Source organism: Protopterus annectens, chromosome 1.part1, assembly GCF_019279795.1.
Source record: "Protopterus annectens isolate FY-2018-M chromosome 1.part1, PAN1.0, whole genome shotgun sequence".
NCBI lineage: Eukaryota > Metazoa > Chordata > Ceratodontiformes > Protopteridae > Protopterus > Protopterus annectens.
The window spans coordinates 220,505,593-220,577,681 of record NC_056726.1 but is presented as its reverse complement, the minus strand read 5'-3'; positions in this window follow the sequence as shown (position 1 = coordinate 220,577,681).

The following is a 72,089-nucleotide window of genomic DNA, read 5'->3' as shown; positions in this document are numbered from 1 at the left end:
TGATAGTAAACCATTATACCTTCATATTGAAATATAATCAGGTGAATCTGATGCTTAAATTGTTGCTGCAGCCGTTCTGTCTTTCAAAATTCTCAAAGCTAAAAAGAGGATGTCATGCCAGCCAGCTGGTAACCATTTAAAATGTCTGAATTTGCAATGCCAAGTCCTGAAATTTGAAGTATGGGTGACATGAAATCCAGACTTACATATACCAGATCTGTGAGTGTTTATTGGAATACTATCTTTTTTCACAGGAATGGTGAGATTGGACTTAGATAGATAGATAGATAGATTAGATAGATAGATAGATAGATAGATAGATAGATAGATAGATAGACAGACAGACAGACAGATAGATAGATAGATAGATAGATAGATAGATAGATAGATAGATAGATAGATAGATAAACTTTGAAGGATGTGAGGATCTCCCCCCATGGTGGGATGCAGGATGGCTTGTTCCTGCAAAAAACAAGTTTTAAGGAATGATGTTTAATAATTGCTCTTTTCCTTATGTTCAGTATTTTTTCATCGTTTCTAAGTCCTGACATCTCAGTAGGGGAGCCAGACAGCTCGATGTCCAGGGCATTGACCCAGTTGCTCTCTTGGTCTGCTTTAAACTAACATATCATGTTTGCTAGTGTGCTAGTCTGCTTTACTAGACAGTGAAATGAATAACATAACTTGAACTCCACTACTTGATTTGCACAGTGGTGTGTGTTGTTGCCTCACAGCAAAAGGTGCTTGGGTTTGATTCTTGGCTGGGGTGCCTTCTGTGCACAGTCTACATGTCCACCCCTGCATTTGTGTGGGTTCCCTCTGGGTACTGCAGTTTCCTCCTACATTCCAAAGACATCTGTCCAGAGTGTTTTTCTCTGGGCCTCTGCTGAAAATAGGCTCTGACCTTGTTGGACTTTCCTGGTCAATAAATGTTAAATAAATTTGAGTGGAAAAACAATCCTACAACATTAAGGGATTGTTAAACTTAGTGTAGCAGGTATCTGGAATATACAGCATAACGCTGGAATGTATACAACAATAAAAAGTACTCATCTTGGCAACTATCATATTCCTCCCAACTAATATTATTGAACCAGTGCACCTTACAGCAAGAGGTTCTCTGGCTCGATTCTCGGTTGGAGTGCCTTCTGTGCAGAGTCTGCATGTGCTCCCCATGGTCGAGTGAATTTAAAGACATTCAGGTAGGTGCATGCATGTGTGGGTGTGCCTTCTTTGAAGGCTGGGCACCGGGCTGTCAATTCGACACCGTAAAAATTCACTGCCAGTCGCTATGGTGACCCCTAACCGGGATAAGCCAAAAGACAGTTTGCACCTTAGTGATCAGCATCCATGGAACCAGATGACATCCCAGGCTGTGTACTACACGAACTACAAAATGAACTAGCACCTCACCTAAGTGTCAGGTTTAATCATAGCCTCACCTCAGGCTTTGTGCCCACTGAGTGGCACGCAGCTACAGTTATCCCACTCCACAAGGGGGATCCATCTTGGATCCCGGGAACTACTGTCCCATCAGTCTGATGAGCCTGATCTGCAAGGGCATGGAAGGCATTATCATGGAACTTATAAACAAAGACATTAGCAACCTTCAAACATTGGACCCACACCCAATTTGGGTTTGTGAAGGCTGATCTTGTCTCCTGAACCAGACTGACTTCTTTGAATCAGTCTCCAGAGCTGTGGACGAGGGTAAGGTGGTCCACACAGCCTATTTAGACCTCACCAAGGCCTTTGACACCATCCCTCACTCTGGAATCATAGACAAACTTACTAAGTTGGGCATAAATCCCTACATCACTCAATGGGTTGTCAACTGGCTTATTGACAGAACCCAGACTGTAAAAGTAGCCAACTCCAAATCCAGCTCCAGACAAGTGACAAGTAGAGTACCTCAGGGTTCAGTCCTGGGACCGCTCTTGTTTGGCATCTACTTCTCTGAAGTACAGGCCAACACTAAGGGACTCTGGCTATCAAAGTTTGCAGATGACTGCAAACTGAGAGTCATTATTGAATCCCCAAATTATGTGGATATTCTACAAAAGGGCCTTGCAGAAACAGATGCTTGGTGCCAGAGCCATGGGCTCAAGCTTAATGCCAAGAAATGTATAGTTATCCCCTATGGGAAAAACCATGTACCCATGAATTACCACATAGGTGGCAGTACACTAAACACCGAAAGTATGATGAGAGACTTAGGGACACAGGTGGACAGTAGTCTCACCTTCGATAACCACATCGCCACAACAGTCAGGAAATCCTACTATGTGGCACACCTCATCACTAAGGACTTTTCATCCAGAAAAAAGAGGTCATTGTCCCACTGTACTCATCCATTATTAGACCCATTATAGAGTACAACTCCCCATTTGGTATATACCTCACAAGACATCTGCAACAGCTGGAAAGGCCGCAGAAATACCTCACTAAAAGAATCACAGGCCTAAAGCAGATGCCCTATGCTGACTGTCTAAAAAACTCCAGCTATACTCTGTGGCATATCATCTACTCAGAGGCGATCTCTGCTTAACATACAAGGCCATGTCAAGCCCTTAGCTGTTGGACATGCTCCACTTAAAGAAATACCAATCCCTCAGAGCCACACGCTCCAGGGATCTAAACCTTGTCATCACAATGAACAAAACATGCTGGAGGGATAGGTTCCTGACCCAGGGACTCCCCATACTCTGGAATAGACTGCCCATACATGTCAAGCAGAGCACCTCCTTGGCCCTCTTCAAAAGGAACCTTGACGATTGGATGAGAGATAGGAAATTCACCTTGGGGATCATGTCAGTCTCCATGCTAGACAGGGGTCCAGGGAAGTAAATATTCTGGGAAAAAATATCCAGGGAATTGTTATGGCTAGGCTTGTATAGGCCCTAGGGCCGATAGCCTAGTACCAACCTATGAACCTATGAATCTATGAACCTGCCCTAGCTACACCTGGGTGCATGTAATGACATTTTCCAGCACTTTCCTAGTAACCATCCTACTTATCTATTCCGCTATTTTCTGGAGTAGTACACCTTAATGAGAATCAGCACCTGTCTGCATTTTGGACCTGAGTGTGTGACGACAATTTGCAGCACCTTCTGCCAGTAACTGATGTTGAATTAAACTATGCTAATTGCTGCTCTCTGTTGTGCATTTCTAAATTATAGCTGGTTGAGTATTGTCCTACTGCACTGTAAATGTGATTTGGCTGATTGTTTTCTGCAGTGCTACAGTAAAGTCTTATCATTATAGAATTGCCCCATTCTGCTAATTGTATACTTGCTGTAGTTGATTTTTTACTTCCCTGATATACTGCAGGCTTGCTGTAATAGGATTCCTCACTTTCTTGCGTCACTTCTACTGTTTTGCACTGTATTTATTACTGTGGCACCCCAGTCCTGCTGTGCATTCCTGAATTACTGTGTTTTTGGCACACATCCCCATAATACCCAATTTCTTGGGCAACATTTTACATACTGTAGATTAATTTCATAGAATTTTGGGGACATTTTTCCTGCTATATTATGCACCACATGAAGGCAGACAAATGTATCTATAGTGTTTAGATTACTAACCCATGATGTTTGCGTTTGTTGCTTGGTCATGCTCTTATAATTGATACTGCATTTGTCACCATATTGTAATATTCCTGCCTTCAGCACTGTTGGTTTACTGTGGCATCTAGTAGCCTACTCTTCATTTGAGCCATATAATACTGTACTGTATTGCTATACTGATTAATTGTTTAATTGATTAACTGAATATTAATACTTGTTTCTTTCAGAGTGAATTTCAGTATTTCATGCACTGAGTTGCACTTTGCACCTTGTATGTATATGTATATGTACATGTTTATGTATATTTACATTTTTTGTCTTGTTCTTAATAGTTGCATGTATGTCATTTGTCTTGTTCTTAATAGTTGTATGTATGTCGTTTATGTAATTCATACTTGAAGAGTCATTAAAACCAGAGTCAAATTCCTTGTATGTGTGCATACTTGACCAATAAATGTGATTCTGATTCTGATAGTGAACTATACTATGATATGTGTCAAACTGCAGGGAGAAGGAAAGCAGTCCTTCTAGTTTCTCTAGGGATGGCCTGCACTTGTCACACCAGGACTGTCACATTTGTACCATTCTAACTACTTCTTCAGTGCCTGTTTTAGGCAATTTAAGCCTACTGAGGCTAACAACCTACTAAATACAAATTCCAAGCTGCTTTAATCAGAGTAGTGCCATTCAGCACTATGAGTTTAAATAAGAAAATGCTCTCCTGAAGGGACTGTCCTAACACTGGAAGATGTAGATATTTACTTCATCACTCTTAGGTGATTCCAGAACAGGGACAACACTTCCTTCTTTCCTAACTTCTTGTCTTGGATTAGCAGTCCTTTAGGTCAGCAAGTGTAGATATGACTAACGTTGGTGGTGACATGTCTGTCTTTATCTGAAACACAATCACATCTAGACTAATCAAACAGGACAATGAGCTTGAACTCCTTCACATCCAAATGTCAGTAAACACGTCCTGTACCATATCCTAGCCAAATACAGAACCCCTATCCATAAAAACCATAAACCATGAAACATATCTTAATAAATAAGAATCCTTTTCCATTAACCTAAATATAATTTTTCTAGGGTTTTTAACTTCGTCTTTCAGCTTTTCCAAGATAGGGGTCACCACAGCGGATCGCCTGTCCACTCATGATTGGCAGTGGAGTTTTACAGTGTCGAGTTGCCAGCCTGGCGCCCAACCTTCCACAGAAGGCACACACACACACACACACACACACACACACACACACATACACACACACACACACACACACACACACACACACACACACACACATATGCACTCAGTGTCCAATCCACCTACAGCATGTCTTTGGGATGTGGGAGGAAACCGGAGCACCTGGAGGAAACCCACGCGACCACAGGGAGGACATGCAGACTCTGCACAGAAGGCACCCCAGGCGAGAATCGAACCGGAGAACCTCTTGCTGTGAGGTGGCAATGCTAACTGCTGCAGCACCGTGGCCATCCATTTTCTAGGGGTTTTAACTGCCCCTTAATAAATTGGCACATCTTTCCTGCTACAGAAAAATGCATGCACCATTGCCTTGACTTTATCATTGTAAACTCTCTTTCAAACAGTACCCAGCTCCACTAGGGACATCAACACACTCAATCTTGTCCTCACAAATACAACCCATTTCTTCTCCTTAACCATTATCATTGCCTATCTGGTCAGATCACATTAATGAGTGGTGTTATTCACCATGATATTTACAGACCAACAACCTACCCTAGCATCTGTAGGGACTTCTCCAAGGCCAATCGTCTTATACTCAGAGTGGTTTGGAGACAATTAAAAAGTCCCATTTCTTGATGACCTATAGCAAGAAATAACACAAATACCCAAGTCAATGCTCCTGTCTCAACTCTTGATGAGTGTCTGATGGCCGTCTTTATCTCAGAGACAATGTCACATTTAGATGCAAATCCCTCTGATGGAACTTAGGTATAATTAAACTTGTCGATAAAAGGAAAAAGTTTATATTCCTAAAGAATAAAAAAAAATCAGTGCATTAATCTCAAGTAAAAATGGTTAACAAAAAAACTCATCTGTAAGATCAAATCCTCCAGAGCTAATTGTAAAACAAACATTGGTATTTCAGCAAAGGATAAAGAACTTTAGAAATAATATCTGAATTGCACCAACCATATCTGTAATGGCATCATCCATTCAGATCCAGAGGGTAAAGCTAACATCCTTGCAAATAAATTCAGTGTCACCATCTTTCCTCTGTCTCCTCCAAACTTCCTAATACAATGCATTCAGGCCATAACCCCTAGTACATACTTCTGAAGAGATATTAAGAATGCTCTCCAAGATAAAAAATACCAGCTGTGTGAGTACAGATAACATATCAGGCTGTTTTCTGATAAGTATGAAATAACATGTATTAGTCATCCTCCTTAAACATTTCTACTGTATGTATACCAGAAGTCTGAAGAACAGCTGCCATGATTTCCCTGTATAAGGAAGGTCTCATCACAGAACCTAAAAGCAATACACCTATCAGCCTCACCAACATAATTTGTAAAGCTTTATAGCATTTCATTATGATGAGCTCCTTAAATAAGGAGACAGGTATCCCACAATCCCTAGAGCCAAGCCAATTTAGATTTTTAAAAGAATGATTATTCTTATTTAATCTAGTAGATTTTTTGAAAGAGGCACTGAAGCACTATATGAGGGTAACTCTCACACAGCTTACCTTGATTTAACAATGGCTTTTGACACTGTCCCCTCCACTGGTATCACTGACCAACTGGTCAAAATCTTAAATTTCCAGGTGACTCACTGGACTAACAACTGTATCAATGATATATATCACTGCAATTAACATTGATGACACATTATTCTTTAACAGACTTGCAGCCAGTGATGTACCCAAGGGTTCTGTTTTGGGGCCACTTCTATTTGGTATATTATTCTCTGCTATGAAATCTGATATTAAAGTTCTAGCTGACCAAATTTATGAATAAGTCCCCTCCCTTTCCTACCCTGCCTCCCATAGTCAGATCATTATATCCTCCCCTTTCTTTTTATCTCCCTCTGACTTTTCCTCTAACCCTTCCTGCTTACATCACCATATCATGTATGTCAGCTATGTCTGTTAGTTAACTTAACTATAACTGTCAATTTAAACAGTTTAGAAGGTGTATTTTTTTATTCTTATCATTTATCTAAACATAATTATCAACATATTGTAATACTGTGCATCCTATGTCATCTTATGTTTACAATGTCACTTCTAAATGCATTATTACTTTTTAATGTGTATTGCTGCATTTTATGTACCCCAACTTTTTCTTCATACATCCTTGCTATTCATGTTTACCACAGATTCTACTTGCTTTGCATTGTTACTTGTTTTGCTTATGTGAAGCTTTTCTCCCCAGGCCTCCACTGAAAATGAACCTGTGTCCAGTCAGAATGTCCCAGTAAATAAATAAATAAATAAATAAAATAACTACAAGCTTGGCGCTATTGTTATCTTCTCTGAAGACATGCAGATCCTCCAAGATGGAGTACCTGATGCAAACCCATGATGTCAGGATCATGGTATAAAACTGAATGTTAAAATATGTAGTATTTTTAAGGTAAGACAAAATATCCACAAACCACTGAAAAATGCTGAAGGCGATTGAAACACGATAAGAGAGGCTGATAGTTCCACAAATTTATTTTCCAATATGTGTTAGCGCTTTCGGCAAGTTAAATAACTCGCCTTCATCAGACAAACAAACAGTGGGATGACTTTACACTGCTGTTTAAATATACACTACCAATGCACTTTAACCAATCATAGGAGTTAACATTCCATTCCAATTAAAAACCATAGGAACTTGAAAATAAATGTAAAACACCACATCCTATAATGTGAGATGATGTTACTACGTGTTGCTAGCCATTAAGTATACACTCTATGTAAAATTACACACAATAAAGCTTCATTTTAAAAATTAACTACTAAAAAGTATATGTAATATACTTACATGTGATTTAACAAGTGAAAATAGATGAATGTATGGATAAACAAGAAACATCTTACTAGAATCTTGCTAATGTTCCTTGTTATTATATTTACTAAAAAATCCCGTTTTTTTTAAATTTTATTACAGTTATTGAACACGTCATTGTTTTTCAAATACTGACATTAGCAAGATTCTAGTAAGATGTTTCTTGTTTATCCATACATTCATCTATTTTCACTTGTTAAATCACATGTAAGTATATTACATATACTTTTTAGTAGTTAATTTTTAAAATGAAGCTTTATTGTGTGTAATTTTACATAGAGTGTATACTTAATGGCTAGCAACACGTAGTAACATCATCTCACATTATAGGATGTGGTGTTTTACATTTATTTTCAAGTTCCTATGGTTTTTAATTGGAATGGAATGTTAACTCCTATGATTGGTTAAAGTGCATTGGTAGTGTATATTTAAACAGCAGTGTAAAGTCATCCCACTGTTTGTTTGTCTGATGAAGGCGAGTTATTTAACTTGCCGAAAGCGCTAACACATATTGGAAAATAAATTTGTGGAACTATCAGCCTCTCTTATCGTGTTTCAATCGCCTTCAGTATTTTTAAGGTTTCAGAAGATTTTTTTCGCACACCTACCATATAAAACAAGCCTCTTAATGCAAACACTGTTTTTGGACACCTGGGTAACTTTTTGGATAATGAACTCTCTCTTGATTACCATGTACTTTCTCAGTAGGAAAACCTTCTATTTAATCCATTTGAAAGAGGCTATCATTCCCCTACACTCTTCCACATCCAGCTTATAGTCCAATACAATACTCCCTTTGGTATGCACCTATCTACACACCTAACACAACTTGAAATGTAAAACAGAAGATTCTCAGTGAACAGCCTTGGTTATGAGCTCTTAAAGTTACCACAGGTGTCTAAAAGCCCTGACACTATTCTCTATTTCCTACATACTCCTATAGGTTGAATCATGCCAGGCCTGCAATGTTGTAAATAACCAGGTCTAATCTCAGCTGCTGCACATACCTAAAACTGGTAGTGGTGAAAATAGAAAATCAAGGGGACTTAAATCTGTATTGCAATATAAATAGGCTTTATTGTCATAGCAAATATCTCTCCCAAACAGTTCCCCATCTTTGGAATAAACTCACACTTTCTATACAGAAAAACTCATGCCTAACCATCGTCAAATTTTTTTTAATAATTTTTCTTTATCTTTTACAATATATATGACACAAAAACATTTCAATCTTTACAACATGACCATAGGAGTATGTTATACATTAGTGTTAATACCATAAGGTGTAGGTCATACAACACATTTATTTACACTATTTACACAGATGCTTTAACCATTAGCTCAGTTGTTATACAAAAACAATACATACAATCTTAATACCCAAACTATGATTAGTCTGTCAAATCTTGTATGAGTTTCTAGGTTCCATTAAGGTGTATTCTTAAGTTGCTATGTGGTTGACTATGCTCATATTATATTAAAGGTTTGTTCCCAAATTTCTCTGGACTTCATGTTTTGGTTTCTTTTATCCATTACTATTTTGTGAGCTAAAAGATGTTTTATGGCTATTTGTTTAAAACCCTCCCAAGATCTAGCCATTTGAGAGCTATATATAGTTTCATTAGTATAAAAATGTTAAGAGTGTATTTGCTTGTTTTCTTGGGGGTGTTAGGTGGAAGAATGTGTAATAAGGCACATTCCCAAGTTAATGTTGATGTTTGGTAGCCCATCTTTTGTAACTGTACTTTGAGAGAATTCCATAATTTGTACACACATTTGCAACTCCAAAATACATGCAATAGGTCAGCTGTCTGGTCCTTGCATTGTGGACATAGTGGTGGCCTTGATGAAGTGAATATGTTGGGGATTGCAGGTGTGAAGTATGCGTTACTATTAATCTTTAGCTGTGTGTAAGCTAATTTTTTAAGTGGTATGATCTTCAGTGTTGAGCTAATTGCATGTGCTATTTGTTGGTCATCTATGGAGAGTTTTAGTTTTCTCCAGTAGTTAGAAAAAAGAAGCTCCTTATGGAATTTAATCTTGCTTATCATTTTATATGAATTAGTAATAGTTTTCCTTGTTGAAAGAATAGTTTTCCAAAGCAAATTGCAAGTTTCTATGTCACTATTGGATATAATAGTGGTTTGGAGGTAACTGGAACTCAGTTCTTTCAATTGTCTTAGTATTATTATGTAAGATTTGGAAAGATTTAAGTTAGTCCTAATTTCCTGTATTGTGCAATTAAGATATGAGAATATATCTTGGATTGTTTTGTCTTTTAGACACGGAAAGCATTCTAAGTCTAGCATTTTGTTATTTATTTTTAGGTTTGGGTTTTTATGGAGAGGTTGTAGTATTGTTATGGCTTGTCCAAGGTTCAAAGGTTGAAACAGTTTTTGTGTTATGTTGATAGCGTGTTTTAAGTACTCTAAAATGTTGTAAGTTTGTATTTCTTTTTGATTCAGGAATGTGAGTGCTTTAGGATTGATACCTAGTGCTTTAATATATCTGTGATATATTGTCACCCAAGGAGGAGACCAGTTATTCTTTGTTGGATCGTGTTCAGCTATGCTTAGTATTCTGTTGGTGTTAATGATAGAGTAATAGGTTTTAAAGTCCGGTAGATTCAACCCTCCTTTGTTCTTTGGCATTGTTAATTTTGGATAGGAAATTCTGGTTTTCTTAGGTTCCCATATAAACTTTGCCAGAAAGGTGTGTATTTGGTTAAAGAGTTTATTATCTATTATTACCTGTGATGTCATGAAAATGTATGTTAGTCTAGGTAGACTATTCATTTTTATTACTGATACGTTTGCCATGAATGGCAGTTTTAGGTTGTTCCACCTTTTACAGTCTTGCATTATGTTTTGCCATTTGAGAGTTACATTGTATTGGTAGAAATCTTGTTTATTCTGAAATTTCTTCTTTTATTTTTATTTTGTCCAGAAGTGGTATTAATGGAATGAGTTTGGGTGTTTTAAGGGGAAAATATTGGTTTTATTAAGATTTAGTTTATAGTTAGACATGGTCGAGAATTGTTCAGTTGTAGTTATTTTGTTTATATCTGAATTTGGTGTAATGCAGTATATGTTCAGATCATCTGCAAAAGCGGTGAGATATATTTTGAAGTTGTGTACTGATGGGGGGGGGTTATGGTATGTATTTTGTTTAATGTGTAAGAATAGAGGTTCTAAGTTTAGGTTAAAGAGAAAGGGTGATAACGGGCATCCTTGCCTTGTTCCATTTTTTTATCAGAATTCTATTTGACCACATTTTATTAATATATAGGGATGCATAGGGATTACTATAGAGAGTTTGGATGATCTGTATGAAGTTATTAGGTATGGAAAAGTACAGTAATGTTTGGAGTAAGAATTCTATGTTGACCCTGTCAAATGCCTTGTGAGCATCTACTACCATTGTATAGATGTTAGTATAGGAAATTGCATAGGAAATTAGCGCATCTAATGTTAATGTGTTGTCACTAGTCTTTCTATGTGGTGTAAATCCAGATTGTTCTGGAGAAATGATTTTCTCTGTCAGGTTTTTCAATCTATTCACAAGTATTGAGGTAAATATTTTTGTATCCAGGTTTAAAAGGGAGATGGGTCTGTAGCTGTCAGGGTTTTTGGGGTCAGCATGTTCTTTTAATATAAAAATGGTTTCAGAGGCATTGAAGTGGATATCATTTATTTTATTGTTTATTATGTAGTTAAAAATATAATGTAGCAGTTTAGCTATCAAGGGGGTAAATGCTTTGCAGAATTCTGAGGTGAGACCATCTGGTCCTGGAGCCTTGTGCACTTTTAAGTGTTTGATTGTTGTGATTATCTCATTGACGGATATGAGTTCAGTTAGATTTTTTGTTGGTCTAAATCTACTTTGGGGAATTTCAGTTTTTGAAGGAAAAGAGTTCTATCTTCCTTTGATGTTTGTAATGTTTGCTCTCCATATATCTGAGAGTATATTTGTTCAAATATTTTGACAATGTCCTCATTTCTTTGTGGAGTTTTTGTCCTTGTGGTTTATTTCTGATATACTGGAGGTGGTTTTATGTTGGGAGATACTTCTGGCTAGAGCTCTAGATGGGATTTGTGCTTCTTCTGCATAGGTGGCTAGCATCCTAGCTTTGTAGGTTTCTGGATTCTAGCATATAAAGGTCTCTGCATTTTTAAGAGTTCTTCCTCTGTCTGTTTCTTAGGGTTACTTAATATTCCTTTTTCAAGATGCTCTATCTTCCCTTTCAGTGTCTGTTCCTTCTTTAGTTGTATTTTTTTATAATACGCTGCTTTCTTTGATAAACAAGCCTCTAATTTGTGCTTTGGTCGCGGCCCAGTCTATGTCCATTGGTACTTGAGAGTTGACAGTATTAGCAAGAGATGTTTTTAGTATTTCTACCTCTTTTATCACTTCTATTTTGGTGAGCAAATTGGGGTTTAATGACCAGTTATGCCCTCTATTTTCTCTATATATTTTTTTCTCCCAGTAGATGTTCAGTGTGATTTTAGAATGGTCCGAATAAAAACTAGTGTGGATAATTGTTGTTGGGTCCATGTTAATGAATATATCTGAAATTAAAAAGAAATCTATTCTTGACCACATTTTATGGCATTGTGAGTAAAATGTGAATTTCCTGGTTTTATCGTCATTATCTCCATATTTAAATGGGTCATATAGTTTGAAGTCTTGTTTGAATTCATTTAAAGCTACAGAGGCTTGTTTATTATATGATTTAGTCAAGTTAGATTTGTCCTTCTCTGGGTTTTGGTATGTATTCCAGTCACCTAACCATCATCAAATTTAACTCAGATAAACAGATTGAACCTACAAATTTATCTGTAGCATAGCACCAATCTCACTTGTTATTGGGGGAATAACTAGTTGGGTGTACCGGTGGGACTGCAGTGCCTAGGCTAAAAAAGTATAACTGGCCTATCACCTAGTAAAGACCTATGAACCTATTATCTTATAAACCTATTAGAAAGATACTCACAATGTAACAACTACACTCTTGCAGACACTACAGAAGAGTCATCCTGAAAAAGGGTTTAATTGGCATTCACATATTTCGTAACAGCACTTCTGGTACTAAGAATATTGTGAGTTATGAAATGTGGATACAGCCTAGGGCTGGAATGTTTTGCAGTGTCTGTGCCGGGAGTGCCTGTTCAGTACTAAATGGGATAAGCCATAGTTCCATGAGAGCATGTAAAACTAGTGCTCTGTATGTGAAATAATTAATCCATTTTAGATTTTTAGTTTAATCATTGTGTGTGCTGACCATAGTTTTATGAAGTTAATTAATGCAGTTAAAAACAAGAAGAATTTGGTAGAATTCATTGACCAGCTCCCAAGGCACAGGCATTGAAGAATATTTAAACCCTTAAAACACTGCTTGATCTGGTCTCATCAGATAGATTGCTTCACAGAGGTCAAAATTAATGAAACAGGAATATGGAAACTATCAAAAATGTTATGTTTCAAATAGTATCCTTATTTAAACTGTAGTTAGTGAATTGCTTATTCATCAAATTGTCATTATCTGTGACTGTGTAGTGTATTCCCTGCAAAGAAGTTATCCCCCAGTCAAGACTGGTTCTCTGTATTTTGCCATTTGGTGCCCTTGACGTTCTAGTTCTCCAGTGATCATGAATAGGATAAACTGAGAATCAGAAAATGAATGAATGAATGAATGAATTAATGAATGAATTAATGAAGGAATGAATGAATTAATGTTTTTGTTTGAGTTATATGCCATTCTATTAATTGAAATGTATTTGTGTATACTGTCATGTGCCAACAGAATGAAGACCAGCTGTCAGTGCTTACTGGAATTCAGCCTGTAAGCTAGGATGTAAAAGAGATTTCTCAAGAAGATGAAGCACTGGGAAATCAGTATATACTTGAAATAAGCCATGCATTGCCAAGCTGTTAACTGTCAGTTTTTATCATTTTTCCCTTTTTTATTGCCACTCAGATAATCTAGCTTAAGCACTAATGGATAACAGCTCAACAGCTCATTTACTACTCTTAGGGGCAAGAGTAAGAACCAGGATTAGTACCGTCGCTCATGATGTGCATTGTTTTTTTTTCTGCATTTAACCCTAGCGTCCTGTGCCATGTCTCTGACTATTACTATCTGCTTGCATCTGAGAACACATGTATATTCCCCTACATGCTGTCCCTAGTTGGAGTTCTAAGTACCATCAATGTTGGCATCAGTTATGGTCCTCCCTGGACCAACCATGAAACTCATCCATGTAGATGAGTGAATTGGTGTTAGATGATGTTTTCCTTGTTTCATCTTGTCAGCTTTCCCAGTGCCTTAGCTGCTAGGTCAAACCTTGGTTGCCTGGGTACAAGTCAGGGCATTCTCAAACTAAGAACAAAAAGCCGTCACTTAAAAACAGTGTCAGCATCAACCTATAATCCTTCAAGAGTAGAAAAATCACAGCAAACTTGTTTTACTCATCAACACAGCATCAATGGGGGCAGATGGTGTCCCATGCTGCATCTTGCATGAACTACAGAACGAACTAACCCCCCACCTAAACACGCTGTTCAACCTCAGCCTCTCCACAGGCTATGTGCCCATAGAATGGTGCACAGCAATGGTTATTCCACTCCACAAAGGAGGGGCCACAACCAACCCTGGTAACTATCGCCCCATAAGCCTGACTAGCCTAGTCTACAATGCTATGGAGCGCATCATCATGGAACTCATTAACAAAGACATTGGGAACCTCCAAACACTTGACCCGACCCAGTTCGGCTTTGTTAAGGGCAGATCATACCTACTAAACCTGGTTGACTTCTTCGAGACAGTCACCAAGGCCATAGATGAGGGAAAGGTTGTTCACACAGCCTACCTTGACCTCTCCAAGGCTTTTGACATTATTCCACACTCGGATATTACAGAAAAAGTCACCAGCCTGAACATAAACCCCTATGTCATGAGATGGGTTGCCAAATGGCTTACAGACAGAACTCATATGGTAAGAATAACGGGCTCCAGGTTCGACTCTAAACCAGTCACAAGTGGTGACCCGCAAGGCTCGGTCCTGGGACCCCTACTGTTTGGCATATACTTCTCAGAAGTACAGGCAAACACAGGAGGACTATAGCTAACCATGTTTGCCAATAACTGCAAAATGGGAGCCATAATTGACTCTCTGGCTGACATGGACATCCACCAAAAGGGCCTTACTGAGATGGACACCTGGTGTCAAAGTCATGGCCTCAAGCTAAATGCCAAAAAATGCATAGTCATCCCATTTGGGAAAAACAAAACACCCACAAATTACCACATAGGTGGCAGCCCACTTAATACAGAAGAGGTAATAAGAGATCTGGGGACCCAGGTAGATAGTAATCGCTCCTTTGACAATCATATTGCCAAATTAGTTAGGAAATCCTTCTATGTGGCCCATCTAATTACTAAAGGGTTCGTATCTAGAAATAAAGAGGTTGTAGTGCCCCTCTACTTGTCACTCATCAGACCCATCATGGAGTACAATGCCCCATTTGAGATGTACCTCACAAGACAATTCCAATAGCTGGAGAGACCACAAAAGTACCTCACCAAGAGGATTACTGGCCTCAAACATATGTCATATGCAGCTCAACTGAAAATCTCCGGTTGTACTCAGTGGCATATCGCTTACTCAGAGGTGATCTCTGCCTGACTTACAAAGCCATGTCCAACTCAGAATTGATGGACATGTTCCACTAAAGAAATCGAAGTCACTGTGAACCACGCGCTCTAGTGAGCTAAATCTCGCCATAACAATAAATAGAATATGTGGAGGGATAGATTCCTGTTACAGAGACTCCTCATGCTTTGGAACAAAATTACAAACTACATTAAGCAGAGCCCATCACTAACACTCTTCAACAGAAACCTTGACGAGTGGATGGGTAACAGAAAATACACCTCTGGGATCACTTCATTGGCTCTGCTTAACAGAGGATCAGTTAATTAATCAATGGGGTGGTGAAAGCCGACACACTCTGGCTAGGCTTATAAATGCCCTCGGGCAGATAGCCTAGTACCTACCTATGAACCTGTGAACCTAAGTGTGCTTCTTCATTGTATCTAAAATGCCACCATTTCCAAGTACATGAAACACTGTCATGTGACCAGTTTCTTAAATTAAAATAAAATAAAAAGCAGAAATATAAATTTAAATGCATAATTAACATAACTCATGATTTAGATAGGAATTAAACTCCTGTATTTATAATAAATATAGGCTGAAATCCTGTCTGATTTGCATGTAAATGATCCAATTTATCTATGCCATTAAAGTAAATATTAGCCTGCATGGATAAAAGAATGTTTAGTGTTAGTGTTGTTTTTTTTTACATTTGATATCGCTCAGTCTCCAGTCCTGTGTTTAAACATCCAACTTGTTTGACCTTTCAAAAATGTGCATGCTGACTGGACAACCTAATGAGTGCGGCCATTGCAAATCAAGCATATACCAATAGAAAGAAGTCCAGCTGCTGAAGTACCATTGAGAGGCCAGAATTTTCTATCAGCATATGCTTAGAGGACAGTGCAAAATGCAAGAAACATCCATAACTTCAATGTACGTGTCAAGAGTTATTTTTTTCTGCTGTTAAAATTTATATATTCCAAAGTGTTCAGACAAGTTATGACTTCTCTGATAAATGTATAAACATCTAGGTGTCAAAACTGAAATTAAATAATTTTTATATAACAGCATTGTCTAGAACCTGAAGATTACATCCTTGATTTTAAATTAATCATCACTCCCAAAAGTAGTAACACATTGAATATTATTGTCTATGGATTTAGCATTATTAGCTCGCTGATAGTGGATGGCCACTGAAATGGAGATTTGAGCTGCCCTATCCTTACTGTGTTTCAAAAAATAATTGTCATACCCCCGGTGATAAATCTGTGAATTACATCATTTGCTTTTATTACATACTGTTTGTCAGTACTGCCAAGATCTCCTTAACTGATAAATTGTGACTTTGGGATACCCAGTGTGAGTGAGACACTGCTAGGATATCAACTGTCTCTTTAGAGAATACTAACTTTAAAAATGTCTTTCAGTAAATGGATGTTTGAACAGAGCTGTCTAAACATTTAGTCACATTAGCTGAAAAGTAAGGTATTCAAAAAAGAGATTTGACTAGTGCTTCTGTATGGCACCCTTATGTAGACAGTGAAGGCAGGGCAATTGAGGAAGCTTGAGGAAATGAAATGATGCATCTGAAATGAGTTGTAGGATATGCAGTGTGGGCTAAGCAAAGAAAGGAATCAATCAGAACAGAAGCCAAAATAGCCCCAGTTGAAGAATAGTTTAAGGAGAACAGATTAGAGTAGTTTTGTCACATGCACAGGAAAGCAGAACATGATTTATTGAAGGAGATTTGGAAGAGGTAGGAAGATAGAAAGAGGAAATTATGCTATCCAGCCAACAGACTGATGGATTGTGATAATTATCACATCACACAAGCCAATAGTCATCCAGAAATCTTTATATTCATTATGTGGAACCAATGAAATATCAAAGCCCAAAAGATCGACCTCAAAAGGCGAAACTGCAAAACATCAAAAAACAAAAAATGCAGGCATATTCTACCAAACCACGTGCTACTTATATATATATATATATATATATATATATATATATATATATATATATATATATATATTTATCCCAACTCTAAGATCACACTACAATAGATAGGAGGGGTCCCCACTGTACCACAACCTCACAGAGCTGCTAACTTCTAAAATAGCAAGTAGCACATAGGCTTGATATTTTGTGGTTTGACATTCTGAGGGCAATCATTACGATTTTGATATTACATCCCTTTGATGTATCCAATGCCTTATTTTTATATATATATATATATATATATATATATATATATATATATATATGTATATATATATATATATATATATATATATATATATATATATGTATATATATATATATATATATATATATATATATATATATATATATATATATATATATATATATGTATACACACACACACACACACACACACACACACACACACACACACACACACACACACACACACACACACACAGAGCTAGATGTAGATATGGTTCCATTCATATGTTCCAAGAGCACATGGCTAATCTTTGTAATTCTTGCATTACAAAAATGCTTAGTACATCATTGCATGCACTTGTTCGACCTTATGCATTTGTTTTAGTAACAGTCATGTAAGTAAATTGTTTGTTAAATTTACTTACACTGCTATCAACTTGCTGTGATGTGGGTGTCCTGTGTAAAACTGAAAAGAGTGGGTTATGGGAGTTTGCCCCCCCCCCCACAATTATGCAATCTCTGCAATAATATATTAAAGTAACAGAAGGTTAAGGGTGCAGGGGATGGGGCTTGCCACCCTGCAAAGCCACGTTTTATTTCTTCATTTTTTTTTTTATTCTTCTGTGAGTTTTCAAAGTGTACGTAAATTTTGATATAGTTTTTTAATTATACCAAAAATTCAAATTAGTGAAATTCAACTTTTGAATAAATACTCTTTCTCTCTCTCTCATATATATATATATATATATATATATATATATATATATATATATATAAATATATAGAATATATATATATATATATATATATATATATATATATATATATATATATATTTTTTTTATTTTACATTTGTTTACCGGGATAGTCTGGTCTGACTGGATACATTTCCATTTTCAGAGGAGGCCCCTTGCGAAAAGCTCCAAAAAGACATTTAACAAACTGTTACATTTTTGCAGTTTAAAACACAAATAAAAAGATTTTTACACAGATGTAAACAAACACAAAAACAGATACACAAACAAGTTATTACATTTTTACTCAGATGGAAAATTCTAGACAGTGTTTTTTAGAATGATAGGGTACTGAATGCCTAGTAGGCTAACCTCGTAGTAGATCCAAGGAGATCATAGGATTTATAAGTTAAGAAACAATAAAGTGTAGGCAGACATCCACCATGTGCACACTAGTGATGGTAAGAGTTAGTCTGGATTCAGACAAGGACATAGCCATTGTTTTTTAAAGTACTGAATCAGACGTTTCTTGAACTGAGGCAGAGAGAGTTCAGATATAAGATTAGCAGGAAGAGAATTCCAAGTTTTGCCAACAGTTAGCAAGTAGAGATTTACTGGCTGTGTTGTTGGATTTGAGAGTTTGAACTAGTAGTCTTTCAGATGAATGAAGTGTTCTAAGGTTACTGTTGGGGGTGATGAGGCTTTTAAATGCGGGTGTATTATTTGGTTGGTACAGGATCTTGTGTGCAACTATTAGTTGGTTAACCTGAAGTAGGTTAGGCAGTTCAAGCCATCTGAGTAGATTTAGGTTATGATAGTGATGAGTTCTGTAGGCTGCATCGGTAGCAAATCTAGTGATGTAATTGTAGCTGGTAGAAAATTTATTAAGGTCAGTTTTGCTGAGGTTTGTAAATAGAGGGGAAGCACAGAGGAGGGTGGAGAGCAGATGTGTACGAGCAATTACTGTTCTGGATAATGGTGCGAGGAAGGGCTTGATCCTATATAGTCAGCAAGCTTTTTATTAACTGTTTTAATTGTTTTATTGATATGCAGATCAAACTTAAGGTTATTATCTATTATAACTCCTAACAGTTTGGTTGAAGAATCCGGGGAAATAATGGTGCCGTTGTTGTATTTTAATGTAAAGGTTATAGGGGCAGACCTGTGATTGGGGGAGAAAAGCAGCAGTTTGGTTTTATTAGGATTTAACATGAGATGATGGTTAAGGAGCCAGTTTTCAACAGTGTTAAAAGTATTTTGGGATAGAATCTGCAACTCTGTAGGTGAATTGTCAGAGCATATTAAAGTGGAGTCGTCTGCATATTGAATGCATGTTGCATTTGTGATGACCTTATACAAATCATTGATGAAAATGGAAAATAATAGTGGACCTAGTATGGAGCCTTGGGGTGCTCTGAGGGTGATGGGTAAAAGGGTGGATAGTTTGCTCTGCCATAGGACAGTCTGTTGTCGACCACTGAGATATGATTGAAACCATTGGATGGCCTGGTCCTCTAGGGAGATGGATTTCAAAGTGTTTATGAGTATTTGGTGGTTTACCATATCAAAGGCTTTTGAAACATCGAGAAAGATAGCAGAGGAAAGTTTATTATTCTTTAGGGTGTTGGTTAATGACATTAGAGAAGTAGAGGAGGGCTGAGGTTGTACTATGGAATGGTCTAAAGCCATGCTGGGTGTTGGCTAGAAGATTATTATGGATAAGATAGTTCAGGAATTGATTGTGGATGCATTTTTTCATAATTTTAGCCAGGGGTGACAGAATAGGTATGGGTCTATAGTTTGAAAGTTCAGTAGAGCTGCCCCTTTTATGGAGTGGGATGACATGGGTTATCTTCCAGATGGAAGGAATGGACACTTCAGTTATAGTTCTATTGATCAGGATAGTAATGGGGTATGCTATGGCATCTGCAGCATTTTGTAGATATTCTGCAGGGAAGAGAACAGCCGACAGGCTGGTAGGCTTTAATTTTCGGCCCAAAGATGTGCAAACTGGCTTGAAGTTAAAGGGGAGTTGGGATCAGGGTGTAGTGGCCGGAGAATATGCGCATCCAGGGCATAATTGGTTAGCTAGGTTCTGGATATATATATATATATATATATATATATATATATATATATATATATATATATATATACAGAGAGAGAGATAGAAAGTGAGAGAGCGATAGCTAAGAAGGCTGTGACATTTTAGAGATCCAAAATACTGAATATCCTAAATGTCAACCTCTGTTTTTTCTAAACGCTTTTGTCAACAAAGAAGATGGTCAGCAGATGTATGATACTGACAGTTCCTGGTATTGGGGAATATGCCCATCCTCTGGGGACTGCACAATATCGGAACTCGAATAAATATCAGGATGTGAGGGGGCACAGGTCAACACATGGATGATGCAGAGGGTCTCGCCCTCTGTAAAAACATTATTTTTTAGTTTGTATGCAGCTGGATTAATTCTCGGAGCATGTGCAGTAGGCTGTGACATTTGGAATATCAATATTTTGGATGATTTGACATGTCATAGCTTTAAATTTCTACAGGCTACTTTCCCCTGCTCTACTTTTTCATCAGTATTATCTATACTCCAGATTCTTCTCTTAATTTGGTTTCAGTCATCTCTTATATGAAAGATAGTCTCTCTCTCGACCTGTGCTGTAAACTGGCTTTGTTCCAAGTTGGACTTTTGTGGTAAACTAATGTAAAATAAATAAAAATAAATAAATCATTAGCCGCCTTTCTTCCTGACCTTTTCATCCCACTTAACGTACTAATTTCACCTTACACACATTATTTCTTTTTCCTCTCTAGCTATGTAATGCTTTTCATCTCATACATTTTATTTACTGAAATAATCATTCATTATTTATTAGAATTCTCCTACTGTTTATCTGTACGAAATACTTCAGTTGCATGTAACTGTGGAGCTTGTATCTCCAGGGCTTCACTGAAAAGGGGTGTGCCAGTCAACCCTCTTAGACACTTAAGACTTTCCCAGAACCAAAATGATAACTTAAAGGCTCTTCAAATATGAGGGAAAATGCGGCCCTTATCAGAGATCCTTTAGGCTGTAAACAACACTGTTCTCTGACAAAGAAACATGTTTTTCTGAGTACTAGTTCTATCAGCTGTGATTATAAAACATGTGCTATATGACTTGACAGTTTGAGCAAATAATGTTGAGCCTTTAGTCTTGCATCATGGGATATGGAGGTGTCTAGAGCCTAAACATCAATGGTATACATATACTAATGTAATTAATTTTGTATAACTGTGATAACTTGTAGAAACTCAGTTCAGTCCCTAGGTCTGCAATGTAGCAAGCCACATAGGGCCTTTAAATAAGTCTCCTGAAGTTCTCATAGGGGTAAATTAATGAACCCTTGTCCGATACAACTGGCCTAGCAGGTGGCTGTTCCCTTGACTTATGTAATTTAGGCAACAGATACAAACTCTGAATTATTTAGTTGCAAATAAAATGTATGTGCTTGCTTCTTTAATCAAACTTTCCTGTTAAAGAGAATGAGAGAGGATCTCATTGTCAGCATAATATTCAAATATTTCAGCAACCTCCATTTTAAACTTGGTTGTGGGATCAAGCCCACTGCTAGATTTGTGGTTTTGTGCAACAAAACTGTGCTGGGATACTGATACTTTTCACTGGACTTTATTATCCTTCAAAACCATATAGCTGGTTTATTACAAAATTAATTTTGAGAATCAGCATGAGGAATCAGTAATAGCTTAGCAGAAGCTAACTACTTAAGCAATTAAGGCCATAGACAGGATACCAGATGCAGGAAAAAATGTTAAGGTGAATAACGTTCAACATTTCCCTCCAAATAAATAAGTGAATATAAAACAGAGCAACATCTAAGCAAAGAACAGAAAACTACTGACTTTTGCAGCTACTTAGCCTACTGATAAAACTGTTATAAAGAACAGAGTTCATCATAACAGACTGGCAGCTCAGGAGGTAAAATGTCTTAATATCATTCATCACAGCCTCAGGAAAGGTCATGGCACAGAACCAGTCCCCGTCACTCACAAATTATGCCCTTAAAAAGAGTGAACATTATATCTACACATGTGCCCTGTTGTGTGACCTTTCCAATGTTTTCTGTTCAAGATCTCATGATCTGCTTGTTGCCAAATTATGTTCCATTTCACAGACCTGAATGGCCTTCCCTGTCACTAGTTCCCCATTCATTTGACTGAGAGATAAAAGTTAGTCAAAGTTGCAGGCTATGTTCTCTGTCAGGCTGGTATTAAATTCAGAGTTCTTCAAGGCTAAGTGCATGGTACATCTCTTGTTATGCCTGTAACTCTTTTATAAATATGAAAGGGACAGTGTATTATGAAATGAATGCTGATATAGGTCATTATAAACAAAACTAAGAATGAAGAACTCAGTTCCCTTTTTCCTGTGTGTAGAGAGGAATTATCGGTTGATTTAGGGCAAAATTATATTTAAAAAGCAGTAATAGGGATATTTCAGAGTATCTGTTGTGTCTAAAATAATTTTATAAGTAGGAAGTTGACATAATTAGGAAAAAGATGGCTTCAAACAATACAGAGAAGAGAAGCAGTAAATAAGGAGTCCTATGAATAAATACAGTACAGAAAAATATGAAAACATGAGCAATAAATACACAAAATACAAAACAGATAACAGGGCAGTTGAATACAAATAAGTAAGATTAGAAAAAGCAAAGGTTCCTACCATGGGTATAATTTAGCTTCTTCCTGAATGTATCAGTGCAAACAATTTAGTTTTGCAGGAGGGTAGGCTATAACAAGTTTAATATCCACACAATAAAAAAAAACAGCACACCATTGAAATAGTATGAACAGGCCATGATGTGAATTGAAGGTCTTAGGCAGTTCTGCTGCACAGACATTTCTGAAGTTTTTCGAAGATATCTATCTGTAAAAACATTTACTATCTGACTGGAAAATAAGTTTGGAAACATTGTTCCTTTCTCTACAGAAATTCCAGTGCCAAACTTGGCAGAAAGCAACAATGTTCCAGAAAGATAATCTCAGGGAATCTACCCTTGTAGGAAGGCAATGTGTTTTAGCTACATTAACAGTAATATCATCTGTCTCTGATGTGTGCTTCCTCAAGCTACATATAATCCATTAAACTGACTAGAACTACAACTAGATCCATGTGTGCATTTCCTGTGCAACAATCTGATTGGTTTCCTCCAAAATGCCTGACCACAGGAAAACTATCACCTTTCATTAATAGGGCAAGTGTGTGCTGGCTACCTCAAAGGACAGGACTAGGGAAGTGTCTGTCAGTAGAAATGCCCCACTCATCTGGATGGGTTTGCATGTTTCCACTCACCTGAATGGGTTTGCATGTTTGATCATAAGGCCCACAGGTATATTTCCTGTGCATCCCTTTCAAATACTTTGACCACTATTTTCAGCTTAATAATTATAGCATGATTTCCACTGTGATGCAGATAAAGTTACTATAACTGTGTGATATCACAATAATGGGCTTTTAATTGTGCTTCATTAGTACATTGACTGCATAGTCATAAAAGCACATGAAAATCATAATGCCATGTCTGAGTGATGCAAGCCCACAAGCTCTGTTCTGCTAAATTGTGAAGTACCTTTATGTTTTACAAACTCTAATAGCCTATAATGTGGAGTTCTTTCTATTGTCATAAGCAAGCAAACATGTAGACATGATTTTTTTTCCCACTAAATGAACATTATTATTGAAGAAAAATGCTATGGTAAGGAAAACTAAACAGATGAACATATAGCTGACTAACAAAACAAAGGGAAGTTACAAAAGCTCTTTTGTTAGTCACTCCATTTGGACCAGATCACTTACCTAGATCATAGGATCATAGGAGGTTACTAGGCTAATGGCCCTGGGGCCCTTACAAGCTTAGCCAAGAGTTTATCCACAAAATAAACCTCAGTCAGCACCTGACACTCCTGTCAATGAGGGACACAGGTGGAACCCCTGGGACAAATTTGTGGTTTCCCATCCACTCATCAAGGTTGCCCTTGAAGAAGGTCAGCGAGGTACTCTGTTTGACATGTATGGGAAGTCTATTTCAGAGACGGGGCAGCTTTTGGGAGACAAACTTGTCTCTCCAGCAGGTTTTGTTGATGTCGCATATTAGATTTAGGCCTTTCAAGTGGGTAATGTGCAAGGAGTTAGACTTATGGATATGGAGCATCTCTAGTAGGGCAGAGTCTGAGATTGCCTTGTAGGCGAGACACAGATCACCCCTGAGCAATCTGTACGATACTGAGTAGAGTGATAGTGATTTGAGCCTGTCCACACAGAACAGGTGTTGGAGGCCATGAATTCACATTGTGAGGTATTTCAGTGGCCTTTCCAATTGGTGCATATGTTTGGAGAGGTACATACCAAACGGGGTGTTATACTCAATTATTGGTCTAATGAGAGAGGAGTAAAGAGAGGTAATAACTTCTTTTTTTCTGGATGAAATCCCTTTAATTATGAGGCAAACTAAGTAAAAGGCTTTTCTGACCACTGCCGCTACATGATGGTCGAATGTGAGGTTGTTATCAACATGAGTGTCCAGGTCTCTCACCGCAGGTTGTGTGCTTAGGGGTTTGCCTTTGATGTGGTAATCAGTAGGGGTTGTGTTTTTGCTGAATGGTATGATGATACATTTTTTTGTGTTTAGCTTGAGGCCATGACTTTGGCACCAGTCATTAGTTCCTGTGAGACCCTCTTGCAGTATGTTAACATCATGTGGGGAATCAATGATAGCACCCAACTTACAGTCGTCTGCAAACTTGGCCAGCCAGAGGCCTTTTGTCTTTGCCTGGACCTCTGAGAAGTAGATGCCAAACAGTAGGGGTCCCACGACAGATCCCTGGAGAATCCCACTAGTGACAGGTCTGATATCGCAAGTGGGATGTGTCTATTTTGACTTTGAGGGTACTATCAGTGAGCCAGTTGGCCACCCACCTGGTATATAGGTGGAGGACAGAGGCTGGAACACAGGGCCATAGTTTCAATATTGCTGTTATACACTGTGAAAGTTGCTAGTGTTACAGGATTGATTGCAACATACCCTTACTCAGGAATATGAAGTCAGAAACACAAATGGATGTAGCCATCTACTGATAACACTCAACAGAGAGAATGCCACTGATATATCAGATACAAGACCTGTGTGGTGAACAGACAAAACATAACAGTCAATCCTCTGGCCATCATGTGGATAGGCCCACAGTTGAGAGCTATGCAGACAGACTGCATTCCATGCAAAACTAGCATGTACACACAAACCCTGTAAAACTAGCGGTATTCAATGCATATAACAACAATACACACACTGTCCGTAGGTCTGGAACCTTATACAAATATGTAGTTGGCCTGTGTCTGCAAGTCCAGTTGTAAGAGATATTGCTACCTGCTGTCTGTAACACTGCTACCCACACACAAGATGGATGTCTTCCATACAGGAAAGGTAAAAGGACAACGCCCACATGATGTAGTAATCTATGGTAGTGGGTTGCCATGACAGTGGTAATTGGAAGTACTACACAACTGGCTGCATGCAATTAGCAAGTGGTGAATACTGATTGGTGCATAGGCCATCACCTGATCATGATCATCACCTACAAAATCCATGCTGCAACCTATTCAAAGCAGCTCAATCCCTGTAATGAAGAGAGAGAGAGAGACAGAGAGAGAGAGAGGGAGAGAGAAAAAAAAATTAAAACTACAAACCAAACCAAAACAAAAGTATATACAACAAGAGACACATAAAATGTACATAGAAGATTGGACAATACTACAACAGGTATGTGAAACATATATGCATGCAATTGAATGTAGTACTTGGTCTGTAATAATGGGATAGATGATGTGGAAAGATTTTTATGTGCCATAAAGACTTGTAATGATGTCCCGCAGAACAACTGCTATGGACGTAGCATCTGGCCCTGTGGGCAGTGGGCCATACCTGTCAACTGTGCAGATCAGCACTGAATGACAAGATGTAAGCCATCATAGTAGGTGTTCTGTACCTCAAGACATGTATATTAGTGTGGCAAATAGCTGGAAGTGGAAGTAATGAAGTTATGATAGACACATGAGTTTCAGACCACACCACCTGCAGGACAGTCAGGTTAACATGAAATGTATCACTCACAAACGTCATAGGTTTGTAATAGGCTTACCTGCAATCTGTCCCTATATATATATATATATATATATATATATATATATATATATATATATATATATATATATATATATATATATATATACCCCCATAATGTTAGGTTGTGTCCACATGTGACACCCTTCTGTTTGTAGCAAGTCAGAACAGTGCAGACGTGGAGGAAGGAGATTTAAAGAGGGTGGACCTGATATCTGAATGTACTCCATATACAAACTACACAAAAGGCAAACAAACAAACTAAGAATCAAAAGCACCAAAGGCTTAGCAGATTACTTAAAACAATTTATTGAGTAAGCGCTTTCGGAAACAAACTGTGTTTTTCCTTCTTCAGACAAGGTACAGCCATTTTGCAGAGCTTATAAATAACACATACAATGCTAATTGACTGATTATTAAAACTAATTAAATGGTTTTAAAGTGACAGATACAATTCAGTAGATTTTGACAAGCCAAAGGAAAAGACCTTTGGCAAATACACTTAAGTCCCAGAATCCTACCTATCAATTCACCCAACCTATAAAGAATAAAGGTACTATGTGTAAATATTAAAAACACTTAATAAAATTGTTTGTTAAACAGATCCAAAAAACACATGTACTTACTAGACCATTAAAAACAAATCTTCCATGACATTAATATTTTAACTAAACTGAAGGCTCACAAATGAAGTCAGTAAAACTATTATCTGTTTAAAGCCAACTTCTTTAGAAAGCATTTTATAGAGACCATTTCATTTAAATCTGGGGGTAAATAAGCAGCAGTAGAAATTTGCCATTTGAGTTCATCAATTTCCAAATTAATCTGCCAAGGCCCTCCTCTTATGTCAGTATTAGTTTGTTTTAACACAGAGAACTTAAAAGCATGGTCTGGGAAATCTGCAATGTGCCTAGCCAAAGCATTATTTGTATCCCTTTTGTTAACAGCATAGATGTGCTCATAAATGCGTGTCCTGAGCTTTCTTTCGGTCTTCCCGATATAGAAAGCTTTACAGGCCTGGCACTTGGCACAGTAAACCACCCCCTTAGATTCACATGAAAATCTACCATTAGGTTTATATACCCTCTCCCTTATTTCAAGATGGTGATTCGTGTTAAGGTACCTACACTGTTGACACCTCCCGCATTTAACCATGCCTTTACTAGTATTGGGGTGTGGATTAGTGGAATATTGCAGCAACTGTTTCAAGTTCTGCCCCCTTCTGAAGGTAATCTTAGGTCTATTACCAAACAGTTTAAATAGGGAGGGGTCCTCCATAATAAGGGCCCAGTTCTTATAAAGAGTTTGTCTAATAAAAGAGTGGTTAAGGTTGTAGGTAACCACAAAACTTATGTGGTGGCAGTCTTTGGTGTTACATAATAAACATCCCTCTGATGAACAGGAGAGACGTCCTCAGCCCAAGCTTGGGTTGTACCTAAAAGGGGTATAAAATAGCCAATCTGCCTTTTAGTAATAACCTCAGTGGAAATGCTAGAAACTAGGCTCAGAGGGTATCCTCTCTTAAGAAACATCCGTTCAAGCTTAGAACATTCATCCGTAAAATCTCCCTCATCGGAGATCATTCGGGCTGCTCTGACTAACTGCCCCTTAACCACTGCTCTCTTTTGGTGGTAGGGGTGGCAGCTAAAAAAATGAAGGAAACAGTTGGAATAAGTGGGCTTCCTATAGATGGTACTTTTAAATCTTTTTCCACCCACATCCTTATGCAGGCTAATGTCAAGAAAATCAATACATTCATTTTGAAGGTTGAATGTAAACTCCAGAAAATTAGTTGAAGCTGAAATCAATTCAATAAATTTTTGAACACCTTCAGTCGGCCCTTTCCACAAAATAAACATATCATCTTGGTACCTTGTGTACCAAGCTATGTTTTCTTTAAACACTGCCATTTTAAAGAGGAAGGTGGTCTCCCAATGAGCCATTATGCAATTGGCAAAACTGCCACCACAGGGGGATCCCATCGCCACCCCTGATTTTTGCAAGAAGATCTCTCCCTCAAGCCACATAAAGTTGTTACTCAACACTAAATCTAACAAGGTGGTAACGACATAAATGGTATTATTGTCACATTTCCTTGCTGCCATAAAATCCCTAATCCACTCAATCCCCAAATCTTGGGGAATCACTGTGTAGAGTTCCTTTACATCTACTGTCAACATTTTGTAATCTTCCTTGAAAGGGATGTTCGCAAGATGGGTTAAAAAACTCCAAGAGTCCTTACATATTTGGAACTCGCTCTCAACTAGAGGCCTTAGGATACTATCCACATACTTGGCACAACCATAAGAAATAGACCCACGTCCGTCAACAATGGGTCTAAAAAGGGGATCAATAATCCGCTTATGGATTTTGGGAATGCCAAATAGGGATGCCATTCTGGGGGCTGGCATAGTCAGAAAATCAAACAACTCTAAATCTATAGCCTTTTCAATAAAAAGCACTCCATATACACACATATATATATATCTATCTATCTATCTATATATATATATATATATATATATATATATATATATATATGTGTATGTCTACACACACACACACACACACACACACACACACACACACACACACATATATATATATATATATATATATATATATATATCTATATATATATATATATATATATATATATATATATATATATATCTTCTTCTTCTTCGGCTGCTCCCATTAGGGGTCGACACAGCTGATCAACTGTTTCCATGTATATATATATATATATATATATATATATATATATATATATATATGTACACGTGTATGTCTACATACATACAATCACACACACATATGTATATATATATATATATATATATATATATATATATATCTATATATATATATATAAAATATATATATATATATGTGTGTGTGTGTGTGTGTGTGTATATATATATATATATATATATATATATATATATAAAATACATTTCACATACTGTTGAATGACTGTGCTGCATGATATGTGGGGAACACATTGCCCTTGTTTGTGAAGGTGAGACTGGTATGTTGGGGAAGGATAGTAGGTATATTTGGGGAGGTAGGTTGGGTTGGAAGACAGACAGGACAGCATACAGGGGCGGTGTATGACACATGTGGTTGGTAAACACCTTGGATGGGGAGTGGTGTTTGGAAGGTGGAAGCCCATGAGCCCCCAAATGGAAACAGTGGGACCAGGATTCCCATCCATGGGCAGTCACAACTGCACCTTCATGGCCCTGAAGGTGCCTGAGCTGGGGGATGAGCAGGAGGAGCATGCAGATCCTGTAATTGTGTACCGAGGGCCTCAAGGTGGTGTAGCACATCCCCCAAGTCTCTGTGGAGCTCCCTATGCACCAGACCCTGGACCTGACTTCAGGTGACAGGATCCTGCCTGTGTGTGCTCCCAGTGGGGGGATGAACACCATCCCCTGAGATGGTTCCACTTGAAGGTAGTGCAGGACCAGCAGATGATGAGGTCCCAGGGTGGGTCCCAGATGTGCTGTGGCCTGGTAACATGGCCAGATGAGGTGGGAGAGGTGGTTCTGATGGGAACAGGCTTCCCAAACATGCTATTGTGTCACAGTTATAGAACATTCGTGGGTAGTAATAGTCCACACAATCCAGGATTACTTCTAACAGCATGCATAGATATCCCCATTAACACAAAACACCAGATTTGGAGCAGTCACATAGCAAACAGAACACATGCATAAACAGAACCATAGTGGCCCTTACAATGGAATGCAGGTGTCATTGTTAGCAACAGGCCACCAATGATAGTGTTTCAACATGGCACATGATTAGAAATACATTGCACTATTTGTCGTACAATATGATATATGTCCCAACAGTAGGTTTGCTGTAAACATACCCATTGAGTTGTGTGTTCAGAGTTTTGTTGCAGATATGGTGGGACAGAGATGTCAATTAACAACTATTATATCCTTGCAGTATGAGGTCCTCAGACCTTTTTTCCTCTTTATGTCTTTCAGGCACCATGTCTAGAAAGTGGCTGCCAGTTTATCCCCCCTCCAGGAAAATGATGTGATAATCAACTACCTGGTGCAGCACCACCACAAACTCTTTGGCCGTACAGCCCATGATCTGCAGGAGAAGACTGCCCTGTGGAATGAGCTCATCCACAGGGTAAACGGTGTCGGCCTGCATAACTGCAGTTATGATCAGGTCCGACATCGGTGCACTGACCTCATCCGCCACGCCCATCAGCATGCTGCTGCAGTTAGGATGGACCAGCTAGCCACAGGGGGGGTTCATGCCATACAGCCTCCCGACACATGCTAAGGAGCTCCTTGCCAGCCTCAGGGCACCTGCCCACCAGCAAATCAAAGACCTAGCTGATAGCATTGTGGAGGTAGGTGCTACCCACACAATGGACGAGGAGTGTACAGGTAAGGCCACAGAGCACATCAGTAGACCACTGTTGCTTATCCATCTGCATCTGTAGAGTTTAGTTATGTGCATAATCTGTAGTATTGTGGGTTTGTACTGTTGTACTGAAATGCTGCTCCCACCTTGTACCAATGCCACAGGTATGGCTACTGACATCACATCTCTCACATAACTCTGTAGGTCCCTCTGGTATACCTCTGGGACAGCAGTCTGTAGCTGGTGAGTATGGTGTTGTTTGTTCAGGTTTGCAAATACACCGGCCGTATTATGGTCATGGTATTCGCCATGCACACACTTAATACTGCTACCCATAATGCATGCTGTACATATTCACTTATTGTTGCTGTTACCTGCACTGCATCACAGTGGTCACTATGGTGGCATATCTGAAGGGTATGTAAGAGTCCTCCAATATAACTAACAACCTGTCATTGCAAAACATGTGCACAAAGATGAACATAATGGTGGGACAAATGGCCTACAGTAGGAACATGTCTGAAACATCACCCTTATACAGTGCTACAATAGTGTATATACCACTATTACAATGGCAACTGTTACAGGTCTACACAACGGCATATCACAATACCACATTCCACAACCCTTAAAACCTGTAATGTGCTCCTAACATGAGCAATGAATGTGTAATATGGAATCCTATGTTAAGACAGGACATATGGGGAATACATACCTAAACAAACACTGGAAGCCTATGTGTGCACACACTTCAAATAACATATTGTGGAAGCAGCTTTTGAGGTACTGACAGCATTCACTCTTCATGAGTATGCACCTTCCATCAAGTACAGGTCCTCAATGTCACACCAAGAAATGGTTTGCTGTCTAAGACCTATGTCCATCACATTTGCCCATCACCTGCAACAGAGGCAGCCGTGGCTTGCACAAATCTTACAAACTATGGAATGGATCCCATACCCAACAGGTAGCATGCAGGAGTAGGACATGTAGCGTTACCTCACCATTGCATATACCATGGCAAACAATGCAGACAGTCATGTATGTGACGAGGAAGTATGGGACAACATTAATGTAGAAAATAAACAGATGGCCATCCAAGACAGATGATGACACATGTTGCAAACTGGTCATGGAAGCTGTCTAGAAACATGCTGCAACACTGAGAGAGTTGCAGGAATGTCCAGCAAGTATTGGCTGTGCAGTACGTGTGTTGACAATCACCTGGAGTCTACATAAGTGTGGCTTGTGGGTTAGGGTAATCAGATGGGACAGTTGTTCCACAGGAAACATCAGCCAGGGCTCTCTACAGGTAGCATATGCATAACATCAAAAGTCCCTCAAAGGCATGTGTTGCAATGTGTAATGGTGTACCAAGGCCAAGTTCGAAACCTACAGACAGTATCAATTAAGATGCATATGCTGCCCAAGTAACACCTCACTCCACCTCAGGCCCACTATCCCCATCTGTATCTTGCTGGTGCCAGTGTACACCTGTATGTTTGCCATTCATTAGCAGGGACTAGGCTGGTACACATGGTGTTCTGAATTTGGGACACTGCAAAATGACACTCATGTGTGGCCCATAGTTGTCAAGTATCAGCAAAAAGGCTGAGGATGGGGAGTGGTGTCATCCTGAAACACAAAAGTGAAGAGAAGCAGACATCCAAAGCTCGCGAAGAATGTCTGTATCTGCACACAGTCAAGGTCATGAATTGTGGCAGACATAACCCTGACTCCACAGCAATAGTGAAGGCACTGTGTGACCTCCAAGGGCTGTGCCCATGAGTTGACCTTGCAATCTTGCTGAGTTGGGGGACATTTGTAGGGCAGAGGGACCAAATACTGGCAAGAGCAGATGGGCCATGCTAGTATACCCCTTCCAGGAATAGTGACTGCTGTAATACACTTACCAGTTGATGCAAAAAAATCATGTTAAGGGTGTGCACACTTATGCACCCACATATTGTATGCATCTCAATCAGCATCTGCAAACTAACACATATGTTTCATACTGCATTTGATTGCACTGGTCATATGTCACATATCAGGTTTGTGTAATGTTAACATATGCAGTATTGTGGTCCCATGGCATATCAGGGAAGAGGGTGCCATTTCAATAAGGGTGTGTACACTCCTCATAGCCACAGTAAGCTTTGAAGGTTGTCAGTGTAGTTGTATTTTATTGCTCATACATGCACCGCTGATGATGAGATCTGCAAATCAGACATCAGGCATTCACTATTGACATCTATCCACGTATCATCCCAGGTATGTGTCAGACAAACACATGGGGGCTGTGATCAGCAGAGCAAATATAACTGACACACATATACACATTAGGCAATGGTGTGTATACCTGTGAGGTATGGTGCACAGTACATGCCAGGGTGCTGAACAGGTGCACAACAATACTGTGTACATGGGTACAGTGTGTTCCAGGGGTAGGGGTATCACCTACTAACACAACTCATGCATCACAGAGACGTACAATGTTGGTAACAGGGATTGACTATAGCTGCAGTGCATGCTGTTGAGTGCCATATGTCATGCATGTTGACAGATGGGTAATGAGAGGTCTGTGTGTAATATACAACCTCACCTGTAAGTGTGTGTGTGTGTGTGTGTGTGTGTGTGTGTGTGTGTGTGTGTGTGTGTGTGTGTGTGTGTGTGTGTGTGTACAGTTAAGCAATGACGTCCAGGTTTTAAAGTGCATTTCTTGTTTTCCCCTCACAGATGGCGAGGTGGGTCAGGGTCCCTCCTGCAGGCAAACTGATGTTAGTGCCCATACAGACTCTGACAATGATGAAAGTGTGGTGAGGCACAGGCAAGGTTGTCAGGGACTGAAGCTGTGGCATCATTTTGCATCCCACTGTTATCCACCCCATCCCCGCACAGTCACATTGCCTATACATACCCCATCACCAGTGGCCACAGATGAGGGACAGTTGTTGGATGGTGGCATGGGACAGGACAGTGTGGTGACTATGGCAAGTGTGTCTGGACACAGCAGCCATAGCCAGATGCCCAGCCAGGTACCACACAGGCAGATGTACAAGGGTGCTCATAGGAGGGCTGCTGGTCATCATGCCCCTGGCAGAAGTGCCACAGCTGGTGTCACCAGATGCATGTTTGAGGTCATCATGGGGGCGCAGGCATGTATGGAACATTATACCAGACAGGGTCTGAGGCTCCAAAGGGCTACTCATTCTGCTGTTATTGACAACATCCGTGATCTTGCAGGTGCCTACCGTTATTTTGCAGAGTTCCTGGATAGATGGTTGTGTGAGATGGTGGGAATCCTCGACCGTACAATGTCTGTTCTAGTGCATATGGTGGGAGTAGTGTGATGGCCACATGGATGTAGGTCAGCAACACCAACAGGTGGAGGTCGACGTGGACATGCAACAAGTCAGAAATGCTCCCGTAGTGGCATTACCAGCACTGCAGGGGGAGCGCTGTCCACACCACAACATAGCAGGCCATGTGCACATGGCCCTGGCCAGTCCCAACAGGGACCCGGATCCGGCGGACATATGTCATCATCAGGGGAGAGTACCAAATCTTGGCTTGTACCTGGTAGTACCTGTGGAACCCCTGGCAGGCACAGTTCTCATGTCGGTGGCCGGAGACAAGTGAACTGCACACCCTGCCAGGTAGGGTCTGCAGCTGTCCAACAAACCCCTGTATAGGGCAGCCACATGGCAGAACAGTGTGGATGCATACACACACATCACCAACACAGCTAGGGAAACCCCATACCTACACACACCACATCTGCACAGCCCAATTAATAATGAAACCCCCTAACACATACACATGATGTCAAATAAACGGCCTAGGTCTCTGGCAAATCCACAACACCCCCTGTGGATATGATGATACCTGTGCCACATCCCTGTCATCCATAACATCAAAGCAGGGACAGGCTAATATGGTTCTGATGCACAAGGTGACTGTACTAAGGTGTACCAATGTAATGCTGTGCAACATGTTTTCAGCACTAAAGTTTAATGCTTACATGTCAGGATGTGTAGCTGTCCAGCCATGATGCATTATAGCTGTTATTAACACTGAGTGATTGTGGTCTCCATAATGTATTCCGTTTGTGTTGTAGGTGTCTATGTGTCAGCATGATGTTGGTCTGCTGTTGTTTCCTGGAAGGGGTATGGCACTGTGGTAACACCTTGACTGGGCCATATCATGGGTACAGCTAAAACACAAGTCACAGGTCTGTATAACAGTTACTGCATGTGCTACATGCCTGATAGATCTGAGGTTTGTATACAGGTGACTGCATGGGGGCTGATGTCAGCAACCCTTCTATAGTGGACAATGGTAAGTGTACTGGGTGGTACACACCACATGTTTGTGTATAACACACACAGAGTTTGATGCAATACACAGAGAATACTGTACATATGGATGTATGTATGTACTTTTGCATGGAACCCATTTTTAGCCTGTGTAATTCCACCAAGACAGAATAGGTACAACATCACACTGGGAAATAATCAGTCTGCTAGTTTAATGTCATTGACGATGGTAATGGAAGGGTATATGTCCCCTTCCCCAATGTAGTGCAATCCTCAGCTTGGTAAACATAGGTGTGCTGGTGTGGGTGGCACAGCCCTACCCTTTGGAGGGTGTGGGGTGGTTTAGAACCGCAGATAGTGTGATTGACAACTACTTAACCTGTTAACATAAACTGTACAGTATTACAGCCAACTAAGCAGGCGGATACACACAATAATAACCACAATGATGGTGGCTGTGTCCACAAGAACCATACCCAGCTATATATACCAACCCCAGTATCACTGTAGAGCTATACAGTGGGGAAGAGGGCATTTACTCATCTACTACTAGTTTTGATGAAATGTATTTCCACAAGATAATACCTGTGAAATGTTAGCATTTGCCAGTCAGCTCTTGGACAGATGACCTCCTGGCACATGTATTTTCTGCAAACTGAAGTAGATCCCTTCACATACACACACACTCTTACTTGGCAACACTGAGAGTAGAACCCATTCCTAGCTACTTATTGCTACTAATGTGTGTGGCTTTAATTGCACACACCATACAGCTTTTTGGATGAGGTGTGTCCCAGGTTACTTATTAAGTGAAGAACATCACCAGGCCTTGTACAGTATGGTAATGGGGAATGTACTGGTTGTTTATGAACAATACATAGTGTGACATACTGTCATATACACATTGACAAACAAATAACAGTCATACACACATCTGAGAGACCTGGGTTTATCAGCGCTAACTACCTTGTTAGTGTGTCCATTCTGTTACAGATAAGTTGTACACAGCGCATGCATCATTAGGCTGGATAGTGTACTCAGTTACCTGTATGGTTGATGGTGACAGTGGTCCCCATACAGTGGACCTTGGGACATGTACTGCGGGTACCATGGTGTAAAGACAGTATACCCAGCACCCACACCCCACATTGGATATTGTACTCACTGAAACCCATGATAATACTCTGACATACCCACAATCACACATTGACCAGGACTGCAATATAACCCCTTGTCTATCTCAAGAGTGTGACTACAGGGACATGCATCTATTGTGCATGCCACAGGGATAATAGAGTGATGCTTTGTCACGGCTCTCCTATGGTTAGCAACATCACTATCCCTTATACTGTATGGCTAGGTGTATTGTATTAGGAGAATGTGGCCTCAGAATGCTGTATCCTACAAATATACATGCTTGCATACATACACACACTTACCAGGACTCAGAGGGTAACCCATGCTTATCTACCCATTTGTACAACAGTGTTGTGCTGGTACTGCAAGCTCCAGGTAGCCCATAGGGTGAATAGTGTAACAAGGTACATGTAATGTCCATTACAGCAGCAGCCGTATCTAACTATGGCAATGGGGGGTGTAGTGGGTGTGAAGGCCCTCAGGGCATTATCAACTACAGGTTTACAAACACACAGACACTGTTATTCTGAGTAATGCACACTGACACATTTGTCAGTACTGGGGTCCATAGGTGCAGGTGTTCCTAGGTGTATACCAGGATATTGCCCATGGAGAGATGAGAAAGTAGGGAATGTGGGTACAGTGGTATCATGCCACCTGCCATTTGTCAGCAGGCCATCTATCAACTGATGCCACATGAGTGATCCTCAGGGTGAGAGATAAATGCAGCATCTAATCATCTGGTTGCCTCTTGCAGAGGGCTAGTAAGGTGCTCCAGTTGACATGTATGCAACACGTATTGCATAACATGGTCAGTGTCTGTCTTGGAGACCTTTACCCAAGCATGTTCTGTTGACTGTGGTAGTGTAGTTGAGGTATCCATGGCATGTGGTGCATACATGGTGGGGATTCCTAGCTGTGGCATTCATAACAAAGCTGAGCAGACATGTCAGTGGCAGTCAAGTACAGATTGCCTGTAAGCAGCCAAGATGGATAGCTGACATCAGCACATCTCTACAGAGGACAGACAGACATCAGCTAGCCAACTGGTTATGTATTAGGATGAATGTTTTGACAGACGTCTGACACTGATAGGTATGCCATTACTACATGACAGCAGCTGTCAATGACATGTCCTATACACACAGTAGTCTACAGTTAATATCCACATGTCAAATCAGTATCCAGTAGCAAATACTTAATGGCACACAGCTCACACACCAAGAACACGATAGTCAGGAATCAGAGTCCATCTTTGCATGCAGGGGTGTTTGGTTCCAGTACTACAATCTGCAATCTACTCTTACTTTGGAAAGCACTGTTAACAGTAGTAACATAATGATACACTACATGCCAGTGTGACTGCACATAACACGGGAAACTACCCATGTATGAAACACATTCAAATGGAAAAGAGTGTTGTACAAGCCATATATACTCAGGTATCACAGACGGTAGACTCACACCCCTTGCAACTGCAATGACAGCACATAGACGCATGTTATGTACATGGAATTAAATGCACTTATTAAAGATGTCATTACCCTGCTACTTTATTAGACTGGAATGTGATTACTGGTTACCAGGGCTGATGCATGCTTAGCAGGTTTCACCATTGCTGCAATATAAATGCTAAGCAGACTTGCGCACTAAGTGAAGCTAAAACAGTTTAAGCGCCTATATGTTTAACCGTACATTAGAACCACTTACTGTCATGCAAACCCATGCAAACTCACTTAAATCTGCTCAAAACTAAGCACACTGTATCCAACAGTCCTTGTTCTGCCTAGCAACAAAATATACAGCCCTTGCAGGTTTTGAACCCAGGACCCTGCACACTATATTCAGAGCAGTTAACCACTAAGACATCACAGATATATAGACCCTTGTTGTTTTTTCCAATATATCTGTCAGCACACATACTAAATAGTAGTGAACAACTGCTTTGACTTCTACAATTGTGTAGTACTTGTTAGTGGAAATATTGCTGAATCAGTATGTTGTTATATCTATATAAACACGTCAGATAAATATGGTGGGATACATCTGGGAAGGTAAGTACAACACTCGTGTACACATAAGGATATGGCTATATATATATATATATATATATATATATATATATATAGATATAGATATATATATATATATGTATAGATATATAGATATATAGATATATATATATGTATTTATATACATCTGTATATTGCATTATATATATGATCATATATAGATCTTTCTATATATATATATATATATATATATATATATATAAAAATATGTATATATATATATAGATATATATATATATATATATATATATATACGTATACACACATACATATATATATATATATATATATATATATATATATATATACACACATATGTAGATAAATGTATACATGTACATACACATATAAATGTATATATGTATTTATATACATCTGTATATTGCATTATATATATATATGGTCATATGTAGATCTATCTGTATATAAATATATATATATATATATATATATATATATATATATATATATATATATACAGATAGCGCGACATATGACCATATATAATGCAATATACAGATGTATATAAATACATATATAAATATATATGTGTATGTACATGTATATTCAAGTCCTGCTCACAGTGAAGGAAAAGGGCCAGCACCCACATGAAGTGCTTAGTTATAGGAGTGTGTTTCCATGCAAATGGCTATAGGAATGATACCGCAGCTGTTCCACATGCAATTAGCTAGTGGGGGACTGCAATTTGGGCACAGGCCATCAGCTGATCATGAGCATCACTTACAAACCACAAGCTGCTGCCTAAGCAAAACAGGTGTGCTTTTCCACATCCACCAGAGTGGGAATGAGTGAGACAGACAGAGACAAAGTAAGAAAGGAAGGGAGTAGAAGAGTAAGAGCCAAGCATGTTTGTGTATGATCCATGGGTGGAGAGTGGTATCTGGGTATTATGACGGTTCCCTATATTGTATACTAATCCATGCTGTCACATGGTAATTGCACATGACTGTACACATTTATGGCTGAGGAATGTCGACAACAATCTCTACAATGTTTGGAAAATGTTGGCTTTGTAATGTTGACAATGGGACATGTAGCTCCTCACTATAATGATGTGGCAAAACCCACACTCCAATGGACCCTGTTATTACACAATCACCCCAACACCCACACAGCACAATGATAACACACACACAAACACACACTTACCAGTACTGAGTTTCAAACCCCTAACTGACTATGTATTGCCATTACATTGCTATGCAGTTATTGCACATTCCACAGAGCTTACATGTTGGAAGGCTGTCCAAAGGTATCTTTGAAGGGGAATCATATCAGCAACAGTAATAAAGAAGGGATAAGGAAAGTGTAGTACATGCGACTGTCCACAATAAAACAGGTGATAAGGAAGACACAACCACACTCTCTCAGGGAATCACACACATTATCACATTTGGCAGGGTCAGGATTAGAACTCCCATCTAATTAGTTTGCTACACTACAGTATTATGCAGTTATCACATGCACCACAGAGCTTATCAGGCTGATATATGGCCAAAGGGTTATTTCGAGGTGACTGACATCAGCAGGCGTGCTACAGTTGAGCAATAAATCATTAATCTCCACACACACACACACACACACACACACACACACACACACACACACACACACACACACTTGCCAGTACTGACATGCATGAGTTCACTGCTTCACAGGTATGTAGTAATTGACTGTGCAATAAGGCTGTACAAGGCTAGGCAAAGGGAATACCTTGGCACCAGGCCACATGACAATGGTCTCCAGTGTGGCTCAAGGGTGTAGTCCCTGGATTGGCCCACACATGTGGGTATTGTATTCACCATCCACTCATCTGGGTTACTATTGTGGATGGCCAGTGCTGTGCAATGCTTGCCATGTATGTGATCTATATTCCATAACATGGACAGTGTCTGGGTTGTGCACGTGTCCCACATGCATCTTCTGTGACATGTGGAAGTGTACTTAGGGTCTCTGGGGTATGTTGTGTGGACAGATTGTTATTATCTGATGTGGCATTCCTGACCTCATGTGGTGAGACCTGGCTATGGAACTGAGGTGGTGCCTGCACCTACAATGACAGCATGATACAGGTATTCAGTGGAGTTAGTGGCATCTGTCCATACACAGCATGTATATAAAGCATGGTATTCCCTTTGTGGGTTACATATGCAGAGTCTACAGTTGTTGCAGGCGTCCAGTGGGAAACATAGCAAAGGATCACTGTAAGCATTTATTTGCCTATTGTAGAGATGGAACAGGGTGCCATGTCCTTTTACTTGCTGGATAACATACACTCAGGCAGGAGATGTTACACATCACAGTACATTCTGATGTCAGTGGCAGTGTTGTGGTCAACAGGCATGTAGTCCACTGCAATCACACCATGGTTACTATCTGTGGGCAATATGCAGGGAACTACCAATATAGTGGTTGTTGCCTAGCCATGTGTATTTCTGTATGAGATATGGGTGGAGAGTGTTCTCTGAGTATTACAAGGGTTGCCTATATTGTTCACCAATCCATAATGTCACATGTAGGGCTATGGATTGTCTACACCAGGCTCTCTGCTGTTTGACATCTGTTGCCCTTGTAAGGTGGACATTGTGACATATAGTAGGGCCTCAATGTAATAATTTAGCAAAATTCACCCCACCATGCATCCTGTCATAGGTTCATAGGTAGGTACTAGGCTAGGACCTATATAAGCCTAGCCAAATGGTACCCTGGCTTTTGCCACCAAAGAAAATTATTTTCCTGTGCCCCTGTCAAGCAGAGCCACAGAAGTGATCCCCGGGGTGAATTTCCTATCTCCCATCCAATCATCAAGACTTTTCTTGAAGATTGCTAATGAGAAGCTTTGTTTGATATAGATAGGCAGTTTGTTCCAGAGTATGGGAAGTCTCTGGGACAGGAATCTATCCCTCCAGCATGTTCTGTTTATTGTGGTGACAAGGTTTAGGTCCCTAGAGCATGTAGCTTGGAGGGATTGGGATTTCTTTAAGTGGAGCATGTCCAACAGCTCTGGGTTTGACATAGCTTTGTATGTTAGGCAGAGATTGCCTCTGAGTAGGCAATATGCGACAGAGTAAAGCTGGAGTTTTTTGAGACAGTCTGCATAGGGCATCTGTTTGAGTCCAGTAATCCTCTTTGTGAGGTATTTCTGTGGCCTTTCCAGTTGTTGTAGATGTCTTGTGAAGTACATACCAAAAGGGGCATTGTATCTATAATGGGTCTATGAATGATGAGTAGAGGGGAACAATGACCTCTTTTTTCCTGGATGAGAAACATTTTGTGATGAAGTGTGCCACATAGAAGGATTTCATGACTACTGTGGCAATGTGATTATCAAAGGAGAGACGACTGTCCACTTGTGTCCCAAGGTCACTTATCACACTTTCAGTGTTAAGTAGACTACTGCTAATGTGGTAGTTCATGGGCACAGAGTTTTTACCAAAAGGGATGACAGTGCACTTTTTGGCATTGAGCTTGAGGCCATGGCTTTGACACCAGGCATCTGTCTCAGGGAGGCCGTTTTGTAGGATGTCCACATCGTTAAGAGTTTTGATTATGGCTCCTAGTTTACAGTCATCTGTGAACTTTGTTAGCCAAAGACCTTCTGTGTTAGCCTGTACTTCAGAGAAGTAGATACAAAACAGGAGAAGACCTAGGACTGAACCCATTTGGTGCTCCACTTGTCACTGGTCTGAAGTTGGATTTAGAGTCTGCTACTTTTACAGTGTGGGTTCTGTCAGTGAGCCAGTTGGCAACCCAACTTGTGACATAGGGATTTATACCTAGTTTAGTGAGTTTATCTATAATTCCAGAGCGGGGGATGGTGTCGAAAGCTTTGGCGAGATCTAGATAGGCTGTGTGAACCACCTTACCCTCATCTACGGCTTTGGTGACTGCTTCAAAGAAGTCTATCAGGTTTAGAAGACATGATCTGCCTTTTACAAACCTGAACTGGGTAGGGTCCAGAGTTTGGAGATTACCAGTGTCATTGTTTATAAGTTCCATGATGGTATGTTCCATAGCCTTGCAGACCAGGCTCATCTGGCTAATGGGGTGGTAGTTCCCAGGGTCCGTGGTGGCTCCCCCTTTGCGGAGTGGATAACCATTGCTGTGCGCCATTCAGTGGGCACAAAGCCTGAGGTGAGGCTATGATTGAACACGGTACTTAGGTGGGATACCAGTTCATTCTGTAGTTCATATAGAACACAGCCTGGAATGTTGACAGGTCCCATGGATGCTGTGTTCTTGACTTTGGAGAATGTGTTTTTTTACCTTACACAATCACAGCAATCTCCTCACAGGATACTGATGACACACACACACACACACACACACACACACACACACACACACACACACACACACACACACACACACTTGCCAGTATTGAGATTCAAACACCTACCTTGCTATGTATTGCGACTACAGCATACTGTATTTATTGCACGCACCATGGAGCTTATTGGATGGATGTTGTCCCAAGGTACTTCTAAGATGAGGAACATCACCAGCCCTTGTAAATACTGGCACTGGGTGATGTAATGGGTGAGAGATTCCAAAAATAATTTTACCCTAATCACACATTTACATTTGCCAGGGGTGAGGTTCAAACCTCTATCTAACAACTTTTATGTACCATTATGGTTACACATTTACCACATGCACCACTGACCTGATGTGGTTTAGGCTTTGCAACAGATACTTATAAGGTGGATATCTGCAGGCCTGCTAAAGTCAGGATCTGAGATGTGTACTGGCTGTAATTGGGGACAAAATCCTTGAGGGATACACATACATAAGTACACAAAGAAACACTTGCCACAGATGAGATTCAAACCCATAGCTGTGCAGTTACTGCTACTACATTTTTCCACATTTATGGCACACATCACAGAGCTTATATGGCTAGTCTTTTTCCAAAGGTATATTTCAAGGTAGATGACATCAGCAGGTTTATTAAAGTAGGGTAATGGGAGGTGTAGTGACTGTGAATGGCCTTAAAAACATTACTCTGTACAAACACACAGAGTTTCACAGTTGCCATGTCTGGGATTAAAATTCCTACATAACACTATAGCATTATGCAGTTATTTCATGCACCATGGAGCTTACAGGGCTGAATTTTGTCCAAGGAGGTATTTCAAGTTGACTGACATCAGCAGGCTTGCTAAAGTAGGGCAATGGGAGGTGTAGTGACTGTGAATGGCCTCAAAAGCATTACTCTCTACACTTACACACAAAATTTAACAGTTTCCATGTCGGGGATTAGAACTCCTACCTAACTAGTACATCACACTATAGCATTACACAGTTATTGCACGTGCCACAGATCTTACAGGGCTGAATTTTGTCCAAGGAGGTATTTCAAGGTGACTGACATCAGCAGGCTTGCTAAAAAAGGGCAATGGGAGGTGTAGTGACTGTGAATGGCCTCAAAAGCATTACTCTCTACACACATGTACACAAACATTCACAATTGCCATGTCTGGGATTAGAACTCCTACCTAACTAGTACATCACACTATAGCATTACGCAGTTATTGCCCACACCATGGAGCTTAGAGGAATGTATTTTGTCCAAGGAGGTATTTCAAGGTGACTGACATCAGCAGGCTTGCTAAAGTAGGGCAATGGGAGGTGTAGTGACTGTGAATGACCTCAAAAGCATTACTCTCTACACTTACACACAAAGTTTAGCAGTTTCCATGTCTGGGATTAGAACTCCTACCTAACTAGTACATCACCCTATAGCATTACACAGTTATTGCACGTGCCACAGATCTTACAGGGCTGAATTTTGTCCAAGGGGGTATTTCAAGGTGACTGACATCAGCAGGCTTGCTAAAGAAGGGCAATGGGAGGTGTAGTGACTGTGAATGGCCTCAAAAGCATTACTCTCTACACACATGTACACAAACATTCACAATTGCCATGTCTGGGATTAGATCTCCTACCTAACTAGTACATCACACTATAGCATTACACAGTTATTGCATGTACCATGGAGCTTTGAGGGCTGTATTTTGTTCAAGGAGGAATTTCAAGGTGACTGGCATCAGCAGGCTTGCTAAAGTAGGGCAATGGGAGGTGTAGTGACTGTGAATGGCCTCAAAAGCATTACTCCCTACGCACATGTGCACACACTTTCACAATTGCCATGTCTGGGATTAGAACTCCTACCTAACTAGTATGTCATGCTATAGCATTATGTAGTTATTGCACGCACCACAGAGATTACAGGGATGATCCTTCTCCAAAGGGGTATTTCAAGGTGACTGGCATCAGCAGGCTAGCTAAACTAAGGCAATGGGAAGTACAGTGTGTGAGAATGGGCCATACACCATTCCTCTGGAAACACACACACAACACTCAGTCACACACAACTTTACATTTGACAGGACTGTGTATATGACTTCTAGATGAATAATGACTTGTACTGTCATGTTACACAGTTATCACAAGCACCAACGACACTATAGTGTTGAGGTCTACCAGAAGCAAATATCTACAGTGATAAACATCGGCACATCAATGTGATATTGGCCAATTGGATGTGTGGTGGGCGGGACAGACCTCATGATGGGAATCTCATTGTCAGTGTCTGTCTCTGTCTTCCCCACATCTCTGTTTGTGTATGTTTGACCTATTATAGTGTGTTGTCCTTGGATTTATGTGTGTATTCCTATCCAATATGTGTACAAAGCATGACTGTTGAGCAATGTGGTGTGTGCACAGAAGTCTGTGACTGACAGATATGTATAGTCCACTGTTGTTGTCAGACATGGGCTTCATTTCTCTACGTGTGGGAGCATGCCCAGTATGACTCTTCTGTATTTTGCTGTCAGACACAGGCTTCATTTCTCTAAGTGTGGAAGCATGCCCAGTATGACCTTCTGTACTGAATGTGTGAATCCATTACAGGTAGGTTGTACTCCAGTGCAGGCATTTGTGTTCTACACCTACAGCTAGGAACAAGTTTCTGCAGGATATCTGTAGATAGGTTGACAATATGGAGTCACAATGGCCAAAGGATAGTGGGATACTATAACTAATCATGTCCGTGCTGGTTGTGCTACATGGTTTTGGTGTTAGCAGGGATATTCAGACATATGTACTGTTTTACACTGTGATGTATTATGTCATCAACTACTGACAGATATATTTATTTGTTCACAGTAATTTCCTGGGGAATACAAGATGAATGAAGCTGTGTCCAGCATTGTGATGTATTACACTGTCATGTATTATGTCATCAATTACTGACAGATATACTTATTTGTTCACAGTAAATTCCTGGGGAATACAAGATGAATGAAGCTGTGTCCAGCATTGTGGTCTGCAGCCTACATATTCTTGCACACTCATGCTATTCTGGGGGGGGGGCTCTAGACACTTGCTGATGAGTGTGTGTAAATGATCCAGCACCTTGGTACTGTGGTGGCTGAGGATCCCCTCCTTGTACATCTATTGATGTGACAGAATGGCCATATCCTGCTGCGGCCATACCTCTCAGATGTACAGATTCAACCAGGTTACCCAGAGGCAGGGCTCGTATATCTGGTCAGTTCCCCTTCACATTGCTGTTTATGAGCAGGTTTGTAGCCACCCATTCCTGGGTTTGCAGGCAAGGAGAGTATGGTACACATCAGAATTTCAGACTTCACACACTCCATGGCATTAATGCTTCTACCTCCCTCTGTTATTCTATCCTCTTGCATCTCACATTATGCAACCAATATCTGATAAGTATCCCTATAGTTATCACTTCATCCTATTGGTATTTAGGGGTTGGTCCACAGTGCATGCAGTAGGACATGGTAGGCATGCTACTGGGATTTGTCGACATGGCCTTGCATTTGTGTTCTGTGGACTGTGTTATGTTATTTGGGACTCCATGAGATAACATACGCTGGCAGTATGGGTGAGACACAAGGCTTTGACAGAGGACTGTAGGGAATTTGGTAGTGATGTAGGCCATCTGTAGCAGGCCAGTGCATTCTGTCATGCCTACAGTCCCAGGCTGCAAGCCACTGGATTCCCCTGGCTTGACAGGGTAGGTGTGTAAGGTGCTAATGGCAATAGTTTCTGTCCTTATTAATCCACTGCTGTGGATGCTGGCAGGGTGCTGCCTACAGCTAGGGACACACCTGTATGCTGCATTCTGTGGATATTCCCATACAGAAGTGGGGGTCATACTGTACTCATTCCCAACAGCAGGATATGACCTGTGATGAACCTGTGGCTGATGGTGGGGTGAGCTGAGTGCATATGTGCTATGGAAGCTTCTTGCAGCTGACTCACAGATATACGTGGGGCATTCTCCTTATGCTGGCTTGTGCGGGGACATCAGCAGTTTCTCAGTACTTCATAACTGTGCCTTTTGTGGTCTGCCAGTGTTTGGCCAGACTACATCAGTATTCCATATTACACAGACAACTAATGTGCTGCTAACCTGTATGTACAACTCCAAAAGTGTGTCCATTTGACAGTTACATTTTATGTACTCTGTCTGGGGTACTTCCACCTGTGTACTATGTGTATGTCTGGGCCCACATTCATGCCATGTCCATTTTTCAGATGGTGACAGATATTACATCCAAACAATTAGTATGGATTACTGCTGGATTGGGTCTTGCTGGGACGCATTGTGTTTGGCACTGCAGTTGTCAGAACTTGGCCCTGTCATCAGCAGTACTGCCCACAGGCCACCGGAACACAACCCTCCATGCCTACATGCTGACCACTTCCACACAATATACAACACACAACAACCTCACAAAAAGCCCTGCATATTGTACACGTGCAACAATCTATCCTACTAATTTGGCCAGCTCCAGTAATCTGTGCTCCAGTGTTATTATATCCACATGTGCATGTCATTACTTGTCTACGTCGGATTGTGGGGGGGCACATCTGACAACTGTAAACATTTGCTATGACTGTACTGGTATTTCAGGTACTCTGTTGGCTTCCATTTCATTCTGTATTCTGGCCTATCATGCAGACTAGAGGCATATAAGTGGAGTACAGATCTTAGGTTTTATTGACCTACATTTCAGTTTCAGACTTCTTACCCTTCAAAACTAACATCCAACTGCCTGACCTGTTGTAGTCTGTCTGTGAAGGTCTGGGGGGGGCAGTTCTCTGTTGCCATCAATTGGAGGGCTTAGCACAGCCTTTCTTTGTGGTCATTTACACTTGCCCTGCTGGCTGAGACTGTTGTTGGGTATGTGAGCCTCACTGACATCCATGCGTGTGTCCTATGGACACACATTTGGCCCACCACATGTCCTGCAGTGGGATTTCTCACCTTGTCTAGTACTGCCTAGTATGCTGACACCAGTATTTGTAATGGATTTCATGCTGCCCATATAGGTGTCTACTATCTGCTGCCATCCCATTCAGCCACCCACTTCCCTTGCATGCTCACATCCGTACCATAGATACAAGTAGCAGAACATACTACTCCATTCAGCAACTGATAGGGAGAGTGACTTACTTTGTGGCTGTGCCACTATTGAGGATGGTGCTGGAGGGCTGACTATGTCGGATGCATATAGTACACTCCTTATACATGGTTAAGCACAGGTAGTGTCATGTTTGGCATCCCTTTTACTGTATGTGCGAGTCAGAGAGAGGTGTCATTCCCTGGGTTCCTACTGTGTCAGTGTATTTGCTATGTATTGCCTCATTGCCAAAGCCTGGGCATACTGGGCATGCCTCCTTCTGCCTACAGTGGCAGGCTCAGGTTTTTCCTCCTCATTATCAGTCTGTGCTTGTGCTGGTCTTGGCAATGGTGAGTGGGCTGTGTGACCCTGACCCATGTTGTTCCTGTTGCAGCTGTTTCCACAGGATCATATTGTGTAGCATGGCACATAAAATGAAAATGTGGGTACATGTAGCTGGAGAGTACTGCAAGGCTCCACCGGATATGTCCAGGCACTGGAACTGTGACTTGAGCATCCCAAACACATGCTCTATTATGATTCTGGTTTGTGCGTGTGCCTCATTATGAAGTTCTTGTTCAGGTGTGTGTGCATTTCTGATGGGTGTCATCAGCCAAGTCTCCAGTGCGTAACCAGCATCCCCCATTAGGTGGCCATATGGGATGTCCCCACTGGCAAATCTCTGGTACAGCTGTGTCATATGCCAGATGTGGCAGTCGTGATAGCTTACAGGGCTGCCAGCACACACATTCATTATAATGCCCTGGGCATCGCACACGACCTGCAGTTGATGGAGGGGGAGCCCTTGCAGTTTATGTAGACCCTACCCCACCAGCTAGGTGGTGCTTTGATGTTTATGTGCATGCAGTCTATAGCAACCACTGCCTCAGGGTATTCTACTGTTTGGTGTAAGAGATGCATATTGCTGGTCAACACCTCACAGGTGTTGTGGAAATATATGTGCTGACCAGCATGTGCTGGCATGGCATCCAGGAACTGGTGGAGTACCCTGGATACTGATGCCTGTGAGATCCCCATGATATCCTCAGTTGGCCTTTGGAAGGTACCTGTGGCTAGTATTCGTAAGACTACACATACTTTGGTATCCACTGGGATGGGTTTCCCTCTGTTGGTTCTGTGTGTGAGACATGGCCAGCACAGCTCAACAATTTGCTGTAGGAGGTTCCTGTCCACCCTATAGCACTCCACTATCTCCAGCTTATGTAACCCCTGGTAGGTTATCCTGGGTCTATACACTCTTCTCCTTCTCCTCAGTGTGGGTTTATCATTACCATTCTCATCCTCACCACCCTCAGCCTCTTCCACATATTGATTTATGAGAGCAACAGCAGCCCCTATCATTTTGTTGGATTTGTTAGGTAAAATTTCCCCATTTGTGTACACCGGTGGTGTAGTGTTTGTGGGAAAAAACAGAGTGAAAGGTGTTTGCATAGTTATAGTAGTGTGCTGGTCTGGGCTATGCTGCTGTCTGTGTAATTGGCTGATTCTGTTACATTTGACCTGCCAGCTATGCTAGTTCTCCTTGATTACCTTCCTACTGCTATTTTCCCTTCCCATTGCCTTCCTGTTTAAGCCCCAAGGCACTCCGCTCATACCCAGTGCTCAGATGTGAAAGGAGCTGCTATTTCCAGGTTTACTTTTTTTTTTTTTAAACCCGGTGCATGACGCCCACACATGTTTAGGGAATGTAAACACTGCTAGGCCGTTTTGGACACACCCCCTTCCTTAGCTGTGCTTAGCTAAGAGCAAACACGGGCCACTGCGGTCCAATAAGCTTACAGCAGTCATGATACTCCCCCTCATGAGGTCATCTAGCTCTTAGGCTTAGACCATGGTGTTATTGCACCTACACAGTTGGGTGCATGCTAGCACTGAGATGAAATCTGTGATTCAGTATCATTCCCCTCATTTGCATAGAACTGACTACTAATGCATGGTTACAAAACCAACCCTCAGCCTTCCCCCTTAGCAACCACTATTCCATGGTCTTGTTGTGTTAGGCATGCCATTGATTTTTATGGCAAAATTATGATTTTGGTTTAAAAGCTTATTTCCTGCTTTTTTATTTTCTGGCCGATCCCATTTGCGCACCGCTGCCCTATGCTTAAATGGCCAAAATTGGCCAAAAAAAAAAAAAGTAATTTTTTATAATTTCGAAACTACTTTTCATGCCTATGGCCATATATTTGGCCATTGGCATGCCTATGCCTTCTAATACATGCTTTTTACGAGCTGTCATACCTCCGTTTTGTAGTTTGCAGAAATGTATTCAGCTACTGGCTGAATACATTTCTGCAGTTTACACTATTCCTGCATGGATGCCTGCATGCTTCCTGGATCACTAATTCACCTGATTTGCATGGTTTTCACCAGCAAATGAGGTAATTAGCATACAGGGGCTGTGTCCATTCAGTAATAGTGCAGGAGCGTTTGTGCACATCCCGGGAGCTCATTCCTAGATCACACGGCCATATTGCCTGCAGCAGCTCTTGCACTATTCCTGCACACCGTGCAGAGCTGGCTGAATCCTGGGGAGTGTGTGGTTTGTTTAGTCCTGTGATCAGTGTACATCATAATGCTGTAGTGTGTTGCTGATGTGTGGTAATTTTGTTTATTCCTGGGATTTCCTGTGGATTTCTAGTGGTAGTCCTTGTATTTCCTGATGGACAAGCATTGACTCTGAGCACTGAATTTGTTCAGTTTCAGGTTGTTCTTTCTTGACTTCTTGTCACCTGTTGATCTCAATAATTTATTGAGGCTCTTGGAATGGTTTATCATATTTCTGAAGTGCAAATCTGTGTGATAATGTTTGACTGGAAATATGATTATTATACACTGAGTTATGATTAATAACCTGTAATTATAATTGTTTTTTTCCTTAAGACTTACTTTGAGTCCAGTTTTGGTTTTATATTTAATTATTCACAATTATGGAACAGTGTTTGGCAACTGTGTCATTTCTTCACTGCTGTTTATAATGTTAGCCTGGTGATTCTTAAAGAATACCTCCACTCACGTTAAGGGCCATGGTAAAAAACAAAAAAAAAACAAAGAACAAACAAAAAATGTTTTTTGATGCTGTATTAGCTTTAATGAGGAAAGACTGCATGATCGGCTAATTTGCATGACTCTGAATCGCTGTTAATTGCTGCAAGTACAGATAGGCACTTCCTACAATAGTTAACAGTGGTGGCAGCTACTTCATGTTAGCACAGGCACCCCCATTCACTCTCCCACACATACTACATACTCCATATTTGCCAATTTGTTGTGAGAACATCCCCGATGTCTCATAGGTTCATAGGTTCATAGGAGATTACTAGGCTAATGGCTCAAGAGCCCTTACAAATCTAGCTAGCTTTACGTAGATTTTACCCAATTTTCTACCCTAGGGAAAGATAACAAGGGTCAGCAAGTGGGGTTTTAACTATTTTTGAAAACTGCCTCTGTCCATAAGGAACATGGGTGCCATCCCAGGAGTGAATTTGTGATTTCCCATCTATTAGTCCAGACTGCACTTAAAGATGGTCAGGGAAGGACTCTGCTTCATGCAAATAGGAAGTCTGTCTCAGAGGAGGGGCAATCTCTGGGACACATATCTGTCTCTCCAGCATGATCTATTCATGTCAAGGATCAGGTTTAGATCTTTGGAGCACCTAACCCTCGTGCAATTAGTTTTGTGAATATGCAACATTCCCATCAGGGCTGGGTCAGAGACGGTCTTAAAGGCAGACACAGATCACCCTTCAGTAATTGGTAGGAAACCAAATACAGTGGTAGGGCTTTTAATCAGTGTACATATGGCATGTTGGTTATACCCTGTATTGTTTTGTGAGAAACCTCTGAGGATGCTCCAACTGTTGCAGGTGCCTGCTGAAATACATGCCAAAGGATGCATTGTACTTGAGTATAGTGGTACTATGACATTCTTAGATCTGATGAGCTGAGCCACATAAGTGTATTTTCTCACCACCATAGATACATGATGGTCAAAGTTCAGATTACTATCTGAGTACCCAAATCCCTCACCACTGGGTTCACTCTTAGGGGGTGCTATCAATGTTAAAATTTGCAAGGGTATTTGATTTCCCAAAGAGTATTATTATGCACTTCTTCACATTTAGATTGAGGCCATGGCTCTGACATCAATCACTAGTCTGCATCAGACCTTTCTGTAGGACATCAATGTCATTTGGGGAGTCAGTCATTGCCCCACACTTACAGTCATCAGCAAACTACATCAGCCAAAGGCCATCTACATTTGTCTTGACATCTACAAAGTATATTCCAAGAAAGAGGGGACCCAGCACTGAGCCCTGTGGTACTCTACTGGTGACTGGCCTCTAGATGGATGTGGATTACCCCATTCTAACAACATCTGTCCTATCCATGAATTATTTGGCTATCCATCTGGTGATGTAGAGATTTATGCCCAATTTTGTGAATTTATCTATAATATATGAATGTGTTATTGTGTCAAATGCCTTGGCTATGTCAAAGTAGGTGGTATGTACTGTCTTACCCTCATCCACAGCCTTGGTGACCTTCTCAAAGAAGTCCACCAGATTGATCTGGCAGGACCTGCCCTTGATGAAGCTGAATGGGGTTGGGTCTAGAGTCTGGAGATTTCCTGTCACTGTCATCCTTTTCATAGTTTTGCATATGAGGCTAGTCAGACTTATGGACTGGTAGTTTCCTCAGTCAGTTGATGCTCCCTTGTGCAGAAGGATGACTGTTGCTTACCTCCACTTTACTGGGAGAAAGCTTATCTGGTGATTGTGGTTATCTCCTTTTCCTGCCCTCATAAATCATGGATAATTTCAGTTAATCATTAATGCCAGACATTAGAGTTTCATACTTTATATCTTTCAGCATACCCATGGCAGTGCAAAAGGCATTAGACTATAAAATGTTTATGTTTGTAGGAGATATAACTAAAATCCATACCTGATCTTGTCCCACCATTATTGTCAGCTCAGTTTTTATGCCTTTCATTATGATGTTGAGAAGTATGTCTACTGTTTGCTGTCAGTCACCCTTTTACATCACAAACTGTAGCAGGCATTGCATAATGTCTGGGATCCTCATTATATATTTTTACAAAAAACTTTATGGGAAGGGTGGGAAAGTACAGGGTCGGAATCACTTTTTGTGCCTTTATACCACATTACTTATAACAGTATCCCTGGTGTCTAGTGGTTCTGTGTAACATTTTAGTTTTAACATGTGTAAGTAAGTGACTTTAAGGTGTACTGTATAGAGTATGCCTGGTGTCTAATACCCCCATTACCCACATCTTCAGTGTTCTCCCTGTTACATTTTAGTTTCCCCCATCTTCATTATGTTTAAATGCTGTTAAAGCACTAGGAGTTATCCCTGGGGTCCAGTGTTTCTTTCCATCCCATTATGTGTCCCAGACCCACATAGTTAGAATAATCCTTGGTGTCTAGCGCTCCACCTAAACAACATAGTTAGAGTAATCCCTGGTGGTTAGTGTTTCCCCAGATGATATAGTTAGAGCAATCCCCAGTGTCTAGTGTTCATCATGCAGTTAGTGTAATCATTTGTGTCTTGTCTTTCCACTGGCACACATAGTTGGAGTAATCCCTAGTTGCTAGTGTTTCTCCCTGACCCACAATCAATCCCATGTGGCTAGTGCTCCCCTCTACAAATGTTGCAGGTTTTGCTTATTAGTATGGAAGTGTGACAGCTACCCCAACCTACACACACACACACACACACACACACACACACACACACACACACACACGGACACGCACACGCACACAGACACACAGGGACAGATCATTGTCAAACCCCCCTCACAACTATTCCAGTGTCCCATTACTTGGCCGTCTCTTGACAATTACCATACATATTGTTCATACCTGTCAGTGTACATACTATTTTTCTTTACTTTTTACAATGATTACAAAGATTTGGATTTAATTTAAACCTTTTATTTCAATTTTTATAGCACAAGCACCAATGGTCATTTGCTAAACTAAACAGTCTCACATGGAAAACAGACTTACTTACCTTGAAACTCACATTCATTGAAAACAGATTGAAACTCACACTCACTGAAAATGATTTGAAACTCACAGTAAGCAATGAAACAAAATGTATGAACTAATAATAACAAAAACACCCATTTCTGAACATCTCTCAACCTTAATATCCATCAATATGCACAATCTCTGTAGAAGTAAAAGTCATTTGAATAATTCCACAATAAAGAGGACTATTATGATGCAGTGGTTGGTGTTGGCAAAAAAACTTTAAAATTCTGTGCTTTATCTACAGATGCAGTGCTTGCAGCCTTTGAAGAATAAATTACATATGTTACAATAAAAAATTGTGTGCTGGTGGTGATATTGCCATAACATTTCCTAAACCAGTTCAGCCATGCAATAGGGAATGGTTGGCAACAACAAAACAGGTTCATAGTTACTGGGTATGGAGTCCTAGAGAGCATTAAGGAGCTTAGTCCAAATTCCCAAATGCTCCAAAATATGGCCTGGTTAAGTGACTTCCTCAGTGTCATACAGTAGGTAAATGAAAACAAAAAGATTCAAACTCTGTACATTGCCACAGAAAACAGCTCATTAATAAGTCAGTGATTTAGTCCTTTGCAGTAACTGTCAGCATAAGAGTTTAAACTAAATGCTGAAAACCTTTAGAATATAATCTTGCAGAGAAGACTATATTGCAGTAATATTCAACAATGACTACATTGTGGATGTCAAAGTTCAAATGGTTCTGATCATCACTCCATACTATATAGCCTAACAAATGTCAACCCCTTTGCAGTTGTTGCAGGCTGTAAGGAAGGTACTGGAAAATATATTAGCAAAATGCACCATATTTAGACAACTAAAATGCAGCATGTTTAGAGTCTATTACACAATCCAAGCCTAAAAATTATTTAATTCCTCAGTGCTATGACTAAATCAAAACAAAGACAATGAAAATGCTGCAGCAACTTTTGTTCGACAATACACAATTCATACAAAATTCAGAAATATTACTTCATATAACATAACTGTTTTTTTGGGGGGGGTGCTTACATGCTTGTATTGCATGTACATATTGTTCTGACTTCCTTCCCTATGTCTTCTCTGTCATCAAAAATAGCTATCCCATCTGACTTCACACAATGCAGGTATGATATACTAGAATGGTTAATAATGTTGCATTATTGCAGCATACACCTCCAGAGTCAACAGAGAAGGATTGTGGACAAACAGGATTTCATGCAAGGTAATGAATCAGGCACCGACAGACATACCAATATCCCATTAATTGGCTGTCTCTCCCTAATTACCATAATCACTGTTCAAACCTGTCAGAGCACATTCTGTTTTCTTTTGCAATTATCACAGAAATGTGGGTTTCATTTAAAACATTTTACATCTAAAACAGCTATTTTCTAACCAAAATAATATTGTATTGAAAACAAATTTAGCACTAGAAGCAGTAAACTTCTCTATCCTTGAAAAACACATTTAGTGAAAATGCATCTTTCAATCCATTAAACTACAAGAGACATGCTGTGATTCATACTCAAATAGTATATAGTGAAACTGTAAGTAATATCTATGTGTAGAGTGCACAAATTCAAAATACAAAAGTGTAACTCATTTGCTAGCAGGCTGGGACACCCCCTTGACACAAGAGTTCCATATCATTAGCAACCCAGGAGTAATGTCTGGTAAAGTAACTTCACAGAGTCATGTAGAAGGCAAATGAAGGCTGAAGGAATCAATGTATTTCACAGCTCATAGCCTTACTTATCTACATTAAGTGCTAGACAAATAGTTGTAGCACAAACACACTCCATTTCACACTTTTGTGCCTGAAAAAAACAAAAAAAAAAAACAAGCTAAATTAAAAATGCATTCAGAGTCAAAATATTACTATTAAACGCATAAATGCATGGCTTTCATGTTCTTCAATTTATTCAGAGCTAAATAATAAACTCACTGTTAAACTTCAACAGAACAAGGAAACCAAGGATCACATCCAAAGAATGTGGTACATATGTAGATGCTCCTATTTACTACTATCAGTTTCCTTCCTTTACACAATAACCACTCTGATTCATAACTAGGTCTCAGGCATGCCGCCCAGGGAACCATAGAGGAGCCTAAACTACATTTCCAGTTGTCCCAAATCACTACCTAGTTAAGTGACTTAAAAGTGCAGACAGATATGAGGAGACTACTCTAAATCACTTAAAAAGTTAACAATGTTACAGGTTTTGCATCAAAATATATTTCATGAACTACAAAACTATGAAACAATATGACTGTTATAGGTTGTAATCTTTTAGTGACTTACAAACTAAAAACAGCAACAAAAAAAAAGTTAAAGAAGGCTTGGCAGATGGTGTGGAGGATTAAGGCACCTGCCTCCCACATTTAAGGTTCAGTGTTTGACTCTAAGAAAGTTACTTAACTAGACAGTGCCCCCTAGTTGTGGCATTTTACACACACAAGGATAAAATTCTGCACAAATCTCTGATTTAAAATTTGCCTATGGAGAAATGTTTGCACTTCCAGATCACTGATTGGTGAGAAAGCATATATTTCCTGTGGTGTGCTGGAGGAAATTCCAAGAGTTGAGAAATCAAACTTCTCACCCTCACTGACATCTTCCTCATATGTACAAGTGTTGAGGATGTGCACTGATTTTGTACATGCTCTTAAAGCTGTGATGTTGCATGAAATGGAACTTAGATGTCAGTAGAGCATTTATTTTATTTCTTAAACAGAACTAGGATATAAGCAGTGCATTTTATTTCATTTTTCTCTTATACAAAATTAAGATGTAAGCAAGGCATTTTTTTTTATTTTTTTAAAGCCAGTCTGGGCCCCCAGCAAGAACAGAGTTCAAGGCATCTGCCTAGGTCACATTGTCCTGGATCTGGCTCTACACACACACACACACACACACACACACACACACACACACACACACACACACACACACACATCCCTACTAAACCTACACCCTCATTTACCCCGCTACTGCTACCCCTCATGCAGTCACACACACATGCATGCATTCACACATGCAACCCCTCACATACACACACACACACAACCCCAACCTAACTGACCTCTAGACTCCCCAGTATTTACCTCTACCATAATGGATGAACATGACTTTTCGCTGTGTCATTACTGTGAAAAGCTTGGAGTAGCTGTGTTAATCTCCCACTTGCAGAAATACCTTACTGCACACAGTTTCTTTTATTATATGCCACTCCTCTGGACTGCTTCATTATCATTTATCGTGAATGCTGAGACAGCCCACCACTGAGGTGAATATCATCTTGTAGCGGCACCTTGGTAAGGGTGTATTCTGAATCAGAAGTGGTTACTGTGAGGTGTACACAAGGTTTATACCACCAGGTAACCTTTCTGAATTGGCCTCATTTTACATTATTTTGTTTAATTCTGCTATGAGTATTTAGATACTATTTTGGAGAATTTTTACAGAGGTAAAATATGCTTTAGATAACGCTAAAAGTTTTTGAATCTATGTTTTTGCTTTTCTATTTTCTGTACCTAACTTACATAAAAATAAAAAGATTTTAAGACAAAGTATTTAAATAAGGCTAAAGTGAAATTGCATTGCCATTCTACCACTCTGTAATGTATGCAGTTGGATTTGGGATATACTGGAGATGTGCATGTCCATGTATTTTCAGTACACTGACCTAAGTTTACTGCCAATGCAGAGTAACTGCATACAAGAAAGCATCTGCAGCTACTGAGCACACTGCATAACAGCACTATAAAAACAAGTAAAGCATGGAAGTACTCATTTATATTAACCTCATTTACATGCGTACATTTTTAGCAATGTGATTTAAATATGTCTCTCCACTTAGAAGTGAGTAAATATAGTACCTGATTCAGTTTTGTTTTGATAGACTAATTTGTAATTCACTGTGGCTACCAAGCTTATTAGTGTGGCATACCAGATTTTGCATACTGACTGTAGTGTAGTGCCTACCAATTATATATTACATATATTCAATTATATCATTTTTAATGTTGCCAGAGGATTTTAAATGTATTTTTTTAATTAAAGAGAATTTATTTATGAAAAAGGCAGGTACAAAATGAAAATTTCCTTTCTTGCTTGTTTTAGGAAACAAACAAAAAAAAAAACAATCATTTTGTAAGACAGACAGATGAGCAACTTTTGCACTAATTCTAACCCACCATAAACTGCTGTTCATAGGTTTATAAGTGTGTACTAGACTAATGACCACTAGGGCCTTTTTAAGTTAGCCATGCATCCCAAATCTTTAACTAGCTGTGGTACCCTTGGTAAGTGTAAGCAGGGGCTTGGGAGATGAAACATTTACAAGCAGCAGCCTACACTTAATGTAGGTTCACTGACAAGACATGGATGACAAGATGGAAGGGAAGTGCAGAGAAGCCACTTGGCTTGGGATCCAAAGTCCTACTAGAGGATGTAGCAATATTGCATTGAGAGTGAGAGGCTTCAGAAGGCAGTGAAGTATGTCATCAGAATAAGTGACAGACTCGTGTAATGTTAGGGCAGTATTCATAACCTTAGTCTGATAGAAAGAGTTCAGACAGTTGCAGAATCTAATAAAGGCAGGACAATAAGAATTGGTGTTGATAATGAGTGACTTGAATGCACATATCAGAATAGGATATGAGGACTGCCTAGGTCCATATGCAACAGGAATAAAGAAGGTGAGGCCATTCAAGACTGAAGTCTGGCAGTCACAAGATCATATACAAGAGTCAAGAGATCAAATACAAGACTGGTCAACATGCTACTCTGGTAGACTTCCTCCTAGTAAGAAAATGGCACTGGGGTAGAACAAATGTAAGTAATCAACAGTGAAACTGTCAGCCCATAGCATAAACCACTGGTTGCCACAATCTGCTTCAAGCAGTGGTCAGAAAAGGCTCTAAGGTTAACAGAAACCAGGCTGAAGACCACTGACTGGAGAGAAAGTCTGATATATGGCCAAGCCAGGTATGGAAATAAGGTACATAAGGAAAGTTGGTGGTGGAATGCAGAAGTCCAGAAAGTCATCAAAGAAAGAATGAGTGCAGGAAAACGTGGGAGACAGAAAATATGGACTAGGCTAGGAAGGAACTGGTTGGCTAAATAAGAAGCTAAGAAAGGAGTTGAAATAGCAAAGAACAGGGCATTGGAGGCACTCTACCAGCTTCTGTAAAGTGAATCTGTAGGTAGCACAAAGAAACTATATCAAGTTGCAATGCAAAGACAGAAAGATAAAGAAGACTGTCAGACACCCTCCATAAGGGATGCTCGCAACAACCTGCTCACCAGTCCATTGGACATCAAAGGCAAACGGAAGGAGTATTTCTAGCAGCTTCAGAATGCAGAAAACACCACAGATGCTATACTGCCCCAGACACTGCCTATGATGAGAGAAGAAGAAGAGCCTACCCTATATAAAGTAAGAAAAAGTAAGAAAAGCACTAAGGAAAATGAAGTCAGGGGAAGTAGCTGACTCAGATGAGGTCACAGCAGATATGAGAAAGATTCTGGGTGAGATAGGGGAGAAATGGCTCAATACCAGTGTGGAGAGAAAGGCGTATCCCAGATGACTGGGGAATAAGCATAATCATGCCAGTGTACAAGAACAAGGGGGACATCAACAACTGTGGTCAGTACAGAGGCATTAAGCAGCTGTCACATTGCATGAAATCCCTGGAGAATAAGATGGGAGATGAGCAGTTCGAATTCAGATCAGGATGCAGTACAACTAACTCGATGTTTGCAGTGAGACAGATAGTTGAGAAGAAGCTAGAGGTGAGGAGATAGTCCAACTGGGCATTTCTAGACTTGGAGAAAGCATATGACAAGGTCCCAAGAAAGTTGATTTGGGCAGTGCTGCAGTAAGTCCTAGAAACATTGGTAGAATTAATGCAGACTATGTACAAGGACCCGGTGACTCAATTATGAACAGTGTTTGGTCTCACAGAGGTGTTCCCAGTGGGAATGGGTGTACACCAGAGTTTATCTCTGAGCCCACTGCTGTTCATACTGGTGATGGACTACATTAGCAAACAGGTTGGAGGGGACAGATCAACAAAGCTGCTGTATGCAGATGATATGGCAGGACAGACAGACTCTGAGCTAGAACATCAGCAAAGGATAGCAGAATGGAATGCAAAACTGAAGGCACATGAATGAAACTAAGCACAGATAAACCAGCAGTAATGGCAGCAAATTGAGAAAATCAGAAAAAGCTGAGAATTGAGATAAAAGGGAAGATAGTGGAAAAGGTAAACAGCTTGAAGTATCTGGGAGGGTGGTTGAGGAGAAGGGTAGGCTGAATGAAGAGGTCAAAGCTAGAATCAGAGGGGCTGCAGCCAACTGGCATAGACTATCAGGTGTAGTCTATAACAGAAGAATGCCAAAGAAGCTGAAAGGTAAGGTGTACTTGACAGCTGTGCAACCAGCGTTACTGTATGGTACAGAAACCTGAGCAGTAAAGGCAGACCAGATGAGGAAGCTAGACGTGATGGAAATTAAACACCTGAGAGAGGTGGTAGAATACACACTGTGGGACAGATGAAGAATTGAGGACATGAGAGCAGAAACCAAAGTAGCTCAAATTGTAGAAAAGATCAAACAGAACAGATTATGGTGGTTCAGACACATGTGCAGAAAAGCAGAAGGCAATCTGGTGAAGATGATTTGGGACAAACAGGAAAAGGTAAGAGGAAACAGGGATGTCCAGAAAAGAGGTGGGTGGATTGTGTGAAAGAAGATCTGTGACAATCAGGCATGCATGTCGAAGAAGGCAGGAGTGTGGCATTAAATTGAGAGAGATAGCGAAAGTTAACACAATACCTCGACTCCATGAAGAAAATGGGAAATAGGGAGCTGATAATGTGCAAAGGGAGCCCTTGTACCATTTGTTCGTTTGTTACTTTGTTAGTTATGCAGATATTCTAATTAGTTTATTAAGAGAGCTGAAATAAATGTTTTAATGATTAATAGAAATTAGTTACACATGAAATATTTACAGTTTTATAGAGACTTGCATGGTGAATAGTATATACACTCATTGTATCCTTCCATCTGCCCCAAAACCTTTTTCCCATTTTCCTCATGGGGTCAGTAGTGGCAGTCACCTAGAGCCCAAGTTCACACTGCCTAGTGGCTAGCCCTGCCATGGTTCTTCTTCCATACTACTCACATGCTCACTCACACCTACAGCCAATTTAAAGTGTCCAATCCACTTAATAGATTCGTTTGGAATGTCAGAGGAAACCAAATACCATGTGAACACAGGGAAGACATGCAGACTTCACAAAGAAGGCTCTCAGCCAAGAATCAAACTGTAGAACCTCTTGCTATGAGGTGGCAACATTAACCACTATGCCATCCTAATATACATTCATTTTACCCTATTGTTTTATTTTATAGATGTCATTTGTCAATAAAAATAGCTAAATATATATATTTACTTATTTTCTTGTCATTTCATTTAAATGTAAATAAAACTACAATATAAAAACAGTAGATTTGCAAACATTGTGTGCTTAATGCTGTGATGTTTAGAATACAGGTATATCTCATTTCCTTTTAATGTATAAGACTTTAAATATGCTGAATACTGCTTCTATAAATATGAGTGATTACTGCAGATGAAGCTGTAAATATTTGTAAGAAATCTTACAAAAAAGCTAACAAATAATTCATGCATCTTGTGTGACAACACTAACGTGTTGTTGCTATTTAACTGTAAAAGTGTAGATAAATACGTGTATCTTTATTCCAGCTTGGTTAAGTATGTTTGTTATGATATAATGGTCATTTAGGATATGTGCATATATTATGGTCATTTTTGGAATGCACATGGAACAGGGAAGGGAGCCATAATTTGTCTGTTTCTTCATTGTAGGATTTGTTTAAGTTAAAGCAGCTACGATAATCTTTTTTGAAGATGGATCTGTCAGTATTAATTTGCATTTATGCTTTGAAAGCAAATGATTAAATTATTTGTACAGACATATAATATTTGGCATATCTAAGGTCAATGAGTCATGATCATGATTACAGATGCCATAGCTGCCATTCTATCACTGGCCTCAGATGAACTTAAAAGTAATTAGACATCTTCTGATGCTCTCACTAATTTGGTGTGCAGTACAGTGGTAGATAAGCAACAAATTAAGGCTACCCCAACCAGTCATGATGTCCATCTGAAAAATATGCAGACTTTATTAACCCAGCAGGAAAAGGAGGTTACAAAGCAGAAAGCTATCAAGGCCACTCATTCTGGGGAAATGCAGGGTTTGCAGTTGTTCTCTAAGTGTCTAGAATTTAAGATGCAGAATATTTAGAATACAGCCTACCAGAGTAGCTGGCAAATCATCACCCTGACACTGAATTCTGACCATGGAATGTTTAAATAATTTGCTATGGCATTTCATCATAGGCTCATAGGTTTATAAATTTACATTAGGCAGACAGTTCACTAGATCTTTAGAAGCCTAGTCACCACAATTCCCACTGCTTGCTTCCCCTGACTATAATGGCCTGAGTGACTATGGGGCACATTTAAGGATCTACATCCACTTCCCATGACTGGCTTTAAAAAGCTTTAGGAGGCTACTTGTTTGCCATTGAATTGGAGCTTATTCTGTAGGCTGCTAATTCTTAGGCAGAAATATTGTCAAGTGTTAACATTTTAGTGATAAGGAAAGTTTATTTAAAAAGGTTAGAGACCTGAGAAAGAATTTCTGAATGGTGTGTCATCAGATTCCTATTACTCCTGATTGCAATGTTATTTAAACTTTAGGGTAGAATGAATGCTATGGCTCTATTTCACTGTCACTACAAAGAGACAGGGTGTACTGTCCAACTAAGGATTTCTGGTATGCCCTAGTTATTTAAGGGCAACTTACAAAGTCAGTAATTATTGCATAAAATAAACTTACAATCGCCCCTGACAAATTTCCTAAGGTAGAAAAATGGAAAAGATGTTACTAGCCAATATGTGGCAGATGAAATTTGGCATTACATGGGGATTACTAAATAGCAGCTTTTTACATGCATATACTGTCAAGTCACAGAACCATTTTGAACCACTGGTATGTAATGAGGATCGAGAAGTGCAGGAAGCTGAATGGACTATGATGTTTACAATCCCAGATCTCTCATCAGATAAAATGAGACTGTGATACATTACATGAAGAATCAGGTGCCAGTTTAACTTTGCTTTCAAATATCTGGTTATTTAGTGTTCATTTTTCAATAATATCCATCTATGAAGCCATATTTTTACACTGTTATAGTTACCTTGATTGTACTGTGGAGGCCATTATGCAAATGATTGTTGGATAGTTTGTTATCTGGGACATGCTATAATCATTAATTATTCTATTTGCTGATGTTCTCCAAGGCAAATGTATGGTTATGTCAGTATACAAAAGAGGGGAAAAAGGATTTGCCCCATGCAGGAAAAATGTTAAAGCCTATTTCAATGAGTTATGTATCATCAAAAAGGCCAGCTAACAGTGAGTCCATTATTGCTGTTAGTGATTTAGTTGCTTTATTTTATTTGACATTTGTTGACTGAGAAAGTCCAACTGAGCTAGAACTTTTAGTTATGTACTTACCATAACGATAGATGTATGTGATCCATCTTGCCTACATTCATAACTGATGGGCTCGGAGCCGATTCACTAGCACAAAGTCTCTCATTGGCTGGGCCAACCCCCTTATCCCAGGATGCACCATGCCCAAACCCCCAGATCGTGTTTGCCCCACAACAACTCACTCACATGAGCCACTCCAACTGTACAATAGAGTTTCCTCTAGATCCAACAGGTAAGGGGAAGGAGGGCGGGTACGTACGAATGTAGGCGAGATGGATCACATACGTCTATCATTATGGTAAGTACATAACTAAAAGATGTAATGTGATCCTAACTTGCTTACATTCATAACTGTTGGGACAGCGTCCCTAGCACCTAGATCCTTGGAGGCTCACTGGAAGACACACCTGAGCACTTTGGAACCAAAGGACACCCGACCTCTAGAGGCCACGTCCAGTTTGTAATGAGAGATAAAAGTTTGTGGAGAAGCCCAAGTGGCCACTGCACATATCTCATCCGCCGACAGTCTGGCATGGAAAGCCGCAGAAGTAGCCATAGCCCTAGTAGAATGCGCTCTAACTGGAAATGGAAGGTCCCTTCCTGTTGATGCATAAATAAATGAAACACAATCCCTAATCCACTAGCAATAGTGGTCTTAGTTACTGCTTTGCCAATCCTGCTATCTGCAAAGGCCACAAACAACTGGTCTGATTTCCTCTGCTGCTGTGTCCTATCCAAGTAAAACCTCAGTTGTCTATGCACATCCAACTGATGAAATCTGTATTCTGCCTTGTTGGAAAATTTTGGAAAGAAAACTGGTAGCTCTATAGATTGCTGCAGGCAAAGAGCAGAAGAAACTTTCGGAAGAAAAGACGGGTTTAGTCTTAGAGATACTCTATCCTTGTGAAAGATCAGATAAGGGGGCTTAATAGAGAGGGCTTGAAGCTCCGAAACTCTTCTGGCTGAAGTAATAGCTACTAAGAAGGCAGTCTTCCAAGAAAAGAACTTTTGCTCACAAGTGACCGCCGGCTCGAAGGGATGAGACATCAAGGCTCCTAAAACAACATTCAAATCCCATGGCAAAACAGGTTGCGACACCGGGGGTGAATCAACCAAGATCCCTTAAGAAAGGCCTTACACAACTTATGACTCATGAGTGAAGGCTCAACGGCAACATGATAATTAGAAATCGCTGCCAATTGGACTTTAAGCATGGAGACAGCGGAACCCTGTCTAAAAAGAGTTGCCAAAACATCTAATACTGTGGACACCGGGGCTGTCATGGGGTCAAGGTTGTGCTGCTGGGCCCAAATGGCAAACCTTTTCCATTTATTAGAATATATCTCCTTAGTGGAAGCTCTGTGAGAAGAAGACAGAATCCGGACCACCTCAGGCGAAAGGATATGCTGTCTGACTAAGGTCGGAAGTGGAGCAGCCAAGCCGTTAGCTTGAGAGTTCGCAGTGATGGATGGGCCTGACTTGACTGAAGAGTCAGGAGGTCTGGAACTGGGTCCAGAATCCAAGGATCCTTCACTGCATACTTCCGAAGGAAAGGAAACCAAACTTAGCGGGGCCAGTGTGGTGCGATCAAAATCATGCTGCTTCCCAAGCAGATCGCCTTCTGAATCACCTTTGGCAGTAGTGGGACTGGAGGGAAGGCATAGAGCAGACCGGAGGGACAATTGTGAACTAGAGTGTCCCTGGGATACCCCCCCCGGGGGGGAATCAGGTAGAAGAAATTGCTGAACTTTGCGTTCCAGGGGCTGGCGAAAAGGTCGCAACAGGGAAACCCCCTACTTGGAGAAGATCCGAGCCGCTACTCGGTCATTTAGGGACCACTCGTGAGGCATCAGAATAACTCTGCTCAGCCTGTTTGCTATCACATTGGACTTCCCCAAAATGTGCGTTGCCACTAGAAATCTCTAGGAAGCGATCACCCAGTTCCAAACTCTCATGGCTTCTCTGCAAAGAGGATAAGACCTGATTCCTCCCTGCTTGTTCAGGTACCATGCTACCACCATATTGTCTGAGAAGATTGCGATGGTACCCTTGGGAAGAGAGCTGTGAAGTGCCTGCAATGCTAGAAGCACTGCCCTCATCTCTAGGACATTGATGTGTAAGTGGGTTTCATGATCCTGCCACGTGCCTTGAACCGTCCTGTCGAGATAATGCCCCCCCACCCTATCTGGGAGGCGTCCATGGTCACTGTGGCAATGGGGGAGGGGGGGCAGAAGAGTCGCCCCTGGTTCAGGTTGGAGGAGAGGAGCCACCAATGAAGATCTCACCGGCAGGTATCCGTAATGAGAATCGGGTAGGACAAGGGCAGATCTAGGTATGACCACTGGGTCAACAGGAGCCATTGGAGAATTCGCATGTGCAATCTTGCCAGAGGGTCCAGAAGAATGGCAGCTGCCATCGACCCCAAAAGCTGAAGGACCATCCTGGCTGGGGCTTTGCTTTGGGGTAGTAAGGCTAGAACTTGGTTCTGTAGTACCTTTATCCTCTCTGTTGGAAGGAATGCTCACATCTCAACAGAGTCTAGCACTGCGCATATAAAGGCAACACGCTGTGATGGCAGCAATACAGACTTTTCCCAGTTGAATGTAATTCCTAATAGGTGTCCCAATTCGATGGTAGCACTCACAGCTTGAATAAGAAGTTGCCTGGTGGGGGCGGTGAGGAGCCAGTCATCTAGATACGTAAACACCTGGAATCTCAGATGTCTCAGGTGAGCCGTCACCACTGCCAGCCATTTGGTAAACACCCTGGGGGCTGTGGTGAGACCAAAAGGCAGGGCTCGGAACTGGAAGTGACTGGCTCCTAGGCAGAAGTCAAACTGGGGAAAAACCGGCAAAGAAACCAACAAGAAAAAATCAGAGAGTAGCAGTACGTAGTACAACCTGAAAGTCACTCGATAAAACAGATGCTTGAAAAATGACTTGAACGCAGGTTTATTGTTTAAAATAATAGCGTTATCGCTGTCAAACCAAAAGGCAGCTTCTTCCTAGGCAGAAGTGTAAATGTATCCTGGATGCCCTGTTTATCTTGATGTGATAATAGGCGTCCTTGAGATCGATGGAGTACATCCATACTCCTTTTTCCAGCAATTGGAAAATGGATTGCAACATGACCATCCGGAACTTGGACTTCTTTACGAAGCGGTTTAGGTGGCTGAGGTCCAGAATGGGTCTCAAGTCCCCTGTTCTTTTCGGCACCAAAAATAACTTTGAGTAAGTTCCTAATCTGGTCTGGTCTGTGGGGACTGGCTGGATGACTCCCTTTCCGAGCAGCTTTGCAACCTCTATGGCTGCTTGATCCCATTGACTGGGTGGCACGTCTGGGATTTTCTTTAACGGTGGAGGGGGATGGATAAAGGGAATGGTGTAACCTCCGGCGATGATACGAAGCACCCACTGATCCTGAGTGATGGAACCTCAGGCCCTTGGATGCTCCAAAAATCGACCCCCAACTGGCTCCAGAGACGCACAGTCGGGCAGTCCCTCAGGAATGCTGGAAGGAGGAACCACAAAAGGATTTGCGGTCTCCTGTGTTGTGGGGGCCTCCGCCGCCTCTAGGGCAACATCTTCCAGAATAATTCCCCCCTCCTCTGCCACAGAAGGGGGGGTCACTCTGATGGGCAGGGAAAGACTTTTGGGACTTTCTGAACCACATCTTTCCTCCCTCTGCGCCTTGGGATAAGGTCTCGAAGGGAGCGGAAAACAGGCCCCAACGGCAGACAAAGTCTTACCCTCCTGCTTGCATCTAGTGAGTGTGTCTTTCACCTTGGGTCCAAAGAGAGAGGACCCGACAAATGGAGCATCTGTGAAAGAAGACTTGAAAGCCTCCGCAAAGTGACACAAGCACATCCAGGCTTGCCTCCTAAGGGCTACGCCCGAACTTGCTGCCCTACTCACCCCTTCGGCTGCATACGATATGAGCCTCATGGACAAGTTAACAATTGACGAAAGGGTAGACAGCTGGGCATTGACAGACTGCGTCAACACCTCAGGCACGTTACCCAACAGGGTATCTTCCAACTCCTTTATGAGATCCTTTGGAGCCTCGTAAAATGACACAAATAATTCAGCGACTGCAGGGTAAAGGTTGCTGAAGTCAGCATACACTTTCCGTACCTATCCATGCTCCTGGACTCCTTGTTAGGAGGATGGATAGACGTAGATGCCTCTGCCACATCCTGCTGGGTGGCAGACGCCACCACCATAGCATCCACTGGGACTCCCTTGGCTAGAAACTCCTTGCCACGGGGTGCGGATAAAAATTTGTTGGGGCGAGAAGGAGCTGGCTTCACAGAGTCAGGGTGCTCCCACACCCTTCGACAAATAAGGTCCAGTAATTCATCAAAGGATGGAGACACCCAGGAGGCGGAGGGTTGGGCTCTGAAGGCCTTGAGGAAGACCGACTCCTCTGAAGAAGGGGTTTTGGATGGCCAGTTGCCCCTCTGCCTCTAGATCTCCAGGACATCGGAGAATGAGACATCATCAGAGGATGACTTCAGGGACCCTTCCGCATCATCAAGGTCGGTGTCCGAGGTGACATACTCATCTGGGGAGTCTATGTGCTTCCTCTTGCACAACTTTTTCCTGGGGGGCTCTTCAGGCAAAGACTTTGAAGGCTCCTCGGAAAAAGGGGGACCACACATGGAGGAATCCTCAGGCCTCGTAGCCACGCTGTCCGAAGACAGGGGGGCACCAGAAGCTCTAGTCACCGTGTCTAGGGAAGGAGTCGCAGATTACGGTGAAGTCACTAAAGATTTGTCTAGTGCACTCCTCATAGCCTCGAAGGCGGGTCCACCAGAATCTGAAGAAAGGGCCGCCTGCGAGACCATGACCGGTGTCAGGGTCCCCCTAGCCAAGGTGAAGGGGGAGACTCGGGGCCAAAACCAGAAGCCCCGAGAAATCCCCCTCGGGCTCGGCCGAGGACACCTGAGAACCAAAACCCCTGGAAGGAACCGAAAAGGTTGGAGCTGAAGACGGTGTCGACAGACTAGCAGTGGGTCTCAGAACTGACTCAGGAACCTCACCTGACTCTGCGAACCCCGTCTCTGATGACACCAGGGTTGTCAGAGGAGGAAGAAATGGAATTGAAATGGTTGGCTCCGGCCGCTGGGCTGGAGCTGAAAATAATTTAGATAAGACAGGTGATTGGAGGAGCCTCTGGACCACCCTATCTAAATCCGAATCTGAAAGCCTGGAGGACCTGGAGGTCTAGACGGGGGGTGAGAGAAACTCTTTCTACCGGCTCCGAGGCAATGCTGGAATATCGACTCCTAATCGGCTCCAGAAGGATCGGAGCCTAGGAAGAGTCGATTAGAACCGAGACCCCCTTCGGCACCGACGGTTCAGGAGCCGAAGAAACCGACCCTGGAGCTGAAACACTCACCTGCGGCTCCGAGACCAATGGAGCCGAGGAAAACCCAGATTGGAATTCTCTATCCTGCGGCTCCGAGACCAATGGAGCCGAGGAAGGAGACCGAGACTTAGATCTTCTCTCCTGCAGCTCCAAGACCACTGGAGCCGAGGAAGAAGACCCAGACATAGATCCTCTATCCTGCGGCTCTGAGATCAGTGGAGCCGAGGAAGAGGACAAAGATTTAGTTCTCTTTTCAGGTGGCTCCGTCGGACTTGTCGAAGCAGAAGACTTCTTTTTCTTCGATTTCGAAGAGGGAGAAGAAGATATAGCTTCCTCAAAAGCTGGTTTTATTAAACCTTTCAAGATCAACTTATTTTTCCTCTCCTGTAGTACACGAGAGGAAAAGGCATGGCAAACACTGCAAGATTCTTGCAAGTGTTTAGCCCCTAAGCAATAAACACAGATGGCATGGCCATCTGTTAACGACATTTTATAGCTACATTTCGAACATTTTTTAAAGCCTGACGGCTTATGCTCTTTTTCTTTGCCAGACATGACCCACAAAGCACTCGAAACACAAGGAAGGGAAGGGAGGGAAGAGCTCTAACTAAAACGCTCGACAAGAAATAGGGCAAAGGCCCTCTAACTCAAACGGGCCTAGCCCGCCAAACAGAAGGAATCACACAACACCAAAAACAAACACAGCCAATCACAGGGTAGTACAGACAAAGATAGCTATTAAAATAGCTGTTTGGTTATAAAATTTTAAGCTAAGAGCAAAAATGACCCAAAAAGGCCAGAAAAAATGGGTACTTAGCCACAGCCAAGTTGAGACCACGTCGTTACTTCAGAAGCGGCAAACGAGATCTGGGGATTTGGGCATGGTGCATCCTGGGATAAGGGGATTGGCCCAGCCAATAAGAGACTTCGTGCTAGTGTATCGGCCGAGTCGGAGCCGATTCTTGGCTCCGAGCCCATCAGTTATGAATGTAGGCGAGATAGGATCGCATTACATCCCCTTTTCAGCAGAGGCCTGGGGTGAAAAGCACCACAGAAGTGAACAAAAAAGGTTACAAAAATAGTATTAATGAGAACAATATTGAAAATGTAGAGTGTAGTACTCAAATTGGTTACATAAATGTATCTACTGAAGTAAATGCACACAGAATCAGAGAGGTATCACAGACACAAATCATTTGAGAACAATATATATATAATATAGAGTGCAGTAAACACATTGTTGTGATATATTTCTCAAAGTCTGGGTGGAAAAAAGAGTCAGTATTCAGGTTAGGTGAAGGAGTTGAGAGAGCAGTTAGAACAAGGTGAGTATGCGATTGGATAAGTGTGAGGGAGACAGTAGTACATTAGTTAAAGGTAACAGTAGGAGAGGTCAGAGATAGTGGGATTGATGGGTGTTGTTTAGGGAGGAAAGTTTAAACTAAGCTTTTTACAGTGACATGTCCAGGCATTTAGTAGGTAGTCTTTTAAAGAGTTTTTGAGTTTATGTGTATTAGGTGTTTTTCTTATGGCCATGGGCAGTTTGTTCCAGGCTAGGGCAGGAGTGTAGCTATATAGATTTTGGCCTATTGATCTTTTGGGCTTTTGTATTTCCAAGAGTTGTTAGTCAGAGCTCCTGGGGGTTCTGGAGGGCACATAAAGAGAGATGAGTGAGGAAATGGATGGGCAGGTGGGTTTTATTGAGGTTGGAATAAATGATAAGAAGTTGAGAGAGTAGAAGTTGGTGGGAAAATCTAGGCAGTTTAAAAGTTGAGCGAGTGACAGTGATGTGAGTTTGAGGTTAGGCTTGCTCTGAACCTAGCTACTTTGTTGTAAGTGGATTCAAATTCAGTTAGTAGAGAGGCTTGCAGGTTAGTTAAGATTTGTGAGCTGCAGAGAAGGCTAGGGAGAAGGTCAGCATAGGCAAGAGAGAGTCTAGAGTCTTTTGTGAGGAATAACTTATTTCTGTACAGTAAGCCTAGTTTTTGGTGTGTTTTGTTTATGCAGTGGTGGACATGTAGGTCAAATCTGAGTTCATCATCGATGGTGACTCCAAGAAGTTTGGTCACAGTGTGAAAGTATCTGACTCCAAGTCAGACTGTCGACCAGTCATGAGTGGAGTCCCACAGGGTTCAGTCCTGGGTCCTCTCCTGTTTGGTATCTACTTCTCTGAAGTTCAGGCCAACATAAAGGGACTCTGGCTGACAAAGTTTGCAGATGATTGCAAGTTGGGAGCCATAATTAACTCCCCAAGTGATGTTGACATCCTACAGAAAGGCCTCACTGAGACCAATGACTGGTGTCAGAACCATGGCCTTAAGCTCAGTGCCAAAAAATGTGTCATCATCCCCTTTGGGAAAAACCCGGTTCCCATGAATTACCACATTGATGGTAGTCCACTGAACACAGAAGGCGTCATAAGAGATCTGGGAACACAGGTTGACAGCAACCTCTAATTTGACTACCACATTGCCACTGTGGTCAGAACGTCCTTCTATGTGGCACATCTCATTACTAAGGGTTTTGCATCTAGAAAGAAAGAGGTCATTGTCTCCCCCTACTCTTCCCTCATTAGGCCAGTCATTGAGTACAATGCCCCATTTGGCATGTACCTCACTAGACACCTACAACAACTGGAGTGGCTGCAAAAATACTTCACAAAGAGGATCTTAGGCCTTAAACACTTGTCCTATATGGACAGACTCAAAAAACTCCAACTATTCTCTGTCTCATATCACCTACTTAGAGGTGACCTCTGCTTGACTTACAAAGCCATGTCTGACCCAGCTCTGTTAGAAATGCTACATCTAAAGAAATCCCAGTCCCTCCACAATACATGCTCTAGAGACCTCAACCTCATTACCACAATCAATAGAGCAAGCTGAAGGGACAGGTTCATAACCCAGAGACTGCCCATGCTATGGAATAAACTTCCCATACATGTCAAGCAGAGTGCCTCACTGGCCTTCTTCAAGAGAAATCTTGATGAGTGGATGGGAAATAGAAAATTCACCCCGGGGATCACTCCAGTGGCTCTACTTGACAGAGGGACTGGGAACTAAGTTAGGGTGGCACAATGCCAGGGTAATCCTATGGGCTATGGGCTAGGCTTGTAAAGGCTCCAGGGCCATTAGCTTAGTACACACCTATGAACCTATGAGTTTCCACATTTAAAACAGTGTTGTTTGGTGAAGTAATGGAGAAGGCAGGTTTAAGATGTGTGAGAGATTTTGGGACGAATAGAAGAAATGTGGTCTTTTGGGGATTTAGGGTGAGTCGAATATTAGAGAG